Source organism: Mustela putorius, unplaced genomic scaffold (genome assembly GCF_011764305.1).
Source record: "Mustela putorius furo isolate JIRA1106 unplaced genomic scaffold, ASM1176430v1.1 tig00004041_pilon_pilon_pilon, whole genome shotgun sequence".
NCBI classification, from domain to species: Eukaryota; Metazoa; Chordata; class Mammalia; order Carnivora; family Mustelidae; genus Mustela; species Mustela putorius.
Window position 1 is genome coordinate 2,132,778 of NW_025422176.1, and position 71,910 is coordinate 2,204,687.

The 71,910-nt window shown below is 40.9% G+C and overlaps 1 protein-coding gene across 2 annotated transcripts; it reads left to right on the forward strand.

Annotated features, from left to right (window-relative positions):
• The first annotated feature begins 16,871 nt into the window (after window positions 1-16,871).
• On the forward strand, window positions 16,872-48,402 carry RBBP6 (RB binding protein 6, ubiquitin ligase). 2 transcript variants are annotated; one of them, XM_004778339.3, is made up of 19 exons: window positions 16,872-16,995; window positions 17,980-18,160; window positions 23,059-23,158; window positions 25,660-25,696; window positions 30,127-30,171; window positions 32,262-32,350; window positions 32,461-32,557; window positions 32,950-33,089; window positions 35,706-35,878; window positions 37,334-37,437; window positions 37,554-37,891; window positions 39,175-39,271; window positions 39,383-39,461; window positions 39,555-39,609; window positions 40,728-40,796; window positions 42,676-43,038; window positions 43,329-43,430; window positions 44,285-46,045; window positions 46,414-48,402. In XM_004778339.3, exons 2-19 carry the CDS (start codon window positions 17,995-17,997, stop codon window positions 47,981-47,983), a joined length of 5,385 nt encoding a protein of 1,794 aa, XP_004778396.1. In that variant the 5' UTR covers window positions 16,872-16,995; window positions 17,980-17,994; the 3' UTR covers window positions 47,984-48,402. The 2 variants fall into 2 exon arrangements, with proteins under 2 accessions (XP_004778396.1, XP_004778398.1); XM_004778341.3 differs by lacking the exons at window positions 16,872-16,995; window positions 43,329-43,430 and having other exon boundaries at window positions 17,995-18,160.
• Window positions 48,403-71,910: the final 23,508 nt, after the last annotated feature.

Here is a 71,910-nt window from a genome sequence, read left to right on the forward strand (position 1 = left end):
CCCCTCCACCGTCACTCCCAGTGACCCACTTAGGGAATCTGTGTTTCCTCTCCCTGCAACTTTAAGCTCTGCTGAACTAAAGTCCCCCCATTCCTAGGGGGAGGGCTGTTCCCACCAGGTGTCACACTAACCATTCCACTTACCTAAAGCTAAGCTGTTACTCGGTCATTTTGGGCTCCTTAAGCCAGTAGCCCAGCAGACAGAAAAAGCGGTTACTGTATTAGCTGAGCTAATTGACTTCCATTATCACCGGGACATAGGACGACTGCTACATAATGAGGACAGAGAGGAGGATTCTGAAACTCAGAGGATTTGCTGGGGTGCCCTTTGGGGTTCCCATGCCCAATTTTCACTGTGAGGAAGCAATGACAGCAACCCCAGCCTCCTCCAGGCATGGAAACTGGGGGCTAAGCCACGAGATAAGCAAAATTGGTGGCCAAAATAAAAAAAGATGCTTCGCATCTTCAGTCTTCGGGGAAATGCAAATCAAAGCCAAAATGAGATAGCACTTCCCACCCCCCACCAGGATGGCCATAATCAAAAAGGAGAACATGTGTTGGTGAGAAAAGTGAAAAAAATCGGAACCCTCAGACATCGCCGGTGGGAATGCAAAATAGTACAGCTGCCTTGGAAAGCAGTTTGGCAGGTTCTCAAAAAGTTCAACGATGAGTTACCATGTAACGAAGCAATTCCACTCCTAGGTACAGACCCGAGAGACATGACAACACCTGTCTGCATGAAAACTCATACACAAATATTCCCGGCAGCATGGGTCATCATAGCCAAAAGATGGAAACAACCCAAATGTCCATCTTAGATGGGCAAATAAAATAGTATATTCATGCAATAGAATCATCCAGCCATGAAGGAAGGAGGTACAGATCCATGGTACCCCACGGATGAACCTTGGAAATATTGTTTCAGTCGAAGGAAGCCAGACACCGAAGACCACACATCACCTGATTCTGTGGATAGGAAAATTCCAGAAAAGGCAAGGCCACAGAGACAAGAAAGTAGGTGGGTAGATGCCAGGGTTGGGTGGGGGCAACGGGGGAAGTAAGTGGGGGAGGGGCAGCTAGTGGTATCTTTTGGGGGTGATGCAAGTGTAATGGTCGCCCAACTTTGTGAGTACGCTAAAAACCATGACACTGTACACTGTGAATGAATGAATTTTGTAGTTTGTGACTTAAATCTCAATTAAAGGAAGTTTATGAGAAGAGAATTGCTGGCCAAAAGTTGAGGAGACTTGAGAATGGATCATGAAGATAAATTATGACCTCAGGACCACTGAAACAGTGGAGAGGGAGTTCATCCCACCTACACTCGTTTTGGTGTCTTTTTTTTTTTTTTTTTAAAGAAACGGTGATAATGGGCCACTACCCAGAGAGACAGGTGACAAGACAGAGCGGAGAGTGAATTAATATGAAGCATGAGAGAATCTAGGTGACCAGATGTCACATTAGTCTCCTCCAGTGCCAGCAGCTACAATTCTTTGCCTGGGACTCTGGCCACCGAGGCTGCCTGGTCCGCTGGCAGGAAAGGCTGGGCATGCCCTCCTGATAAAATTGGGTGGACTACTGATAAAATTGGGTGGACTGGGCTCCTGGGTGGCTCAGCTGGTGAAGCACTGGACTCTTGAGCTGGGCTCTGGTCCTGATCTCAGGGTTGTGGGATCGAGCCCCAAGTAGGGCTCTGTGCTCAGGCAGAAGTGTGCTTGAGAGTCTCTCTCCCTCTGTCTCTCCCTTCCCCCCAATAAATAAATAAATAAATCTGTTTTTTTTTTTTAAAGATTTTATTTATTTATTTGTCAGAGAGAGAGCAAGCGAGAGCGAGCACAGGAATACATAGTGGAAGGCAGAGTCAGAGGAAGAAGCAGGCTCCCTGCGGAGCAAGGAGCCCGATGTGGGACTCGATCCCAGGACGCTGGGATCATGACCTGAGCCAAAGGTAGCTGCTCAACCAACTGAGCCACCCAGGCGTCCCAAATCTGTTTTTTAAAATATGGATGGATCCATATTTGTGGTCAGGATGACTGTGTGATGGATGTTCTACACAATCTCCCAGCGTCCCCGGCAGGGTTCACAGCCCAGCTGCCCCCAGCAATAACCTGTTCCATAAAACACTCCTAATTGGCTGGCTTCCTTCCCTCCCTGTCTCATGACCCTAATCCCCAACTGGAGCTTCCCGGGATCAGTTGACAAATAAATTAGTTGTACTCCCAACCTTGTTGCGGGATCGGCTTCTGGAGGTATCCTGCTGGAGACAACTCCACTCCAGGTACAGTCTCCCCAGGGGCCATCAGTAAATTCAAGTTTACGACTTACCTTTTAAGCAACCTAAACTGTGGGGGAAGAGACAGCTTGTTTCTTCTGAATTACTTCAGGGTCCTGGGAAGGAGGTAAAGTAAGGATCTCTGAGGGATTTTTTCAAGCAGAAAAGGCAACTCTTGGAGATTTCCAGAATTTCCTTGGCCCCAGTACATTTCCAGCAGCTGCCAATGTTCTAGACGACTTTGCCATGTAAGAAGCCACGCAAGTCTTGAAAGAATCTTGGTGTCTTTGGAGGGGAATCGTGGCCTGTGAAAATTTCCCCCAGACTCTTCTTTTAGGGGAACATTTCAGGATGTCTCTAGCATGCTGACGAATGTTTCTAGATATAGTCAATGTACCATAACCTCATAACCAGGACAATATACGTAATATACAGCAGAGGGGCAAAGCAAGACATTGCCAGCATCCCAGAAGCCTAGATTTTCAATGACCCCCGTGAAATTCATCTGAGACATAGGGATCAGGGAGTGGGGAGTTCAAAGCAGGCTCCCCTGAGGCTGGGCAGGTCCTGGCAGACCTAGGCCTGGTTTTGTTTTGCATTGTTTCCGTGGGGGTCATCTCTGCAGGGAGGGGAAGCACTTAATACACGAACTCTAATTTGCCAGGGATGGTTTATGTAGAGAAGTAAAGTGTTGGTTAGCTTCAGGCCTAGGCTAAGGCATTCCCCCCCTGCGCCCCCACCACCCCCCCACCCCTGCCCCGAACCATGATGCCAGTGTCTGAGCTCTCCCAGCGCAGTTTCTTTGGAAAACAAAGATTTAAGATAAACAGGGAGTGCTGGGACGGTTTCTCCTGCTCTGTGGGAATGCCCCATGTGCCAGAGGCTCTCTGAGTCTGCTGGCAAGGCTTCAGCCCACAGGATAAACACGGCATCAAAGATGGGGGAGGAAATCAAGGCAGAGGCTCCTGTGTCTAAGGGTGGGTTTATGCTCGCTTTGGCGCTTGTCCCTGCAGCTGTGTGCGTGAGGGGACAAGACGAGCTACGTACACGGGTCCTGGGGCTTTCACTAGGGGAAGGATGTCTAAGGAGTAGAGGCCAACAATGCTGTTAAACATCCTACCGCGTACAGAACAGCCGCGCCACGCCCCCGCCCCCGCCCCTGCCAACACAAAAGACTCTCCAGCCCAAAATGTCAGTAGCGCTGAGGTTGAGAAACTGCACTGGGTTAAAGCCTGCCGTGCCTTTTCAATCTGATAGCCAACCCCAACGAGTAACCAAAGCTGGGATGGTACAGGCTGACCTCGATCAGTCCCCAAGAGTATACTTATGCTGTCAAGGTAGGCATGTCATTTCTTTACTCAGGATTATCCGTGTGTGTGTGTTGTCTGCGGAAAGCAGGCGCTAAGACTGAGCGGAGGCCTCGCCCTCCCGCAGGAAAGAAAAGAGCTCAGCGTGCGGAGGGGGTTTCTCACAATCCGGTAGACGCAGTCCTGCAGGAGTCCACGAGGGGGCAGCCATCAGCAGCATCCTCTCCCAAAGGGGACTGAACATTCAATCAAAAGATAAAACAAATGAAGAACGTTAGACGCTAAAAACCACATATGGTACATCTGTACGAAAGGTTCAGAATAGGCAAATCAATAGAGAAAAGTAAATTATTGGTTGGGGTGTGGCTGGGGCAGAGAGAGAAGACAGGCCCGTACGAAAAGGGAATGACAGCTAAGCGTTCAGGGTTACTTTGGAGGGCGAAAAAAATGTTCTGAAATTGATGGTGGTAATGACTGCATAACCACTGAATTGTATAAGCTTCAAAGGTAACTTTTATGGTACAGGAATTATATCTCAATAATGCTATAAAAGAAAGAAGATACATAGATGGCAGATAAACACATGAAAAGTTGCTTCACAGCACTGACTTCTAGAGAAATTTATATTAAAATCACAAGAAGGGACAGGGCACCTGGATGGCTCAGTGGGTTAAAGCCTCTGCCTCTGGCTCAGGTCATGATCCCAGAGTCCTGGGATAGAGCTCCACATCGGGCTCTCTGCTCAGTGGGAAGCCTGCTTCCCCAACCCCCCACCCCTCCCGCTTCTCTGCCTACTTGTGATCTCTGTCTATCAAATAAATAAATAAAATCTTTTTTAAAAATCACAAGAAGGAAAAAAAAATCACAAGAAGGGACGCCTGACTGGCTCAGTCGGCGAGCATGTGACTCTTGATCTCCAGGTCATGAGTTCAAGCCCCCCCCAAGGGCTAGAGTTTACTTTTAAAAAAAAATTAAATAATTTTTTTTAAAAAAACCACTGAGAGATACTTCTACATATCTGTTAGAATGGCTTTAAAAAGGGCAAAGGACTGACAATGCCGTGTGCTGACAAAGCTGTGGACTCAATGGAGTCCTCCATTGCCGGTGGGAATGCAAAATGAAGCCACTTTGGAAAACAGTTGGGCTTTTGTTGTTGTTGTTGTTGTTATTGTTGTTAAGTTAAACATACACTTACCATCTGGTCTGATAACCCATTCTTAGGTATTTACCAAAGAGAAATACCAAAAAATACCAAATACCAAAATACCAAAGAAAACTTAAGGTTCATGGAGTATGGAAGTTCATCAAAAAGTTAAAAATAGAGCTACCCTATGACCCAGAAATTGCATTTCAAGGTATTTATCCAAAGGATACAAATATGGTGATCTGAAGGGGCAATGTTTATAGCACTGATGTCAGCAATAACCGATCTATGGAAAGAGCCCAGATGTCCATTGACAGATGAATAAATAAAGAAGATGTGGTGTATACATATACAATGAATATTACTCAGCCATCAAAAATGAAATCTTGGGGCGCCTGGGTGGTTCAGTGGGTTAAAGCCTCTGCCTTCGGCTCGGGTCATGATCCCAGGGTCCTGGGATCGAGCCCCGCATTGGGCTCTCTGCTCAGCAGGGAGCCTGCTTCCTCCTCTCTCTCTGCCTGCCTCTCTGCCTACTTGTGATCTCTGTCTGTCAAATAAATAAATAAAATCTTTAAAAAAAAAAAATGAAATCTTACCATTTGCTATGACATGGATGGAACTGGAGGGTATTATGCTAAATGAAATAGATAGACGTGATCATCTGATCATATGATTTCACTCCTATGTGGAATTTAAGAAACAAAGCAGATGAACACAGGAGAAGGGAGGGGGAAATAAGACAAAATAAGAGAAGGAGACAAACCACAAGAGACTCAACTCTAGGAAACAAAGTGAGGATGGCTGGAAGGGGGTGGTGGGTAGTGGGATGATGTAACTGGGTGATGCACATTAAGGAGGGCACTTGACGTAACAAGCTCTGGGTGTTATATGCAACTGATGAATCATAAAAGTCTACCTCTGCAATTAATAATACACTCTATGTTAATTAATTGAATTTAAATTTAAAAAAGAAAACTTATGTTCGTGGAAAAACCCTACACATTAATTTCGTAGCAGTGGTATTGGTAATTGCCAGAACAAGGGATAACCCAAATACTCGAGGATGAGTCAACTTACCATGGTACATCCATACAATGGAAAATGAGTCCGCAACAGAAGGGAATGAACCGCTGGTAATACAGCAAGATGGAAGCATTTCAGATGCTATATGCTCAGTGAAAGTAGCCAGCCTCAAAGGCAACATACTATATAATTCTATTTTACACAATAAGCTGGAAAAGGCCCATTTGTAGGAACAGAAAACAGGTCAGTGAGTGTCAGGGGTTGAGGGCAGAGAGCGATGGTCTCAAAGGAGTACACAGGACTTTTGGAGGCTGATGGAAACATTCCATACCTTGACGGCGGTGCTTGCTTTGTGATAGGATATGTTTGCCAAAAATCAGACAGGTGTAAACTAAAAAGGAGTGAATTTTTCTTTTTCTGTATGTAAATTATACTTCAATGAATTTGACTTGAAAAAAAAAAAAAAGGCAGGGGGAAGTGGTGCTTTCTGTACATCACTGGGTCAACCGCTCCATTCTATTTTCCCTTCCCAGAAAACAATCATTGTTGCTACTTTGTAGATTCTTTCTGCTTCTCAGAAATATTCTAGATACATAAATATGTATGGATACATGTATATATATATACATACATTTACGTGCTTAAACATTTACCTGTATATACATTGCTGGTGTATACATCTGTGTGTATATACCTTTGCATATACAAACGTGTGTATACATATGTATACCACACATAGTTTGGAAGCATATTATACACCAGTCTTTGCTTTGCACCTAACTATGAATTTTAAATACCCTCCCACCATGTATCCACATATAACAACCTGTCTCATTCTTTTTTTTTTTTTTCTTCTTTTTTTAAAGTGGGCAGTAATGTGGCTAAACTTGAACTGCAGACTGCCTCCCTAGGGGTGAGCGGCCGCTGAGATCATCGGCTCACTTTGCCTAGCGTTAGCCCTGTATTCAAGTGCTCTGCTAGAGATGGGGGCAGAGTTCCTACATAGAATTTGGGGCTCCCCTTTCCTGGATCTTCCCTCTCCAGGATTCGCAACTCAGCGTCCAGAGGCTGTGCTTGCACGTACCCTGTCCTCCAGTTCCCCAGGCTGGTAAAACCAGGTATCCTGGAAGTTCTGGCCACCTCTTTTGGCACAGATTTGCTCTATCTTTGAAAACAGGACATTCAACCTGTACTGTCCCTGTCTTCCAAGTGACGACACCTCTCTAGCACCAGCTTATTTTTCGATCATTCCCCAGTATCTACAGGTAGTTTGACTTTGTGGAGGGTTTTTTGTGGGTTTTGTTTGTTTTGGTTTTGGTTTGGTTTTTTTTTTTTTTGGTCTTTCATCCAGAGTTTATCCTTGTTATTTGTGCAAGACCCAACTGTGAGGAGTTACCAAGCCATGACTGGGAGTGGAATTTTGCCTTGCTCTTGAATTACCACATTTCACCTTCCAGACAACCCCGCAAGGAAGGTCTTATTGTCCATCCTGCCTGCCTTGCAATGGGTGCCTACCAATGGGATCCTTTGACTCACAGATCATTTGAACATTTGGGAATGAAGTTTATTTTGGTGTTTTGTTTTAAGATTTACTTATTTGAGAGAGAGAGCCCGCAGACAGCAGGGTGCGGGCAGAGGGAGAGGAAGAGAGAGAATCTCAAGCAGGCACCACACCCAGCATGAAGCCTGGCACTGGGCTCGATCTCACGACCCTGAGATCACAATCTAAGCTGAAATCAAGAGCTAGACCCTTAACCTACTGAGCCACCCAGGCTCCCTGTTGTTGTTTTTTTTTTTTCTTTCTTTTCTCTCTCTCTTTTTTTTTTTTTTGGAAGTAAAACACTTCCGCTGTGACCTTGGAAAGGTCACTTCATTCAGTTCTCATTTGTCAATCTGAATAATCATGATACTTTCCTTACAAGGTGGTTCTGAAGGGCAATGAAGTGGCACCGCGGAAGCTGATGTTTACATGGGTCTTACTCTAAGCAGGAACTGTCCTTGGGTGTTTTATTCCTTGCAACAGCCTAGGAATGAGGTGCTCTGACCATCAGCTCCATTCGACGGTGAGCAAACCGGGGCACAGGGGGCAGACGCCGCTTGTTCCGTGCCCCTCCTGGCAGCAGCATGTGGCAGAGCCGGGCTTTGCGCAGAGGCTGTGTGGCGCCTACATCCGTGCCCTCGGCCACATGCACCCTAGAATGCGGTGGCTCTTTCATCCTGGCCGTGCCTCAGACTCACCAGCACAACCTGCGAAGACCTGTCGAGTGAGACTCTGCAGCCTCTGCACTGGGAGCAAGCTCTGTGCTCTGGCCCCGTCAGTGCCGGGATGCAGACCTTCCCTTCCCCTCCCTGTCTTCCATTTCCTGACTCACTGGCTCTCTCCCAAGTCATAGGACTAGATAATTAGGGTTACCTTTGACCCATTCCTGACAGAGCCATGCCACCAGCCTGTGTGACAGGAGGAACAGGTTCCAGGAGCTGCAGGAAGAGACGGCTGCCCCTGGGATCATCCTTCTCCTCCAGTTTGAAGCCACAACCGCAGTCATGGGACCACTGGGAAAGAGGCCTTGAGCCATGGAGGATGCGTCACCCAACCTCTGTCTTTGTAATAAACCACCTGAAAACACCATGTTATCCCGCGCCCCTTCAGGATACTAGAATACTCCTGGGCTGTGTCGGAAGGCATAGTTCAGCTGTAACCTGGGTCGTAGGAACTCATGGGAGCAACCATAGTCGCGTTGCCCTGAACGTTAAAAACAAGATGGCTCTGAGTTCTCCTACCCCTCGGGACATTCCTCTCTCAAATTAAAATTTGTTTAAATGGGTTTTACGGTCTTACAAGATCTGGCCTCTGCTAATCTCTCTGGCCTGAGCCCAGTCACTGCCGTGATCTACAGTGAGCAACACCAGCCTTTCGACTCTGGTGGCTCACGCCTGAAGACTCACACTTCCCATCCACCCCACCTAGAACATTCTTCCCCTAGAAGCTCACCCGGCTAGCTCGTTCTTATCATTCATAATACCAACTCCGATGTCACCTCCTCACAGAGGCCATCTGATTCACAGCCCCCCTCCCCCACCCTCCCCATCACTCTCCATCTTGCTAACCTTGTTTTATTTTCTTCATAATACTGGCAGGATATAAACCCAGGATGCCTGGGCGGTGCAACCAGTTAAGCATCTGCCTTGGGCTCAGGTCATGATCCCAGGGTCTTGGGGTTGAGTCCCGCATTGGGCTCCCTGTTCAGTGGGGAGTCTACTTTTCCCTCTGCCTACCACTCCCCCTGCTTATGCGCTCGCTCTCTCTCTCTCTCTCTGACAAATAAATAATAATAATAAAACAAAATAATTCCATTTGTATAAAACAATACTTATGACATTTCATAGCTATTTCCCTCTGCTTGTCTAGGTGCTTTCTGTATCCAACTCTAGAATGGAAAACTCCAGGAAAGCAAAACTTTGCCTGCCATGGTCACGGCTGTGTCCCGAGTGCAGAAGCCTATCAGGATCCATGTCTAGAAAGTGCCGAAAGTATCTAGGAGATGAATGAGAGCCTCTGCCATCAGTGCTTCCTCCCAACCCCCACACACCCTCCACCAGTGTCCTCCAGGAGCAAAGCCAGCAAACCAAAGGCAAAGGGTGCGCCTGAGATGGTCACAGGTGTCACAGAGGCCACCGGCAACACCTGGCAGGGAGAGCAAACTCACCAGCTGGGCTCAAATGCTGGCTCCCTCCATCCCTCCCCACTGTTGACCCTGACCTCACCTCTAGGCTGAGTGACCTTGGGCTCCCCGCTGTGAGCCTGTTTTTTTTTTTTTTTTTCCCTTCCTGTGTAAAATCAGGGAAGGAATCAGACCTACTTCACAGGGTCATGGTAAGGTGAAATGAGACAGTACACGTGAAGCATGTAGCCCAGTCTAACAGACCAGCGACCCTGCAGGCAGAGCAGGGGAGGGGCACCCGCGAAGCCTGAAAGGCGTCCCCATGTGCACTTCCTCGAGGGAGGTTGGAGAGGATGGGGGGACATTCAAGGCCACTGTCCTGCTTTGATCTACCAAGCTTGTTACTGCTGGAGAAGCCAAGCAGAACCACTTATCAAGAGTTGGTTTGGGGCTCCCCGAATAATTACCAAGCACCTGCCAGGTGCCTTAGGAAAGACGTAGAGGAGGAAGGCCATAAGGGCTGGGAAACTTAATCTGGAAGCAGAGACAGATAAAAACACAGGCCCAGAGACAGAGGAGGTTAAGTGGAAGATAGAGGGAGGAGGCAGTCTGTTGGCAGCAGGCCAGCTTTGCTCCCAGTAACTGAAGGGAGGGCACCCCTCCCTGGGGCCCCTCCAAAGGATGCCTTGGCAGGAAAACAGAGTCAGTGGTTAAGAGGATGCCCTTCCCATTCAGACACACCCCTTTTTAAATTGAGGCTCCTCTGTGACCTCAAGCACATGATCTCACCTCTCTGAACCTCACTGCCTCGTTTATGAAATAAAAATAATATTGGGATCTATTCACAGGTTCTTGAGGGGATTTAAAGTCTACTTTAAAAGTACTTTTTTTTTTTAAGATTTTATTTATTTATTTGACAGACAGAGATCACAAGTAGGCAGAGAGAGGAGGAAGCAGGCTCTCCACTGAGCAGAGAGCCCAATGTGGGACTCGATCCCGGGGCCCTGGGATCATGCCCTGAGCCAAAGGCAGAGGCTTTAACCCACTGAGCCATCCAGGCGCCCCTACTGTAAAAGTACTTGACAAGGGTGGTGAACAAGAAATGTGTGGCAAATGCTAGCCATAGGTTTTGTTTTGTTCTGTTTACCCAAGATGGAAGCATTTCAACTGCAAAGAAACCTCTCTAGCATTTGCCACTTAAGTTTTTTTTCTTTTTTTTTTTTTTTACTTTTTAAAAATGATTTTATTTATTTATTTGACACAGAGAGTGAGAGAGCATGAGCAAGTGAGCGTGAAAACAAGCAAAGGCAGCCACAGACAGGGAGGAAAAAGCAGACTCCCCTCTGAGCAGGGAGCCCGATGTGGGGCTTGATCCTAGGACCCTGAGATCATGACCTGAGCCAAAGGCTTAACTGACCGAGCCACCCAAGTGTTCCTTAAATTTATTTTCCAAACAACATTTACCTGGTGCTTCTGTGCCAGACTCTCTTAACAACTATATAAGGAAGATATTATATTTTAGTCCTTTTCTTTTTACACATAACAGAAAATTTACCATCTTAACCGTTTTTTAATGTACAGTTCCGTAGTGTTAAGTATAATCACACTGATAGGCAACGGATCTCGAGAACATTTTTGTTCTTTTTTTGTTTTTGCGAAAATGAAACTCTCTACCCCTTGAGCATCATCTCCTCACTTCCCCTTCCCGTAACCCTGGGTTTCTGTTTCTAGGAAGGTACTATTTTAACTCTGTTTCACAAGTCAAGAAACCAAGATCAGCTACATAGTTCATGGGACTCAGTGCAAAATGAAATGTAAGTTATGAGGAATGGTCAAGACAATCACAGCAGAGTACTAACTACATCAAGCACAATCACACAGGACCTTGGCGGAGACCAAGGGCGGGAGAAGTTAAGTTATTTTCCCAAAATCACACTGCAGCTTTAGGAGCCGCTAAAATCCTTTACTTCCCGTAAACTCCCTGCAGGCAGGGGCTTTGATTTGTTCACCACAGAGTGCCCAGAATCCAGCACCGTGCCTGGTATCCCCGGTCATTCGTCATATAATTCATATCTGGGGGAATGAATAAATTGGTCACATTCACCTGCTTTGACCAGAGATCAGTGCTTTGCCTTGGCTCTCTCACACAATTAAGGCTCCTCCTTTGTATTTACCTAGAGCCCTTGAATTTCTAGGAGAAGCAAGTGTGATGCGTGTCTTTCTATATACAATGTCCCGTGGCACTTTTATGAGGCCCTGCCCCTTCAAAACATTCCTGGTTTCAAGTCCTACCTTTCTGCAGTGCGGTGGAATTAAAAGTCACTGGATAGGGGCGCCTGGGTGGCTCAGTCTGTTAAGCATCTGCCTTACGCTCAGGTCTTGATGCTAAGATCTTGGGATCAAGCCCTGAGGGTCCTGGGATCGACCACCCCCTCCAATAATAGCATCGAGCTCCCTGTTCAGCAGGGAACCTACTTCTATTCTCTCCTCCCTTCTGGTGCTCTCTCTCTCTCTCTCTCTCAAATAAATAAATAAAGTCTTAAAAAAGAAGTCACTGGATGAAGAGAGATCACTGGTAGCATGCTATGGCCCCAGGTCCCCTGGGCCCAGGAGTCTGATGGCTAGCTTCCCCCGCTCCCGGATCTCAACACAGGAAAACTAGAACCAAACTCGAGTTTTATTTACAGTTACGGCATGCAGGGCTGCCAAAGAGTCTAGCGAGTAGCCTATGTTTTGTCGCTCTGAAAATGACTTCATTTTTCCTGTCTGACTGTGAGAGTCTTTGCTGACAGTGGGAAGAAAGGAGAGATGAAACCTCAGGAACACACCAATGGATTAATCATACTCCTAATCTCATGACTTCTTATTGTGCTGTACATGATTCCCTTTGAGTTTAAGTATTCTTTATCTGTCCATTTTCAGTACACCAGTGACTACTTGTGATCCCACACAAGAGCGAGCTCACTGCCGGTTAACTCCTAGCCCCTTGGGGTTCCTCACCTGTCTCATTCTGCCATCTCAGAGGTAACCCCTGTCTCGAATGTTGTGTGTCCCTGTCGCCAGTTTCAGATGCATTACATTTGTCTGCTTCACTAAATAATGCATTGTTTGCTTTGAGTTATTTTTGAAATTCATAGGAAGGGTGTGGTATGTCAGCTTCTGAGACTTGCTTTACTGACTCCAGAACAGCTAAAAAGATGCCATTGCCATGTTGTCACACCTACTGTTATTTTTTTTTCTTTTCACTATTGCATAATACTCCACCGTCTAATAGACCATCATTCTTCTCTCAAGGGCATTTGGGCTGTTTCAGCTTTTTGCTGAAATTCTCATGCAAGGCCGTGGGTTAAATTTTGCCTTGGGTATATATAACAAGGGGTGCGATGCCTGATTCATAGGGTACACGAATGCTCAAATTTGCAAGAGGATGCCAAGTCGTTTCCAAAATTACTGTTCCAAACCCCCCAGTGATCACAGGGGATCCCATCGGTCCCCATCTCCCACATATGGTATGGTCAACCTTCTTCATTCGTCAAGTTGAATGAGTATTGAATGAGTGGATGACTGAATAATGGGGAAACCAGGTTGCTCACAAAAAATCAGTTCATATGATCAATCTGTAACCTTTAGCTTTAAACAAATCAAATGTGCTTTCAAATGTTGTCAGTGGGATTCCTGGATGTTTCAGATGGTGAAGCCGCTGACTCTTGATTTCAGTTCAGGTTATGATCTCAAGGTCCTGGGATCAAGCCACCAGTGGGGGGCCTGCTTCAGGATTCTCTCTCTCTCTCTGCCCCTCCCCCTGCTTGTTCATGCTCGCTCTTTCAGATAAAAAAATAAATCTTTAAAAAAAATAAAAGTAGGGGCGCCTGGGTGGCTCAATGGGTTAAAGCCTCTGCCTTCTGCTCAGGTCATGATCCCAGGGTCCTGGGATCCAGCCCCACATCAGGCTCTCTGCTGGGCAGGGAGCCTGCTTCCCTTCCTCTCTCTCTGCCTGCCTCTGCCTACTTGTGATCTCTGTCTGTCAAATAAATAAAAATTTTTTAAAAAAATGTTTAAAAACATAAAATAAAGTAGAATCATGATGCCCATACATAACTGGAAGGAAACATAAGAAAATAAAAATCTAAGGTGATTGCTGAGTACCTAGGAACTACTTTTTACAACATACAAGTAAAGGTAAAAACCATGAGGAAAAAAGACTGATGGATTTTATCACATAAAAATGCGAAATTTTTTGTAGGTTTCACTCTTTTTTTTTTTTTTTTTTAAAGAGAGAGAGAGAGAAGCAGGCTCCCTGCTGAGCAGAGATCCCGATGCGGGACTCGATCCCAGGATCCTGAGATCATGACCTGAGCCGAAGGCAGTGGCTTAACCCACTGAGCCACCCAGGCGCCCTGTAGGTTTCACTCTTTTTTTTTTTTTTTTTTAAAGATTTTTATTTATTTGACAGACAGAGATCACAAGTAGGCAGAGGCAGGCAGAGAGAGGAGGAAGCAGGCTCCCTGCTGAGCAGAGATCCCGATGCGGGACTCGATCCCAGGACCCTGGGATCATGACCTGAGCCGAAAGCAGAGGCTTTAACCCACTGAGCCACCCAGGCGCCCCAGGTTTCACTCTTAAATAAAAAAAAATATATAAAGGCAATCAACCATCTGGGGAAGATACATCAGTGTTATAAAGGATCCATCTATCTTTGTTAATTTGGGCTGAGAACATGGAGGCCAGACTCACAATCTGGTGACTTGCCTGCTGTTGGGACACTTGGTGGGATTAGATTATAAGAGCATAAGACACCTGGGTTGGGTAGATCTCCTTCTAACTTCCAGAACCTGGAGACTAACACCAGGGCCTTGCAGGGGACTGGCAGGCTATCTTGGGCAAGATTTTAGGCACACTAAAATAAGGTAGGAGATCTACTATGAATGTGTTTGCTGGGGATGTGAGGATACAGTGGACTTGGGAGTGACAAAGGTTTAAAATTCTAGGAGGTGGGAGCTCAGGGGTTGCTACAAAAAGAAGTTTGGAAAAGCAGGTGCAGTACCGAAGGCTTTTCCAGGGCTTACACGAATATTGGCGTGGGAGTAAGGGGACCAGCGGCAGGCAGGGCAACTCTGTACCGCCAACAGTTTACAAAGTTTAGATTCAGTTAGGAATTTCACGAAAGGAACCAAACGTAACATTTTTCCAGGAAGCAAGCGACTGAATGAAATCCCATCACAACCTCATTTAATGCAGGTTATGGGTGAATTTTGACCTGTTGGATGTGATACAGTGTGACGGCTCCAAAAAGGACTCCGTAAAGGACTCTTGGCTGAGGAGAACCACTGGACCAAATCATAACACTGACTGTATTCTTTCCAAGGATACACACTCATAACTGGCAGGACTCTAATTCACTCGATCCTGAGGATGCGGCCTCCTTTGAGTCCCAGCAGACTGACTAAATGATCATTGAATTAAGTGTGAAGGGATTAGCCAAAGACCAATCAAAGAATAAAGATTTGCCACTTTAGAGGCGTGAATACCAATGCAATACCCCCATTTTCCTGGCCCCCTTTTATTTCGGTAGATGTGATTTCCCCACCTTGGTTCACACAGGTTTTTCAAGAAAAGCAGCCATTCTGAAGTGGACCCAAGACAGGAACGTTTGGGTTAGTTACCAAAGAGAAAGGTGGGAGAAATGTGTTTTATGTGGAAAGCACTGATGCTGATGATGTGATTGAGTTAAATTGTATTTGTGTCTCCGGGGCTGCCTTCACTGCCAAAATCTTACTGCCATGGTATTTCTATAGATCACATAAAAAATGTAGTTATTCAACACCTTTAATTGAGTGCTTACTCTATTCAGGCTGGGGTTCTAAGAGCTGGGTATATGGCATGACCAAAAGAGAAAAATCCCTGTTCTCAGCTGGGGGGGGGGGCGAAAACTAAAAAATAAATACATACCACGTCAGGTAGTAACAAATGCTTCAAAGAAAATTAGGAAGAGGGAGAGATAGAAGTAGGCCATCCTATTTGAATAAAGTCGTCTTAGGAAGACTTTCCTGACAAGGTGATGGTTGATTTAAACCACCTTCTAGAAGGATTGGGTGTATGTATTTAGGAAGTCCCAGGCAAACTTGGCCCCATCATGGCTGTGTGGTCTTGTTCTCAGTGACTAACTTCTCTGAGCCCAAGCCAGTAAAAATCGAGAGGATGAGGAAAATGCACTGTAAATTATAGTGATTATTACAGTTTATGAATGCAATTTTGTTATAGTATGAATTTTATGGATGCTATAATAACTTCTTTATGCCCCAAGGAAAAAATAATCTCCAGTCCCCTGAGGGGGGTCTTGCCATACTTCCCTTCTTTTATTTTATTTATTTTTTAAAGATTTATTTATTTATTTATTTGACAGAGAGAGAAATGACAAGCAGGCAGAGAGGCAGGCAGAGAGAGGGGAGGAAGCAGGCTCCCTGCTGAGCAGAGAGCTCAATCCCAGGACCCTGGGATCATGACCTGAGCCGAAGGCAGCGGCTTAACCCACTGAGCCACCCAGGCACCCCCTTCCCTTCTTTTACAATTAGAACTGGGATTTCGGACCCTGCTACAAAGCAGGCATTCCCCTGATTCTGAGAATTCGGAAAATTCTCCATTGCTAGCTTCCGTTCCCTCGTCCATGAATCGGAGATAATGGTAGGGCTGACCACTTTAGGGTTTTTACTGATGTTGTTAAAATGACACTGAGCTACATGTGAGACACATTGAACCATACGCCAGGCATGTTCCTAAACAATGGAAACATAGTCATTCATTTAATCCACGACACACCCGTAGACCGAGTACAATTTTAAACTGCCCTTTACAGCCAAGGAAACTGAGGCACGGAGGCGTTAAGTCTTGACCTCCAGAGCTAGGGTTGCAGCCACGACAACTGGGCTCCAGAGCCTGGCAGTGTTACACAGGGCTCAGCCCTGGGCCTAGCCCACAGTTAGAGCTCGGGAAATCTTTATAGGGGTGGTTTTGTCCGTTCCAGCGCGGGGCTGCTCCAGACTTTCCACTTAGGAAGAGCTGAAGGGGGCTGGTTTGTCGGAAGGGGAGGCTAGGGGGCGCTTGCGTAGCAACCGTAGTTCAATGCATAGCAACCATAATGTTTACTGGAACTGGGGGAGTCGGTGGGGATCGCGGGGAAGCGGAGTGAGCCGGCCACCCCTGGACACCCCATTTGCGGCGGAGACTAACAAGCCCCGGAGCAGCTCAAATCCGAGCTCCCCCCCACCACCACCCCGCCCCGGAGCCGCCCGGTGAGCCGGCCCTCCGCGCGGCGCCCCCCCCCCCTGTCTGGAGGCAGATGGTTCCTTCCGTTCTCCGGCTGGTTCAGGTTCCGCGCTCCGAGTCACAAAGCGCGGGGTCACGTGGGCGGGCCGGTGCGCTTTGTGACGCCGCGGGCCCCGCCTCCCGGCCCGCCTATCCGCGCACGCCGGCCCCGCCTCGCGCGCGCCGCCCGTGCAATCCCTGCTTAAGAGACCCCGGAGTGGGGCGCTCGCCCGGAGCCAGGCCGCGTCCGCCATAGTGCCTGGCTTGGAGGTGTCGCCGGCGCTGGGTGAGGGCCCGAGAGCGGCAGGGGGGCGAAACAAAAAGCGAGCCCCGAAGCCTTTGGCGTTGCCCGGCGGTTTCCGGGCCTCCTCTCGCGATTCGGGGCCGAGAGGCGACGGGAGCGAAAGGCGAGAGAAGCGCGGAGCACACGGCGAGAGGAAGCGTCGGGGAGCCTCGGCGGCGTCCCCAGGGTCCGCCAAAGCCACCCGGCCGCTGGCTGGGGCCCGGGGTGGTGAGGAAGTGCTTCGAGGCCTCGTTGAGGCCTAGTACCGGCTTTGTGTCCGAGGCGGCGGCGGCGGCGGGGGGGAGGCGGAGCCGGGGGCGGCCTGCGGGAAGGCCTCTCCTCCGCCGACCGCGCGTTTCTGGCCTAGGCCGCGGGCCGCTCGTGGCCTCCGGGGAGCAGGCGACAGGGGTTTGCGTGTGGGGGGGCCTGGGCCTGGGGAAGCTGACGCCGGTCGTCCGGAAGCCAGGAGGAGGCGAGAGGCCGCTCGTGGACTCCGGGCCTAGGCCCTCTTCCCCCAACCTTCTCCCGGGGCCTGGGTCACCCCAATCCACGGAAAGAGAGACCAACCGGGAGGTGCGGCCTCGCTATGGACCCCTGACCCCGCGGGGTCATTCGGACTCTAACGTGTGGACTGACCGCTACTGACTGCACCGCCTGCCCCCCCGTCTCCTGCCGGCCCCTTAGCATGAGCGAGGGGGACCCAGCCGGGTGACATTGTGCCCGTTGGCGGATTCTCGATTTCCCCTTTCCCCGTCCTCGTCCGCTTCCTCCCGTATGAAGTGCTTCTGAGTATCGGGGGGAGGGGGGCGGGGGGGGCTCTGGATTATTGTTTTTACGAACCCCTGCTTGTGGTTGGGGGGGTATTTAATCTGAGGCCTTAGGGTCCTTCGGTGTCTTTTTGAGTGTTTTGTGTGTGTACATATTTTGCTCTTAAGTTTATAAATACACATATATTGAGCGTGTCCACGTCTCCTCGCTGAACCTTAGGAATCCTTTGGCACCATGTCCTGTGTGCATTATAAATTTTCCTCTAAACTCAACTATGATACCGTCACCTTTGATGGGCTCCACATCTCCCTCTGCGATTTAAAGAAGCAGATTATGGGGAGAGAGAAGTTGAAAGCTGCCGACTGCGACCTGCAGATCACCAACGCGCAGACGAAAGAAGGTAAGAGCCACACGGGCTCCAGCTCGGCTGGCCGGAGATAGGTAGTGGTTGTGCTAAATACTGGTTGCCTGGCAGGAGGCTAACCGCCATTACGTCTCCTGGGGGCCTGTTCGTTCTAAGACTTTGGATGCACCTTTCCTGGAGACCCAGGGGTTGCAGCGGTCGGCCTGGGGGTTTAACTGGCTTGTATGGTGTCTGCGTAGGTGGGATCATCGGTAACCGGCTAATCTGAAAACGTGCAAGTCGGTTTAGTCTTCTCAAATGTTATTTAAAATGAGGATGTCCGTGGGAGAGGGTGAGGGGTGCCCTCCAGGTTCTTGGGGGTGCTTGCCCTGTGGCGTTTTCGAGCTTGTTTTTCATCAGAGGGCAGGAGAGCATATGGAGGCGTCTTACTTGTTAAAGCAGCGGTAGAGATAGTGCCCTAACTTGCTAACCTGACAGTGGTTTGGGGGTTCAGTGGCAGGTTTTATGTACTCCCTTTTTCTTCCAGTCCTTTGGTACTTAATTTATTTTTATTTTGGAGTTGCCTGTGTTGCCGCGCAGGGATCCTCACTTAAATATTTTTGAGGATTTAATCCAGCCAGTCTTTAATGTTGGAATTGCTTTTGGAACCTGATGTGTTCTGATGTCACCACTTTTGTGTGTAAATTCCAGAATTAGTAATACAGTAATTAAGTGGCTGAGCTCTGAGTTCATCACATTACTCTTAAAATTTAGTAGCAATTTAGTAAAGGGTCTTCTTTTTTTTTTTTTAAAGTAGTAATTGCTAGGCTTTATTTACGTGATTATGTTACTTGGATGTGGAGAATAGTAGGCTGCTACCAAGTGAGTTTCAAACAAGCCACTGATGGGAATATTTAAGTTCTTTCTCCTTTTTAAAAGCATTTAATAATGTTGAGAATTTAACATTAGATATGACAGTGTGAGAAGTAGTATCTGCAGATTCTGGTTCTGCATTTGTTTTGGTTTCTTTTTCTTAGTACTGTAATGCTGATGTGTAGTTTTCAGTAGATCAGTCTGGGATGGGAAGAAATAAAGTTCAAACTAGCTTAGGGTATTTTATCGATCACTAAATTTTTCTTAAGGTGTGACTTGCGTTCTTTTAGTTGAAATTGGGGGGGTGTCCCTCACTTCTAGCCTACATGGGGTTTTGGATTTTGTTTCGTTTTTTAAATATTTTAATTTTAAGTAATCTCTACACCCAGCGTGGGGCTCGAACTCACAACCTAGAGACCAAGAGTCGGACGCTCTACCAATTGAGCCAGCCAGTGCCCCTAGTTTATAGTTTTTAATAGAGTGAATCTTGTCATGTAAAAGAGTTGTTTCCCATTTATATCCAGATATAAGTTTAATTGTATTACATTAAGGACTGGCATTCCTGGCATGATTCAAAAATATTGAATACAAACTTTATTTGCTTACATGGTAACACATGATGGAATATTCTCCACTGCCCCCACCTCCTTTTAAAATGTCATACCTAAGGGATACTCCACAGGAAGCTTTTGTGATTATAATTATGTGTAGAATCCTCTACTTAAGGAGAGGAAAAATTGCTGGTCATCATGAAGAGTCAAATAGCTTTTTAAAAGTGTTCAAGAAAATACTCTTTTTTTTAAGGTCACCAAAAGTGTCCCTGAAATATTGCAGCCATAGTTACAGGATAGATGGGTTTATAAGAATTTCAGGACATACTGGTATGTTTATGACACTTATAAATGAGAGGAAGAAGATGTATATGAAAGTAAAGAATATTAAGGCAATTTTAGTCCTATACTTGGGCAGGATTTACATTTTCTGGAGTATTAAATGATTTTATCATGGACTTGGTTCATTTTCTCCACCTGATAATTGAATACAACTTTGTTAGATTGCAGTAAGTTACAGTTGATGGACATCTTGCCCAAAAATCTAAGAGTTTTGTGACATTGAGTTATTTTTTTTTTCTAAGCCAGGAAATTTATGTTATGTATTATTTTTTACAAACCCTGAAAGTTAGGGAGGTGTTTTGTCCAGCAGCATATCTTTTTTTAACATGTTTGTGTGAACCGTCTATATTGAAGAAAGCTTTGATGTTAGATTAAGAGAAGGGGTTTCTGGGGAGAGAATGTGCATTTTGTGCAATCCTCAAATTAAGAGAGGAGAAAATACTGGTAGTCTGAGGATAGTCACTTAATGAGTTTTACAGGAAATAACATCCAGTGTCACAGGCAGCTGAGTAAGAATGGGCTGGGTTTTAGCACCATCCAGTGAATTAGAGAATACAAAATATTTATAGCCTCATAGTTAGGCGATTGCCTAGAAGGATGCTGAACTGGATCACTTAATTTGTTTGAATTAATGTTTAGATTACCCAGTATATCGCATGTCTGTAAAAACATTACTTAGAGTTTTGGGAATCTATGTTTAGGACCCTTAAATCTTAATTACATCAAAATGCATGGGTCAGAATTTTATGTTTTAGATTTAAGAATCTTGCTCCTTTCAAAACAAATCCTGAATGATCTTCCTATATTTTTTAATACAGATTTCCCATATAAACTTGTTTCCCTACCTTTCACCTTCTCTCCCACCTCCAAAAAAAACAAAGCAAAACAAAATAAAACCCGCAACAACAACAAAACAAACCTTCATTCTGAACTTAAGAGTGAAAGATTTGAAAGCTGAGAATGAAGTATTTTTGAAGAGTCTTCTCTTTTTCCATCTATCAGATTCATCTTGTTTTTCATTCCGGAATCCATGGTCTTCATATTTTTTAATCGGAAATCACACTGGCGCCTGGAAAGGGTCTTTTGAAGTTAACAGCCTGCTTAGTAAAGTAGTTTAAGGGTAGGAAGTAACCAGTGTAATTCAGGTACTTAAAGGTCAGAGCATCTGGTGTGGGGGCAGGTGACTTTTAGTCTGACACAGTACTGGTCTGACCAAATTAATAAGTTGTCTTGGAAAGCTACCCTCAATGTTTTTAAGAGTTGTTACATATTCAGAAAGTCCTTGTCAAATGTTTGACGCCAAGTTTTGTTTTAGAATTTATTTTGTGAACATCTCCCATCTTTCAGTTTTTCTTACTCAGATCTTGATTGAAATTTGGAACTATCATGAACTATCAAGGTAATGATGATAGTCTCTAACAGGTCTAGGAAATTGAATTGCTCTGATTGGATACCTGTGAGATACAGTCTGCTACTTGAAATATACCGATAAGAACCCATTTTTGAACAATTTGTAACAGGAAGTAACTAATGATGTTATGATTAAAATTAATAGAGTATTAGACTTAAAATGCTCACATTGTGTGATAAATTGAAATAACTGGAAGAACAGAGGTAGTCAGCCACTTGGTGCTGAGTGACTTAAGTGAAGCAAGTAAACTCCATAATCCTAGAAGAGTGAACCCTGATAACCTGATTATGTGATTGGGAGAGATGAGTACGTTCTCCTATCTATCTCATAGATATTCTCGTATCTATCAAATCTGTAATTTTATAGATTCCTTCCTCAGGAAAGCTTTTTACCCATACTTAAAGTTAATTGGTCCAGGTTCTCTCTTAATTTCATTCTTCCAGAAGTATTGCAAGTAATAGGGAGTTTAAAAAGTAGAAAAATAGGATCCATTCATACTTCCTCTTTTGTTCTCAGTGACATCACTGTTCTTCCAGTTGGCTTAAGCCCGGAACCCAGTTTCTTATGACTGACTGCTCCTTTTCCTTCATCTCCCTACCCTCCTTTAATCCATTGGTAGCCTTACCACTTCTACCTCAAAACATTCTGATTCTCTCCCTTTCTGCATCTGTCACATACCAGCAAGGATCATCGCTTCTTACTGGGCCTTTGCAGCAGCCTCCTTATTGGTCATCCTCTTTCTACTCTTGTTCCCCTGTGGGTTCATTGTCCACGTAGATACCAGAGTTCTCTTGTTTGTTCGTTATTAATGTAAATCAAATTGTCATCATTTTTGTTGAATATCTTCAGTGACTTCTTGTATGTATAAATAAAATATAAATCCATTTGTGATCTGTACTTTTCTATCCATCATTCTTCCCTTTCATTATCTTCTAGCTGTACTGGACTTTATTTTTATTTTTATTTTTTTTTTAAGTTTTATTTATTTATTTGACAGAAATCACAAGTAGATGGAGAGGCAGGCAGAGAGAGAGGGGGAAGCAGGCTCCCTGCTGAGCAGAGAGCCCGATGCGGGACTCGATCCCAGAACCCCGAGATTATGACCTGAGCCGAAGGCAGCGGCTTAACCCACTGAGCCACCCAGGCGCCCTGGACTTTATTTTTTTCACATGCTTTTCTTTCTGTCTGAAACAGTTTTTGTCCAGCTTTTTTGCATATCTTTCTAGCTTTTCATTCTTTAAGTCTCAAATGTTCCTTAGAAAGGCCTTAAATCAATATTCTATCCACAGTTGCATCCTGCTACTAATTATTTTTATGAAACTCTTTTTCCTCTATTTAGAACATGTCTTAATTTCTTTAGTCTGTTGTTTTTAGTGATAACTCAGGTTGAGCGAGGGGCTAGGAGGGACATATTTTAAATAACAACTTAATAATTGTTAAATAATTTAAATAACACCTTTTTCTCATAGTTTAGATAATTAGCATTACTAGCTAAATAAACTAAAGAATAACTTAGTATTACTGAGATTTGGGGTTCAACAAAAGTAGGAGCGCGAGAGCCGAGAACCTGCTGACAGTCTTTGGTGTCCTTTGAAGAGAATTTCTATTTGTTCTGACAGTATCAGTAATCCAGATGCAAGGAACATGCAGTGATTAATGTTCTTTTAAATTTAAGTTCATTTCCCATAAAATTTATGTTTGGCTGAAGTTTTCTAATTCTTGAGGACTGACATCTCCAAATCGCCAAATAGAAATTCAACTCTCTATCTTTTTTACAGAATATACTGATGATAATGCTCTAATTCCTAAGAATTCATCTGTAATTGTTAGAAGAATTCCTATTGGAGGTGTTAAATCTACAAGCAAGACGTATGTTATGTAAGTATTTATCGGATCTCATGTATTTAAGTCCTCAGAATAGACTTTATCTTGTGAGAAAGAAGTATTTTAGAATAGAAGTCATTACCTTAATAAGTATATCTTCTTAATCCTCGAAACTGTGGGGATGGGTTTGTTTCTTCCTGGTTTCTTCCCCCAGATAACTTAATCTGTAGTTAATAGTACAAACTGTCAGGAAGAAGTTTTTGCTATATAAGTATATTAAAAGCCTTGTTCTAAATATTTTGACGGCATCCAGAGTGTTCAGTAATGCTAACATTTGTTTCTCAATAAGGGGCTTTTGTTGGGAAGCTATAGAGTTTATAGGATTTATGGAATCAGGCTTAGGTTTGACTCCAGTAGCTGCTTTACACCAGTTGTGACTTTGAGTAAGTTATCTAAAGCCTCAAAATAGACTTCTCGGGCGCCTGGGTGGCTCAGTGGGTTAAGCCGCTGCCTTCGGCTCAGGTCATGATCTCAGGGTCCTGGGATTGAGTCCCACATCGGGCTCTCTGCTCAGCAGGGAGCCTGCTTCCTTCTCTCACTCTCTATCTGCCTGCCTCTCTGCCTACTTGTGATCTCTGTCTGTCAAATAAATAAAATCTTTAAAAAAAAAAAAAAAAGACTTCTCAAAATAATATAGGGATATGAGTATTTAACTCAAGAAGAGAGTTGGAAGAATTAAACAGTGCCTGACCCATGGTAGACTCCATTAATGGAGTACGAACACAGCAGTATTTTAGCACCAGTCTAGAGCTTAAGGAATTCACAAAAGACACAGGATTAAAACATCTTTTAACGTTCCCTGCCTCCTTGCAATTTTAATGGTGTTAGAATTATAATAATGTGAAAAGAGTAGTGATTTCCACTTACAAGTTAGGTTGCCTTAATTGAAATTTTGGCAAATTCTGCTTTTGGCCAGTGAAAAATTCTGGAATTTGCCAGTCGTAGGAAATGGAATGTCTTCTTGGAAGTGAGGTAAAATAGTCATTTCTTGGAGCTTTACTTCATATGGGCAAGTGTTCATTCTAAACTTACTGTCATTGGTTTGCTATAAAGTTATATTCCATGTCCTAGCCCTTGGGGATCGTTTTGTGTAATATCTTCTGTATAACAATAGCTTAAAAACTTGCATACTTTCTTTTTCTTACAAAAACCAAGTGAATTATGTGCTTTTAACTTTGTGTAATTGTAAGAAATGAGGGAATAATTCCTAGTATTTCGTGTGAAATTACACTTTAAATGCTTTTTAAAAACAGTAAACATTAAGTTTTTTGGTTTTTGTTTGTTTTTTGATACTAAGAAACTTTTAGGGAGAGAATTATTCGAAGTACATGGGAAAATAAGTTGCCTCTTAAAATTGTATGTTAACTGACTATGTGTGAGATTTCCTTTGTAATCTTTTTTCCTCATAAAATGCCTCTTGAGTTTATTGAGCAAATACTAGAAAATGAATGCTTCATTTTTATCCTAGGACTTGCAAATCGCATGTAAACTTAGAAACTCCTTTCAGATGCACACTAACATTTCTCTGTAGTCAGGATAGCATAAATTTCAATTAAGCTTTTAAGTGATGTATTTAACAACTCAACTCCTGTTCCCTTTCCTGTGAGAACTTTCAAAAGAATTTCTTCTCAGACTTTATTCGTATGTACTTTAAAAAATCAACATTTTCAGTTCTTCACAACCATCAAGCTTGTTCTTTGAACTAATAAACTGTCAAGACTATATTGCGTATTTCTGGAAGTTCTTATCTAATCCTCAGTCATTGTTTTGAGACTTATAAGAAGTTAAAGTTACTATCAACCTGTCTTTCTGGATTTGAAATTTAGTTTTTGGAGCACAGCAATTTCTCAGGGGTCCCAATTATAAATGCTAACAGTGAGTGGTCTTCATTTAAGAAGATCTGATACATGAAAATTTTTATTTGTTACCTATTAAAAAACCAGGGAGGAGCTCCTGGGTGGCTTAGTCCTTAAGTGGCTGCCTTCAGCTCAGGTCATGATCCCCAGGTCCTGGGCTCCAGCCCCACATCAGGCTCCCTGCTCTGCAGGGAGCCTGCTTCTCCCTTTCCCACTCCCCCTGCTTGTGTTCCCTCTTTCTCTGTCTCTCTCTCTGTCAAATAAATAAAAATCTTAAGAAAAGGTGGGGGGGATAATGTAACTTGGTTGCTCAGTCTGTAAGAAATAGCTACAATGTTTCTTAACAAAAGACCTTCATACTACCTGTGGGAAAACACCTGTTGTAAATGGCAGGTTACACCTATTCTAGAATTTCTTAGTATAGAATTTTGTTTTATTTTATTTTATATCCCACAAATAGGTCTTAAACTATTAGTAGTGTACATACTAGGAAATTGGTTGTTTTTAAATCTTTGTACCAAAGGAAATTTGTGTTAATAAAGGTATGTGATGAGAGATATATATTAAGTTGTTTTAGCACAAAAATCCATAAATACCTCCTCATAATTAATATTATTTTCATTTTTGTTTATTTTTTAGAAGTCGAACTGAACCAGTGATGGGAACTTCAAAAGCAGTATGTAAAAACACAATCTCACACTTTTTCTACACATTGCTTTTACCTTTATAATGTAGCAGTGAAGTAAATCATTTAGAACTTAACATCCAACTGATCATAGTACATATTGTAAATAAAATGTATTTCGATGACAGCTCAGTTGAATATGGATATATGTGGCATAATTTGCACACTCTGTAGAAATGGGTAATTTGTGCCCCCCAAAACACTGTTTCATATTAAATATAGCATCCTCCCTGTATGACACCGTGTTGTACAGTTAATGTATGATTCTTTTTAGCTCTTGTAGGTTTTACACTAATGAACATGATAACATGTTCTACATCTGTCTGTCTATAGTTAGTATTTTGTATGTATGTACAGGCTGTTGTGTGCTTTTTGTTTCTTGCAATAAAAAAAAATGTTTGGAGTGTATATTTTGCCATTTTCACGTTGTATCACTTAGTTTTTGTTAGTTTTTTTCCTGCCTGACGATGGCTTTTAAAAAATGCATTAGCAATATGCAAAGCTAATGTTAAAGTTTGATGCTTTCTCCAAGTTCAGACACATATAGAAAAGAGCTTTCCAGAGTTGATGCAGCTATATTACTTAGTTTTATCTTATTTGGCAATTTCAAGCTTTTATTCTTTGTTTATATCTCCACTATAAAGTAAGACCTGAAATTGGGCCCCCATGAGTATATAAATGTCTCATTGATGATTTATATAATTGAGTACATTGTTTTAAAATTTTACTACAAGGTCTTCCACTTCCAGCCTGCTTAGTTCTCCAAATTGAAATATTTCCCTCTTTCTCATAAAAATACTAAATGCTGCATTAATTGTAAGCTGATTGAAAGCTGTAGCTCATCAGAGGTAACTCCCCTTAACCAGGATAACATCTTAATTTTTACGATCATAGCTTAAATATGACACCCTGTTGACTTGGAGGTCTTAAGTAAGAGGCAGCAGTGTTCCTAAGTTGTGGGGTGACACATTTGTTTCAGAGTATAGGGCTGTAGTAATTGGGTTCTGTAAACTTGATGGTGCTCGAAACATTTTACTGCTGAGGCTTGATCTGTACACAATACAAGATGTCTGAAATCTTGATTTAGAATTCAAGGGTATTGCTTGCTGTTTCACTTTATCCTTTTTAAATAGTACTGATCTTTGTGTATCAGGCATTTCACTAACCTTGGATCATTGCATCTTAAACATGATAATATAGAATATCTTAACTTTGGACTTGTTCTTTAAAGTATATGGCCTTTAGTTCTCATGGAACTAAATATGGTGATTCAAAGATCAAAACTTAGTGTTTTGGGGTCCCCCCCGCCCCTGGGGTATATGGGGTTTTTTGGTTTTTGTTGTTTTTTGTTTTTTGTTTTTGGGTTTTTTTGTTTTTTGTTTTTGTTTTTTTTTGTTGTTTTGGTTTGGTTTTTTGGTTTTTAAAGCATAATGCTGTAAAAAACTGTCCAAGTTTCTGTTTTGCTGGTGATTGGTTTAAAACTGATTTTATGTATCCAAATGCTAGCACAAATTAGAGTGACTATCCTGGTGACTGTAGTAGTTAATGTAACACATTTTGTATAAAGTACTTTTATATAGTATTTAAATTAATTCAGATGAAGTTTTATTTCTTGAAAACAGTTATTTCCTTTTTGTTTATTAGCATGTGTATAAACACAAATCACATGTTCATAAATAAAGTTAACATTCTTTTAGCCTTGTGTGTTTCCCTGGCATGTCTGTATTACACTTATACAAGAAGCAGTTTATTTTATGCTTATTTAGGTTTCTCTTTTCTTTTTTCTTTTCTTTTTTTTTCTTTTTTTTTTGGATACTTTAAAAGTGGCTTTAATTTTTAGGTAGAATGTCTGAAATGAAGACATTAGATGATTTAATAATTTAATATCCCCATCATTTATTTGCTTGGGGTACATTTGCTGGCATTTAGGATGAGAATATATTCATGAAGCATAATTAATGCCCATTTTACAAATCACCTGTTACTGTACACTTCACAAAAGCCAAGATAGAGCCACCAAATGAGGTTTCTAATTCTAGTTAATAGAAGTAAATGTGTGTACATTTTTGGTAACCTAAGCCAATTGCGATCAAGGATGGCTGTTTCTGTCCATATCCCTTAGCTTTGTTTTATTTAGTCATCCTTCCACGTTGGTACTGCAAAGCTGGATGTTCTTCTTGCTTATTAAATATCAGAGTTGCATTTTGTTGGATCCTTTAATTTCAAGCAAGTATGGGTGGCATAAAAAAATTTCAGATTCTTTCTCCCAGAAGCAAGACCATAAATTAGATGTGGGGAAGTGGGTTAATTTTAATAATGTCCACAGTATGCACTCATCAGTATTTTTTAAGACTAGATTTTTTTTTTAACATGGTGCAGTTTTTAAATCATTAGTTAATACATTTATTGATGCTTAGGACATGCAAATTTCTGGTCATGTTTAAACCATTTCTTGTCAGCAATTTTCACTTAATTTCTAGTACCTTACTATATCCAGGAAACAATTGGATTCCTTTCTCAATTTCTGGTAAATTTTACTTCCTTGTGGATTTTAAGGTATTTAAGGTGCTAGAGTGATTGGTGGGGGAAAAAAGTGATGTAGATGCCATTGAGTATCTGAAACCACTTTATAGGATACTAAAACAAGTTGGCAGAAAACTAACATGGCAAGAAAGCCCAGTGTAAGAACCAAAAGACTGCTATATTTTAGGAATGGAAAGAACAAAAAGTGTTAGTGTTAGTATTTTAGTTCCAGCTATAATAAAGTTAATATAGCTGCTTTTTTTTTTTTAAGAAATGATCAGTGTTCATATTCTAGATAGTAATGGATTTATTTTGAAAGGCTATTAATTTGTTTCTTTGGTTAGAAACATAGATGATGCTTGACAGTAATTTGTTCAGTTCTTGTTACTTAGATTCAAATAATTCCTAGCTGATGTAAAATGTAACCCTCTTCAAAATAGATATCAGGATTTATTCTCGATAAAAATAGGATATTTGTGTATTCTTTTTTTCTCTTTAAGTTTCCCTTTGAGATTAGTTCTGTAACGAAAGAGCACTTAAAAACTAGATGAGAATAAGAACACGTTGGTGGATTATATGGTTGTGTATTAGGAATGTGGAGTTCGTGCATTATGAACTCTGCCACCCCTCAGTGGGGAGCTAAGAACCTTTTGTTTAAATAAGCATCCCAGTAGTAATATCCATTGAACTAACTCTTAAAACTCTAAGATATTTATAAGATATATTTTAAATTTAGCCAACATTACTTTTATTTATTGAACTCCTTCTATGGTGGGCATTGTGCTAAGAACTTACTTCATTGAAACTTGTAACATTTCTATTTGGGGCTCTCAGTCATGCTGCTTTTATTTTAATACTCTTAGCTCTCTGGAATGTTTGAAAAATACTTAACAGAGACTCACTTTGTTGTTGTTTTTCTCTGATCCAGACATCCTGTTACATCCTCTCCATTTTAAACAAGAGTTCTGACCAAAATGCATGAGAAATTTATAACCTGTTGAATGAGCAACCTGATTACTACATAGGAAGCTAATAATGTTTTCATTTTGGCACACTTACAGGGGAATAGTATCTTAAGAGTCATATGCTAAACGTGTGTGTGTGTGTGTATACATGTGTACACATATACACACATAAACACTTATATAAAAAAACTGATAATAAAATCACTACAAAGATCAAATAAGTGAAAAAAAAATTTAATATCCTATTTGAAAATACATTTTTAAAATCCTTCTATCCTTCAGCATTTAATGCTTGCTCCATTTTTTTTTTTTTTTTTTGGCTTAACACCTTTCCTTGATAAAGCTATGGTTTCTTTGGCAAGAAGCCATTCTTTCTTACTCTTTGGGAGAATAACCAGATTTACTCAGAATGAGCAGTACATGCTCAAAAATAGAGAAAAAAGTAGCAATTATGTGGGAGCTGTTTTATTAAACAATTATCTGAGCCTTTAAAGAGCTGCTTGTTTTTACAGTGTTCTATAATGGCATTCCAGAAAAGTTAGATTTCTTATTCTTCTCTCATCTAATGCACATTGTCTTAGCATTTTCCGATTTAGAGACCACTGATAGACATGGGACTCTTTTTTAATATTTAGTCACTGCTCTGAACACATTTTCTGTGATACATTTTTCTTTACCCTGTTGTTCTTCTTTTATTCTTTGTAATTGAGTCTCCCTCAACTTTAGCCTTTTACTGTGTGTGAAATACATAGAGAAGGGTAAAGCGGGGGTGAGGTACAGTTTCAGCTTTAAAACTGGAAATAATAACATTCTTTAGAAAACTTCTAAGAAAATGCCCAGTATTTGAACATTAAGTGGCAGTAGGGACTAAATGATCACTTTCAGATGTTTTCAGTGTGGAACTTGAATGTGTGTTTAATTTTTTGTGAACAGATTGATGACTCTTCTGCGTCTATTTCTCTGGCCCAGCTTACAAAGGTATATATATATATATATATATTCTTGAAAATATAAATCTTTTTCTAACATCGTATTCTTTTTTAATGTGGAACAGTTGTTTGAAGAGGGGTTGGGGGAGGATGTATTTTGTGAAAACATTGTACACATTATTACTATCCTGTAAAGAGTAGTTGCCGTTTTGAGAAGATAGGGGGAGTATTTTGGCAGCCTCACCATAATGTTGGAGTGTTGTTCATCTTCAAGACCGAAGAAACACATGAAGCTACCCTTACCTTTTTTTTTTTTTCCCTCATACATTTTGTTTAATTATACATTGGAAACTAACAGAGTTCTGGAGGAATTTCCTGGTTTTGGCTGTAAATTATGTGGACTTTCTTTAAGCAGCCAAAATAGAAGCTTTCCTTTACATGGACAATTGCACAGTTATTTCTTGAATATTCGAAATGATCCCATGAAGGTCAACATTTTAAATGTGTTACAATTGTTTCTTTATGCTATAGACTTGTAGTCTGTCTGCATTAGAAAAAGTTTTAAACAACCTAATTTGTTTGAACACAGACTACATGGATTGTGTAAATGTATGAAGCTGTTTGCAGGAATATACCAATGTGTATGTTTGGCAGAGGGGCAAATTGTTACCTCCTGAAATAATTGTATATGCCGTGTTTTGCGATAAAATTGCTTGCATTTTCTGCTCAACAATGTGTACTTTTGTTTGGGAAAGCACTAGTGATGGATTACTTTTTAAAATAATAGATGTAGCTTGCAAATTATGCCTTTAAAAAAAAGAAAAAAGGGAAGAAGACATATATTACAGAATAGACAGATTTTTTAGGACCAAGAAGGAAGGAAGTCTTCCAGTTTTTCAAAAATCTTTTTTCCCTACTGTCAGAAATGTAAAACCAAACTTAAGTAACCAAGATTTATCTAATGAGTTGGCTGGATTTTCCATTAGTGCTGTCCCTATCTTATCCTTGGCTTTGTTAGAGGTTGTGTCCTTTTCCCCTAGAATGTATCCCCCCAAAATGTCCTAATAACAAATAAGCTTTTAAGCTCTTGTTCCGGGAAAACTAAACATTAAAATTGATGATTCTGAGACACAAAGTGGGCTGAAACCCATCCTCTCTCACAGTTTTCTAAAGCAAAGTGGTCTAGCATAGAGTTAACCTCTTAAGCAGTTTATAGTTCATGGTTTTAATTCTTATGTGCTGTAAGGACCATATTTGAATTTTGGTCTGTTCCTACTATTGTTTCTTTGTGGGAAGCAGTTGGGGAATTTTGGAGGTTTGGGGGATTTTTTTTTTTAACTATTTGTAAATTAATGTTTGGGTTCAAACAAATTAGTTGTTCAACATCTGTAATCCAGTTTTCTGTAAATGTTGCTGTTGTTCTAAGCTCTGTTAATGTTAAGCATTCTTTGTATATAAAATTACAATAAAATGTTAAAACTGGTTGCTTGTTTTGTGGATGAATGTAAAGATAAAACCCAATGAATGGCTGATGTGAGTGCTAGATGCTTGAAGATTAAAGTTACTAGGACTCACTCTCTTAGACCCTGCTTATATCTAGACTCTTCTGTATATAATGAAGTTCATAAAACTTTGGAGAGTTGGATTTAAAATTTCGAGTGCTCAGTTGCATGTGCCTTGCACTTAATTTGAAACTGTTGCTACTACTTAAAGAGCCTTCTGGCTTAGTAACAGCTGCATAATAGGTTCAGTAGTTCTACCCACAACCCTGTCTCCAAGTTTTAAGTATTAAGTCTTTGTATTGTGACACTTGAATTATTTTTAAGATTTAAAATATCAAGTGTTTCCGTAATCTGTTTTTAACTCTTAGAGGAGTCATATGCAAATCTTAATGTAAGGTACAAACAGGGTCTAAGGTTTGAGTGCCCCCAGAATGGCCTTCCTCAGCGCTGCAGACACCCAAACATCATGTAATGACCTAAGGAACTCCCGGTGCCTCTTCTAGGTTATACATTTAAATAGTTTTAGGTTTTATGCAAGATTAGATACTGCTCTTTACAGGATGAGTGGTGTTGTCTTTGGCTGTGTGGTCTTAAATGTGTTTCTAATGTGTGTGTCAAATAATTACCTGTTAAACAGACTGCCAATCTGGCTGAAGCCAATGCTTCTGAAGAAGATAAAATTAAAGCAATGATGTCGCAATCTGGCCATGAATACGACCCAATCAAGTAAGTCCATAAATGCTTCGTATTAATAGGTATTTTGGGGTGGGTTCTCCCCCCCAATCAAAAGCGTTTTTTCAAGTTTTTGTGTACATGTAACTTTTTTTCCCTTTCAGTTACATGAAGAAACCTCTAGGTCCACCACCTCCATCTTATACCTGTTTTCGCTGTGGTAAACCTGGCCATTATATTAAGAATTGTCCAACAAATGGGGTAAGTCCAAAGTAGAAACCCTGGTGCACCTTATTTTTCTCAGTTATTTCTTAGCCATTATAGTTTTCTTGTGAATACTGCCTTCTCTATTACAATGGCAAATGAGCACAGGCTCTGGAGCCCAACTGCCAGGCTTCAGAACCTGGCTCTGCCATTTAATAACTGCGTAAGCCTGGGCAAGCTACTTGATGCTTCAGGCCTGTGGTTTCTCCTCCGGATGACTGAGGTGCTCATAGCAGTATTTCCCTCACGTGGCTATTGTGAAGATTAAGTGAGGTCATGTGTGTAAAGCACTACAAATAATAGAAGCAATTAATGAGTACTGCATGTTAATATTAAATAAATGTTAACTGCTTGCTTTCTTCCTCCTTTCTCCTTTCTCCTCCAAATAGGATAAAAACTTTGAATCTGGTCCTAGGATTAAAAAGAGCACTGGTATTCCCAGAAGTTTTATGATGGAGGTGAAAGATCCTAACATGAAAGGTGCAATGCTTACCAACACTGGAAAATACGCAATACCAACTATAGATGCGTAAGTATGCGAGTTAGGTGCGATTGTGAGGCCGCCATCCGGCCAGGCGCCAGTCCTCTATGTAGTCTCAGGCTCGTAACGTGGCTATTTGGATTACTTGTGAGCATTATATAGCAATACTGTTAGTCTCCATGTGTTGCATTTCTGTGTGAAGAATGAAAGGCTGCAGTCTGCTCCATTAAATGCAAATTTAAAATGGATTTGGGGGTTTTTGTTATCACTGAGTGCCACTTCCCTTGTAGTCTTCTGATTTTTTTCTTTTTCTGTCATACCCTGCTTTCTTCCTCATTCACATACATACTCCCACATAATCTTATATGCTGTCTACATTTTTTAAGTGAAGAAGACAAATACCTTAATCCTTTTGAGAAGCAAAAGGCTTAAGCATAAGCGTTCTACAAGATGTCAAGGCAAATATAAGTGCCAAGAATAAATAAAAAACTGAGTCCTCTTGAACAAGTTTGGACAAACCATGGGAGTGTTAAGATTTTAAAATATGGTTTGTTTATACTCCATTAGAAGAGCTACAGCACTGTATGCTACAGCTTCCTGCTTATTTTGAATGGGTTTTCAGATTTTGCTTAATGGGTCGATTTTAATGAAATGGATAGCTGTGGAAACCTGGCGTTGTGGTTCAACCAGACAACTTCTCAGTTTACCTGCTCTTACTGATCGTTAATTTTTGGCTGCCCTGGGCAGCTGTGAAATCACATAATATAGAACACGGTATTAATTGTTCCTTTGGACTGCATTCTCTAACCACTCCTCCAGTGGGTTATGAAGTGAGCGTGTCCTCAGGACATATCTTGAGAAACATCAATTTAGAGAACAGCTGGCAATGTTCATAGGGACACAGGGAAAATGTACAGAACAGTTTGCTTCAGCTTCATGCTGTCCTGTTGAAATGCAGTGGAGTGAGCAGGTGAGGGTGATGGGAGAAAGACGGCTGTGCTGTGGGAATGGTGTGGGGCAGAGTGGTTTCGAGTATGCGCTCGAGTAATAAGTGCCTCATTTTCGTTCACGGATAGGAATGAGTGTTCTCCTCAACTCCCAACCCTGTTCACTTTCTCAGTTTCACCCCCATCTATTTTTTCTCCGTCACCATCCTGTGTTTGTGGTTCATCTTTGAGCAGTCTGTTGTTCTGTTTCTAATTCAGACATTTCATACATATTTCCAAACAACTTAGGTTGAAATGGATGATTTTTACAGACACAATTTAAGAGCAGACCGCTTCATCTTAATATAATATATACAAGTAAAAGTATTTAAATAGAAATTTGTGTTGGAATAACACCACCCTTGTGAACCCTAACTAGTAATTAACTTCATTGCTTTTTGAATGCTGAAATACAAAAGCCCATTTGTGCCAAACACACAGCAAATACTGGGGAAAATGGGAGCCCAAATATTTTAAATGAAGCTTTCACCCTCTCCACTAACACCACTGATAAGCAACTCAGACTCTTCTTCTGTTTCTTTTTCTATCCTCTGTTCTCCTCTTTTTTTTTTTTTTTCTTTCTTTTCTCTCTTTTGGGCAGTGGGAGACTCCTCTTTCACAAATTGGGAACAATGGGGCATAAGCAAATTGATACTTATTTCTGGAATCGTGGTGATGTCTATGGAGCAACTGCAACACAAATAACACACCTAAGGTACCCTACTCCGTACAGCTGAGATTCTTTCATTTCCAGCGTTGAGATTGACACACTCTGTTCCTAAATGAGGTAGAAAGAATTTATGTAGGCATTCCTGTGTTTTATAAATCTGCCTGATTACAGAGAAGATGGGGGTGTTCGGAATAGTTGTGACAAGTTAGAGAATAGTGTATTGTTTTTTTTTTTCTTTTTGATATATTAAATATACAACATTTCTGCAGAATGCACTTCTACCAAAAAATGGACCCCAAATGATGGAAGTGTTACTTTGTTTTTGTAACACATACTTTGATCACTTAAGTCATTAATATTTCTTAGTTGGCTATAAATAGTAAGTCTCTCTTTTAAAATGCCGATTATAAGTAGATCACTGGTTTTACAGTCTACTTCTAGATACTGGTGTGGTTGGTAGCATCCTGTTTTCCTAGAGGTATCCCCCTTAATTTTGTAATGTCAGCACCAATTTCTATTTCCTGTGGTATGGCATTCGCTCTAATACCGTCACATGTTCTGGGTACTGTTGGACCGAGGAGGGGGAATTTCGTTTGTTTGTTTTTCAAGTAATGTGGTAGGATAGAGAAAACTGTGGTTAGGATGTTGTCATGTCTAAGTTCAAATCCTGTCTCTGCCACTTAAACATAATTTTGTGGCACTGAATATGTCCCTTTATTTTCCAGTCCTCAGTTCTAGAGTTGTGGATTTTTAAGATTCTGTTAGCCAGTTTTACAGTGTTTGTTTCTTTTTGTTATGCTTGTTTAGGACTTCGTTTTATGTCTTATTGTTGTTTAGAGGGAGGATGTTCGTAATACTCCATTATTTTGGAAGGTATTATACTTGTGTAAACAAATGTAGCATCGAACTGAATTATAAGTTCCCATTATGGTATAGTAGAACATGTTCATCTCTTGGAAATACTTTGCCTTCTTAACAGTGTTAAAACAGAGAAACCTTCTTTTACAGAGAAGCATATGCAATTGGGAAGAAAGAAAAACCGCCTTTCTTACCGGAGGAGCCATCCTCTTCTTCAGAAGAAGATGATCCAATCCCAGATGAACTGTTGTGTCTCATCTGCAAAGATATTATGACTGACGCCGTTGTCATTCCCTGCTGCGGAAACAGTTACTGCGATGAATGTAAGAAATGTTGAACTTGGAAAGACGTAGATCTTAAAATATGTGTATTTACCTGGAGAGGCTCTAAGCAACGCTATAGGTTTTAATAATGAAGTATGAAATGTCAGTAATTGGTCAGTTCCTAAGTGAGCATTTAATAGCAAGAACTGTTTTTGTTGCTGCATTTTTTTTAAACAACAGTCTCTTTGTCCTATTAATTAATAGAGTGGACCACCTCTTGCACCTTCATCAGGTAACTCTACTGGGGTTTTATGAAATGTAGGATTTTTGTTGCCTGTACATTTTAAATGGTATGCAAAATTTTGAATGCTTTTTGGGCCTTAGATATTCTGGAAGTACTTTTAAGGTACTTAAATCCCTTCCCTGGAGGATTGTGGAAAATAGCTTATTCCTTATTCTAAAATTCCTAAGTGTGATTGAGATCTTCTTTCTCACCTGCATCTGCCATGTGGTGACTTGTGACTTTTTTTTCTTTTCCTAAAGATTTTATTTATTTATTTGTCAGAGAGAGAGAACACAAGCAGGCAGAGGCAGAGAGAGAAGCAGGCTCCCCACTGAGCAAGGAGCCTGATGCAAGACTCTATCCCAGGACCCTGGGATCCTGGGCTGAAGGCAGCGCCTTAACGGAGTGAGCCACCCAGGCATCCCTGACTTTTTTTTTTCCTGATCATTTATATTAGCATTTGTTTTTTTTTTTTCTGCCACTTACTCTAAATTTGCCCCTTCTTAACCGAGATGAAAATGGCATCCTCTGAAAATTTCACTGCTTCTCTGTGGCGTGCTCTCCTCTGGCCTTTTTCATTTCTAAACATAGCTTTGGAATATAAATCTTTATTTGGGGTCCTCTTTAGTGAAGACCAAGGTAAAGAAGAGGTCACTTACAATTTGTTTCAGGGTATGTCTTAGCTTAACAAACCACTTTTTTTTTTTACTATACTAAAGCATAATTGGTGAATCTGTAATTTAGCATTATTTCTATGTACTGTGCTGGAGGTATTGCTGACCTTGACTGTATAACACTTCTGGTTTTTATCCTCTACTTTCCTCGTGAGGCTTTTTTAAAAGGCCTCTTAGCCATGTAAACTTTTTCTCTTTCTAGGCTATACCTTATTTCTGTGATTTTCCCCTATAATATTCCAACTACTAGCTAAACAAACCGAATGGTATTAAGGAAAGAGTGCTTCTTCTCTCACTTTAAATGTTTGTTGGAATTATATTCATGGCTTCTGTTTTTAAGGTAGAAGTTAGAGCAAAGGAGTGCTATTAGGCAAGAGATTTTACTTCTAAGTTTCTTAATCTCAGAAATGATTAGTGATATGTGCCTGGAAACAGAAATGTAACCACTTAGGTATAAGTCTTTGTAATTCATTCTCTAAACCCTGAGTTTTTGTAATTCATTCTCTAAACACGGAGTTTGTACTCTGCTTTTATTAATACTTAAAATATTTGACATAGGTATAAGAACAGCACTCTTGGAATCAGATGATCATACATGTCCGACCTGCCATCAGAATGATGTCTCTCCTGATGCTTTAATTGCCAATAAATTCTTAAGACAGGTAACTATTTTCATATCCCTTTTCTGAAAATTTTTTAAGAATTTTTGATTGTTTAAACTGTACTTGAGCAAATACAGCCTTACATTTTCCTGCATTTTTCTGTTTGGTATCTGTAGGCTGTTAATAACTTCAAAAATGAAACTGGTTATACGAAAAGACTACGAAAACAGTTACCTCCACCATCGACCCCCGTACCAACGCCGAGACCACTCATCCAGCGGAACCTACAACCTCTGATGAGATCTCCAATATCAAGACAACAGGATCCTCTTATGATTCCAGTGACATCTTCATCAACTCACCCAGCTCCTTCTTTGTCTTCATTAACTTCTAACCCGTCTTCCTTGGCCCCTCCTGTGCCTGGAAATTCATCTTCTACCCCAGCTCCTGTACCTGATATAACTGCAACGGTGTCCATATCAGTCCACTCAGAAAAATCAGATGGACCTTTCCGGTAAGTCTGTGTGCAGCTCTTGTGATTTAGAAACAAGTGAGATCAGTAGTACAGTTTTTTTATTGTATGTTGCTCTAGCAGTTGTAGTGGCCTGCAGTATGTATCATCCTTGTGAATCACTGTGCTCAGTAAGGTGGGGGACTCAAAAAAGTAACCCTCTTCTAAAGGTTTCCTTGTAACAGATGACCTACTCTTATTGGAGGAACAGGCAAATGAAGGAGATTCACTCGGTAAATGATTAAGCATCCCAAGGTGAAGGGCTATACAGGTTGCCAACAACCCTTATTAAATGTCGAATCATAAAGAGATTTCACTTGTGGTCATAATGGTGGTATTAGAAAGAGTCGATTCGAGCAGAACTAAGCACAGTTTGGATCGGTAGAGGGGATAAACCACTGGTGGCGGTAGAATTGTTTTGGAGCAAAATTAGGTAGAAGACCAATGAAAACTCACTTAAATCCTACCACTTCAGACACGAAAAGGACCTTTGATCATGTAGTCTGATGGCTTTTATAAATTCTTAAAGAAGCAACCAAATTAAAAAAAAAAACAAAAAAAAGATATCAGGGGTCTGTACAGACCTACTGAAGTAAAAATCTTGAGGATTGGGTCCTTGACATGTACATGGAAGACTTCTCACTGATTCTCTGTGATTAACGGTGGGAATGAGTCTCGGGTTCATTGGCATTTCTAGACCACCCCTTTGATTCACTAGTGGAGCTGGAAGTAGAATTTACTCTTAATCCTGTCTCTTTAGGTCCCACACTTTGACTTTCTGTTTGTTTGGGGTTTTTTTTTAAGCTTTTATTATTCTTACAACCATACCGGTTTCTATCATAGCTATCATAGATGAGACTGCTTATGGAGATTTCCTTTTTTTTTTTTTTAAAGATTTTATTTATTTGACAGACAGAGATCACAATTAGGCAGAGAGGCAGGCAAAGAGAGAGGAAGGGAAGTAGGCTCCCTGCTGAGCAGAGAGCCTGATGTGGGGCTCCGTCCCAGCACCCTGGGATCCCGACCTGAGCCGAAGGCAGAGGCTTTAACCCACTGAGCCACCCAGGCGCCCCTGGAGATTTCCATTTTTTTACTTAGCACCCTGTGTTCACGGAACTCTGTAAAGGTCCAGTCCTCTCACTTTCCTCAAAAGCTTTCATCAACTTTGATTTAACTCACCTTAATGCAGGTGGTGGGCAAACAGACTTAGTAATATGTAATTTTTTGCTCTTAATCCTCCATTTCTGATGACTTCTTAATGCATTGTAAACTACATTGTTTTCTAGGGACTCTGATAGTAAAATACTGCCAGCTGCAGCCCTTGCACCCGAGCACTCAAAGGGGGCCTCTTCAATTGCAATTACTGCTCTTATGGAGGAAAAGGTAAGTTTGACTGGCTTTTAAATTTGGAGATTTGTCTTAATGTTGTTCTTCTGGGTCTGTTGTTGGGTCTTTTTTTAACTGTTTCTTTCTATTCATGTTTTTTTCATACAGGGTTACCAGGTGCCTGTACTTGGAACCCCGTCTTTGCTTGGACAGTCACTATTGCATGGACAGTTGATCCCCACAACTGGTAAGTAAAATTCTGGTTTGAATATTTTTTTCTTTCAAAACAGTTGTAACTTAACATGCGGTTTCATATTTACCTATTGTTTTTGTTTCCAAGGTCCAGTAAGAATAAATACTGCTCGTCCGGGTGGTGGTCGACCAGGTTGGGAACAGTAAGTATATGTTTAAAAATCTCCAGATGATTGCTTTTGAACTAGGTAATGGGAATTAGAGTCTAGCGTGTTGCTAATATTTTTTATTGTAAACTCCTCTTTTGTATGTCATATTAACATAGTTTTTATGTAAAGTGTCACAAATTCAAGATTAGGTAAACTATTTTCTAAAAGAGTGAGTAATTCTCCTCTTAAAATGGTAAAACATAAAATCTTATCAATTCTTGTTACTTTCATGTCTTAACAAATGGTGATCTTGACAGAATCTCAGTTAATGAATAGATAAGAAGTAATTGAAAGTATTTCTTTTGAAAGAATATTTTAAATAGTAAATCACTGTTGTGCTAATAGATTAAACTTTTTCCTAGTCTTAATATGGATTTTTGAAATTTGATTTGAGTGAACATAGTAAGGCTACCAAACACAGAATTTCTCATTTTGAATGGTCTGTGTTCGTGAAATTTTATTGCATATTAAAATCTGTAGGATTTTGATCTTTGTATTTGATGGTCTGTGGCATTAAAAATTAGTATATTTATTTATGAATGGTCTTTATATAATCATTTCTGTTTCTAAAATCTATATAAACAGACTGATATATTTATATGTAAACTGGCTTATAATCTAAAAGTTTGATCTATTTGTTTGAAAGGTAAGTTAGATTTTTCATTTTCAAAAGTCTGCTAAGTGAGAGACTTAGCAGATTGTGTCAGAAGGAATACAGAATTTGGAGACACGTAGGCTTGGGTTGGAATCCCAGCCCCTGCACTTAACAGCTACATGACCTTGGGCCATGCGGTTTCACTCCTCAGTTGTGCAGTGTGCAGCAGATAAAAGGGCTCTACTTCTCTTCTGTAACAAGTTCACAGTCACTTGTAGAATGCTAAATGGAATACCATATTGTGAAAAATACTGCACATTGACGTTTAATTATTGTCACAATAGTTAATCAAAAAAATAATTTAAATAGATGTTATACTTGCCCATATCTCCTCTATGTGGAACAAATTTCAGAATGAGGATCAGGGAGAGGAGAAAGTTTTTAAAATGTGTGTCTTAAAGTCTACACATTAAGAGATCATGTGTTATACTCAAGGCCATTTTGTCTTTCCACACAGTTCCAATAAGCTTGGATATCTGGTTTCTCCACCGCAGCAAATTAGAAGAGGGGAGAGAAGCTGCTACAGGTAGGCTTGTTAAACATCTTGAAAAACTGTAATCTGATGACCTGCTCAAAAATATAACACAAAGAAATTAAAGCCACAGCAGTGGCAGGGGAGGGAGGTCATTTGGTTTATGCTTATCTCACTTAAGTCCTCAGGAGTTGCCCTTGAGGCCTAGAGAAGAATAGATTATATTTAGTCTTATAAATGATGGTTTTAGGCTACATCTTTAATACTCCTTCCCAGTGACTATTTTCTCCCAGTACACAGCAGAGTATTAGCTTACATTTACTCTTTTGAGGGTAGAAGGGAGTCATTAAGGCCCAGACAATATTAACATGAAAGTTAACTAGTTCACCTCCCAAGCGTGAAGAAGACTTGCATTTATTTCTCTTCTAGACTCCATTGTTTGAATCTTCTCCCACCTTCTCTTTTCTAAAAGAAAGGACAAAGAGATTGTTCAGGGCTCTTTCCCGGGACAGACCAAAGCAATGTTATTCTGTGGAAGTAAGCCCTAGGTCTTAATATCTAGGTCACACCCGCCACCAGGGTAAAGGGCCTCTAAATTAACTCTATAACAAGAATATATTAAGGGTATCTTTAGTGCTCTGTTGAGAATTGCTAAGTAATAACTTTGTTACTAGATCACTTGTTAATGGAAGATAATATTTACTAATTCAGACTCTGAAAAGAGGCTTAAAATCTGAACCCCTGGGGCGCCTGGGTGGCTCAGTGGGTTAAGCCGCTGCCTTCGGCTCAGGTCATGATCCCAGAGTTCTGGGATCGAGTCCCACATCAGGCTCTCTGCTCAGCAGGGAGCCTGCTTCCTCCTCTCTCTCTCTCTGCCTGCCTCTCTGCCTAATTCTGATCTGTCTGTCAAATAAATAAATAAAATCTTTAAAAAAAAAAAAAAAAATCTGAACCCCTGCTGCTGCTGTTATTTATAATTTTAAAAAACCTTTAACTTGACAGAAGCCCACCTTTTAAAGAAGCCACTATTTCCTCAATGAGGGACAATTCAGAAACATTGGCTTGCACTGTTATTTTCACCCAACCCTTAGAAATAAAACATTGAGATTTCTAGTTGTTAATTACAAATGTCAGGAGTCATACTTATATTCTTGAGGATGAAAGGTAGAGCATAGGGAATGTAATCAATGGTATTGTGATGGTGTGTTATAGTGACAGATAGTAGGTTACACTGTTAGCCTCACATAAGGTGTAGACTTAATGAATCACTGTGTTGCACACCTGAAACTAAAGAAACCTAGGGTGTCACCTCTACTTCCAGTTTTTAAAAAACATAACCAGTTAATACAAAGTACTTTAAATCCAAAAACAAAACAAACAAACAAAAAAAATGAAACCATTTAAAACTGTGTTTCTAAAGACATTTTAATGACATCGAGAAACGTTCATGGTATATATAATGTCAGGTGAAATACAAAATTATAAATATCAAAGGTATTTTTGAAGTACTACTTAGAAGGATCCTTTTCACAGTTCCTATCTCAAAGGATTATAGGAAGTGGTTTTTCTTCATTGAAAGTTTTGGTCTGAAGGGTATTCTGGGATGGTCTAGGTCAGAGAGGCATTAACCTTGTCCGTTCCTTGAAATGACAGATTAGGAAGTCACAAAAGATCATTGTGGAGTGATAAAGAATGTGAACTTCATAAGAGAACTTCTAAATATAGTGTCTCCATAGGGAGACGGCCCTGTAAACTTGTATCATCTGGGTCCCCAAGTGGCCTTAAAAATTATGTTTTCATATAAATAAGTTCCTATGCTTATTTTGAATAGTTGTAAGTTTGAAGGTAATTATGGACAGAAAAGACAGGCTTACTTGTCCGTCTCAGGTGATTTTAGTTTGAAGGAATAATATCTTGGAATTTGTTTCTCCAGAAGTATAAACCGTGGACGACACCACAGCGAAAGATCACAGAGAACTCAAGGCCCGTCGCTACCAGCAACTCCAGTTTTTGTGCCTGTGCCACCCCCTCCTCTGTATCCGCCCCCACCCCATACACTTCCTCTCCCTCCAGGTGTGCCTCCTCCACAGTTCTCTCCTCAGTTTCCTCCCGGCCAGCCGCCACCTGCTGGCTATAGTGTCCCTCCTCCAGGCTTTCCTCCAGCTCCGGCCAATTTATCGACAACTTGGGTATCGTCAGGAGTGCAGACAGCTCACTCAAATACCATCCCAACAACACAAGCACCCCCGTTGTCCAGGGAAGAATTCTATAGAGAGCAACGGCGGCTAAAAGAAGAGTGAGTGTTTTAATTTGCAATTCTCATACACTTTCATTTTCTGATGTAACATTAAACCAGGTATCTTTGGAAACATTTTCTAGTGTTTCCAGTTAGTGTAAGAAAAATCACCTACAAATTAAACCAAAGCCATACAAGCAACTTCCTCAGGGATTCTTAGTTATTTATAGTTTTAAAATGGAAAACTAATGGCAATTTCATTCATTTCATTCATGATCTAATTACATTTGTCTTGTTAGTTTTCTTAAATGGTTTTTGTTAACTTTCACTCTTTAACTTTATTTTACTAGGGAAAAGAAAAAGTCCAAGCTAGATGAGTTTACAAATGATTTTGCTAAGGAATTGATGGAATACAAAAAGATTCAAAAGGAGCGTAGGCGCTCATTTTCCAGGTTAGTGTTTTGCAAGCCTTCACAACAGAATTACAAATGGGACTTTGAATATCCAGGGATTAGCTATGGATATAAATAGCATTGCACTTACGGAATTTTTCTGATTCGGTCTAGGTTTATAGGAATGGACATGTAGCTTATTTCCCAATATCTGTTTATTGAAATGTCTCAATGTAAATTCTATTGTGTAGAACTAGCAGTTATGGGGATTAAATTGCCCTTGTCCCTCAAAGTTATTCGTAGCATGAAATAATTGGGAAATGTTTGTGGAAGGAAAGAGAGAAATAGCCGAAGGATATTTCTGAGGACCCTTTTACCTGAGGCGACAGCTTCTTGCTGGAACATTAACCTGTGTAATTAATGAAGTAGTGGTAGAATACAAATTGATTTGCCGATAGAAAAACTGAATTATAAAAATTCCCTGGAAGTTTGTTTTTAAAAGACTTATTTTTTAAGCTTACATTTGAAATGTGGTTCCTTTCAAAGCTAGACTACTGGCCAACATAGGACAAAGAAAGTACTCCTACTTAAATAATCAGATAGGAAGTAAAATTTAAACTTAATTGGCATTTTGTTTAATGTTAAGTTAATTGGCTCATATAACTCACGGTACATTAATGCGCTTCACTCTCTAATTGTCAAGATTTCACTTTTGTTTTGTAACAAGTGATTGCTCAGATCTTCGTGTACTTTATTCCATTCCAGTAGAGGTCACTGTGCCTCTTTAATCATCTAAGATGAAATTTGATATAAAGAAAGATGGAACCGTGAGGATAGCATGCTAGAATCTGAGTCTGTATTTTATTTTGTATATATTTCTCAACTATCAACTATTGTTTTGTTTTTGTTTTTAGGTCTAAATCTCCCTATAGTGGTTCATCATACTCAAGAAGTTCATATACTTATTCTAAGTCAAGATCTGGTTCAACACGTTCACGTTCTTATTCGCGATCATTTAGCCGCTCACACTCTCGTTCCTATTCACGATCACCTCCATACCCCAGAAGAGGCAGAGGCAAGAGCCGAAATTACCGTTCACGGTCTAGATCTCATGGATATCATCGGTCTAGATCAAGGTCACCCCCATATAGACGATATCATTCACGGTCAAGATCTCCTCAAGCCTTTAGGGGACAATCTCCCAATAAACGTAATGTGCCTCAAGGGGAAACAGAACGTGAATATTTTAATAGATACAGAGAAGTTCCGCCACCTTATGACATGAAAGCTTATTATGGGAGGAGTGTTGACTTTAGAGACCCATTTGAAAAAGAGCGTTACCGAGAATGGGAGAGAAAATACAGAGAGTGGTATGAAAAGTATTATAAAATAGGTTATGCTACTGGAGCACAGCCTAGACCATCAGCAAATAGAGAGAACTTTTCTCCAGAGAGGTTTTTGCCTCTTAATATCAGGAATTCTCCCTTCACAAGAGGCCGCAGGGAAGATTATGCTGGTGGACAAAGTCATAGAAGTCGAAATTTAGGTGGCAACTATCCAGAAAAGCTTTCAACAAGAGACAGTCACAATCAGAAGGACAACACAAAGTCGAAAGAGAAAGAGAGTGAAAATGCTCCGGGAGATGGTAAAGGAAACAAACATAAGAAACATAGGAAAAGAAGAAAGGGGGAGGAAAGTGAAGGCTTTCTAAACCCCGAGTTATTAGAAACTTCTAGAAAATCGAGAGAACCCACAACTGGTGAAGAAAATAAAACAGACTCATTATTTGTTCTCCCAAGTCGGGATGATGCTACACCTGTTAGAGATGAACCAATGGATGCCGAATCTATCACTTTTAAATCGGTGTCTGAAAAAGACAAGAGGGAGAAAGACAAACCAAAAGCAAAAGGTGATAAGACCAAACGAAAAAATGATGGTTCCACTGTGTCAAAAAAGGAAAATGTTGCAAAACCTGCCAAGGGACCTCAAGAAAAACTAGACGGAGAGCGTGAAAAATCTCCTCGATCTGAACCTCCGCTTAAAAAAGCCAAAGAGGAGACTCCAAAGACTGACAATGCTAAAGCATCCTCTTCCTCCCAAAAAGACGAAAAGATCATTGGTACCCCCAGGAAAGCTCACTCTAAGTCCGCAAAAGAACACCAAGAGACAAAACCAGTCAAAGAGGAAAAAGCAAAGAAGGAGTACTCCAAAGATGTCAAATCAGAAAAGCCCACTAATAAGGAAGAAAAGGCCAAGAAGCCTAGTGAAAAAAGTAAGCCACCTGACGGCAAGGGAGACAAAAGAAAAAGAAAAACTGAAGAAAAGGGTGCGGATAAAGATTTTGAATCCTCTTCAACGAAAATCTCTAAACTAGAAGTGACCGAAATAGTGAAACCATCACCAAAGCGTAAAATGGAACCTGATATTGAAAAAATGGATAGGACCCCTGAGAAAGACAAAATTTCATCATCAACTGCCCCAGCCAAAAAAATCAAGCTCAACAGAGAAACTGGTAAGAAAATTGGAAGTACAGAAAATGTATCTAATACAAAAGAACCCTCTGAAAAATTGGAGTCAACATCTAGCAAAGTTAAACAAGAAAAAGTCAAAGGGAAGGTCAGACGAAAAGTAGCTGGAGCCGAGGGATCCAGCTCAACGCTTGTGGATTATACCAGGTAACTGATTGTGGGTGGTTGGGTGTGGATGCTTGTTTTGGGAAAGAATTTAATTTTATCAGTGCTTGTACTTCTAAAGTATAATATGTTAATTAAGAAGGGGTTAGGCTGGTTAATTTCTATCTTTAAAGAAAGGAGTTGAAGGTGGTTAAATTTTGTGGATGAGCCACTTTTTTTTTTTTTTTTTTTTAACACAGTCCTACATTTAAATCATTTAATCTTTTATCAGAATAAGGGCATTGGCTTTTGAGCATTAAAAGGACATTTATGGTTAAGGTAGCCTTTTTACACTTAGTAGTGTTCAGTAGTAGGTAAATTCTTAATTAAATTCATCACAGATTAACAGCATTTTAATTTTTTTGTTTTAGTACGAGCTCAACTGGAGGCAGTCCTGTGCGGAAATCTGAAGAGAAAACAGATACAAAACGAACTGTCATTAAAACTATGGAAGAATATAATAATGACAATACAGCTCCTGCTGAAGATGTTATTATTATGATTCAGGTTCCCCAGTCCAAATGGGATAAAGATGACTTTGAATCTGAAGAAGAAGATGTTAAGACCACCCAGCCTGTGTCAAGTGTAGGAAAACCTGCCAGTGTTATTAAAAATGTCAGCACTAAACCCTTAAATACAGTCAAGTACACTGAAAAAGAAAGTGAGTCATCAGAGAAAATTCAGAAACTCACCAAGGAAGTGAGCCATGAACTTATACAGCATGAGATCAAAAGTTCAAAAAACTCTGCATCCAGTGAAAAGGGGAAGACCAAAGATCGAGATCATTCAGTGTTGGAGAAGGAAAACCCTGAGAAGAGGAAGAACAGCGCTCAGCCAGAAAAAGATAGTAACGTGGACCGTCTGAATGAACAAGGGAATTTTAAAAGTCTGTCTCAATCTTCCAAAGAGACAAGAACTTCAGATAAGCATGATTCCGTTCGAGGTTCTTCAACTAAAGACTTTACCCCCAACAGAGACAAAAAAACCGACTATGACAACAGAGAATACTCAAGTTCCAAACGTAGAGAGGAAAGAAATGAATTAACAAGAAGGAAAGACTCTCCTTCTCGAAGTAAAGATTCTTCATCTGGACAGAAAACTAAGCCAAGGGAGGAGAGAGATTTGCCCAAAAAAGGAACAGGAGATTCCAAAAAGAGCAATTCCAGTCCTTCAAGAGAGAAAAAACCTCATGATCACAAAGCCACTTACGATACAAAACGCCCAAGTGAAGAGGCAAAACCTGTAGATAAAAATCCTTGTAAAGATCGTGAGAAGCACACATTAGAAGCAAGGAACAATAAAGAGTCAAGTGGCAATAAATTACCGTATGTGCTTAACCCACCAGACCCACAGACTGAAAAAGAGCAAGTTCCTGGGCAGACTGACAAGAATGCGGTGAAGCCGAAACCGCAGTTAAGTCACTCCTCCCGACTTTCCTCCGACTTAACTAGAGAGACTGATGAAGCTGCTTTTGAACCAGACTATAATGAAAGTGACAGTGAAAGCAATGTGTCTGTGAAAGAGGAGGAAACTTCGGGAAAAGTTTCTAAGGAAGTGAAAGAGAAAATCGTGGAGAAAGCAAAAGACAGCCTGGACCCGGCAGCAGGCGGCCAGATAGGCACAGCCAGGAGCCAGAGCCAAAGCAGCCCTAGTGTTAGTCCAAGTCGAAGTCATAGCCCTTCTGGAAGCCAGACCCGAAGCCACAGCAGTAGTGCCAGCTCTGCAGAGAGTCAGGACAGCAAGAAGAAGAAGAAGAAAAAGGAAAAGAAAAAGCACAAGAAACACAAAAAACATAAGAAGCATAAGAAGCATGCAGGCACTGAAGTAGAATTGGAAAAAAGCCAAAAACACAAACACAAGAAAAAGAAGTCCAAGAAGAGCAAAGATAAAGAAAAGGAGAAGGAGAAAGATGACCAAAAAGTGAAATCTGTCCCTGTATAAAAGGACAGATTTTAAAAATTGACTTAATTACTAAGTCATCTGTATTAAATTTTGTTATAATGTAAAGAGATTCAAGCCTTGTAAATAATGATATGGAAGACCCTGTGCTGCACTTAAAATATTGCTGCTTGATTATTTGATTTTTACATCAGAGCTTTATAACACGAACTTTTGTACAGAATTGTGAGTTGTGACCATGTAACATGAGAGGTTTTGCTAGGGCCTATTATTTTTAACCACCATTAATTAGTTGGGGTGGAGTTTACTGTACTGTGAAATTTTCACATTTGAATTTTTTTAATTGCCTGGCAAAAGCTGGTATCAGTTCTAAAATATCAGCAGAATGATTTGCTGAATTCATTACAACCCTGTTATGTCACTTTTTGATTACAATAAAAGTTTTCAGTAAACTTTTCAAATGTCGAATATTTGTGGGTTTTTTTGAAGGAAGTGTGTCATGTCTCTTCCCCCTTCCATTTCCTCATTTAAAATAGCCTTTGAGCCTATAGTATATGTTGCACCAAATAAACAAAATTGGGAAGTAAACATGGTAGATGAACTTCATCAGTGGGCTGGTGGTAGGTGGCCAGAAATAAGAAATCAGGATTAGTTGGAGAATTGGTTGGAAAAAATCAAGGGTCATAAATTTATATAGTAATTCGAAGTTTGGACTTCAATTTTAGCAATGAGGAATTGTGGTTTATGGTTCTGTCTTCTTGAAATCCTGATAAATGAGTGTTCAATTCCTTGATAAAGTGCCAGCTAAAACAAACAGCCTTGAGCATCTGGTCAGCCGCATTGACAAGAGCAAGCAGCAGCAGGTCTAGGAGCACCAGGTTCAGACTGATGGGCTCCTCCTTTGTGGCTGGGGTTCAGAAGTTATCATGGCATTGAAAAGCTATTGGAAGGGTTTGGGGAGTTAGGGTAAGAATGGTATCTCAGAAACAGCTGTATAAACAGCGATCAAGATGACAGCAGCTGGGAGGAGGAAAAGAGACCAGGTCCAGTCTGAGGGTGGTCCTAGGTACCCCTGAACTGTTGGTGGGAGAGGAAAGGTCTACATTAGCAACTTGCCTCTACGAACCTCTGTGTCCATGCCTTGTCAGGATTTCCAGACTATGCCATGTAGACAGTGTACAAAAATACTGAGTGTTTTTAATGCAACTTTTAATATTTAAAAGAAAGAAATGATTTAAAGCGATGAATGTGGGTGTCATAAATGTTGGCCTCATGAAAGCCATCCAGGACCGAGTTAAGTTTATTATATGTTTGTCAAAATAAGTGTGTTAAAGTTAAATGAAACCAACTGTCCTTTAGAGGGCTCTGTCACTGGGGATGAAGGCGTCTGTTGTTCCCCCTCGCGGCCCCACCCCACCCCACACAGGACTACTACTCCGAGGTACTCCAGCTAGGCTACCCTCTTCATTCGTACTAATCAGGACCCCAGATTTAGATTGTATCTCCCACATTCACTGAGGATTTTAGCACCCAGGACTCTGTAGCATTAATTTCATCAGTTGAAGTCAGTTTCCTTACCTAGGTAGGCTCCTGGCCTCTATAATCTTAATCTCAACGGACTTCTCTTTAACAGCAGTCCACTCCTATGACAGTTTTCCAGAGCTGCTCATCTGTGGCCATTTGGCTCTTAAGTTTAAAATCAATCTTTCATCTACAGCCTGGTCTTCCAGCCCGTCCTCTACTGGCCTGAGGTTTTAACTCCTCCCTTACTCTTCCTACTGCCTTTTCCTTTCTGTGATTGCCTGAACCCCATCATTCCCACCACACAACACCTCAGACCTGCTCCCCCTTCTCTATCTTCCTGAAGCGTAACTCCCAAACCTCAATAAGGGGGCTGAATGGGCTGCTTAGTGAAATTAAAGGCTTGAAAGAAATTTTAAGACGTAACGGCCACACACTGTGCTAGGTGCTTGTATTTATTTGATCCTCAAAAACTCTGGTTTTGATATCTGATACTACTTTGAGCAGGAAATCCCACTGCCTATAAAGGTTCAGTCCAGCCTTGGGTGTCTGTCTAGTCCACCTCACCCCTGCCACGTAGAGAGGAGTGGGACATAACACGTTAAGACTCACACACTTTTGCTGGACCCCAGAAATGCTGTTCTATCTACATGTTTTCTACACTTGGCTGTTTTTGTCTGTCTTCCTCCTCTGCCTGTCTCAGTTTCCTACCCACTGTTCAAGAATTAGCTTGCCTTTTTTTTTTTTTTTTTTTTTTTTTTAACTACTCCCTCACAGTGCCTGCCAGCCCATCCCCATCCAAACATACCCGGGATGCAAGAGCATCACTGAGTGTGCTGTGAGGACACTCCAGTTGTTTTCTGTGGGCTCTGGTTTTCTTGTTCAATGGACTGAGAGCCTCAAAACCAATGTGGGGTTTATATTCCAGAAGCCAAACCATGCCTTGCATATAATGTTTGAATTGATAAGATGAAGGAACTTCTTTTAGCCTGAAGTTAAATTTTGCAAACTTCCTGGAAACCAGCAGTATGTCAACATTTTTAAGGGAGGAAAATAATTTTTGAGCTACTATAGACTTGGAAGATAGTATCCTTCCAGTAACCAGATGCTTCAGTGTGCCAAGGATATTGCAATGCCTTACAATCAGGGACCTAAGAATAACTCCTTTGCTAGTCTCAGCATGCCAAATGAAGAGCGCTAAATCCCCTCCAAACTTTGTAAGCCTGGGATTTCAGAGTTAGAAAGCTAGTTAATGGTTTATTCATCCCGATTTGTGCAAGTGTCCCCATCTGTTTTGTCCACTTTTTCCTGTCTTTAACTCCTTTAATGAATGCTGTTCTGTTGTATAAAACTACATGGAACAAAACCTCTGGTTTGAAGCAAGCTCTTTCTTCTCTGAGCCCTTTTATACTACTGCTATTTATTATGTAAGCCAATTTCAGCTGGTCTTTTTTTTTTTTTTTAAGATTTATTTATTTATTTATTTGACAGAGAGATCACAAGTAGGCAGAGAGGCAGGCAGAGAGAGAGAGAGGAGGAAGCAGGCTCCCTGCCGAGCAGAGAGCCCGATGCGGGACTCGATCCCAGGACCCTGAGATCATGACCTGAGCCGAAGGCAGCGGCTTTACCCACTGAGCCACCCAGGCGCCCCTTCAGCTGGTCTCTTAACAAAGTCTCACTAAAATGTAGGTACGTGTATATATAGTGTGCTCTGCTTTTTCTTTATATATATCACAAACAGGTCCTTTTGGCATTAACGTTTTTCATTAGTTTTAAGAATTGCAAATGATCATGAAAAAGTTGAATAAACCACTTAAATCCTTAAAGGGTAATGTGGCTTTGCTGTGTGTGACTAATGGTTCAGCACACTAATATGAAAAATGAGGTTAACAGGAATGTTCAGAGATTTCTTGAGAATTCCTTTCAGTAATGTAGTCTAAACACTCCATCAAGGCTTCCCTTTGTTACAGGTTTCTGATATTTCTTAAGATCATGTTAAAAGGACTTTTAAAGAATAGCTATTGCTAATTTATATAGTTCAGAAACAAAACAAAACCAAAAAACTACTGGTTGCTGAACAGTGATCCCATTTGAAAATCCACACCAGAATGAATCTTGCTTTTCCACCCAGAAATGTGGCTACTTAGTAATTTGCTACAAAGCTGGCTTGGCCAGTGTGGATCTTTTATAATTTAATTCTTTATTTTTAAAGTCTAGAGTAGTAAGAGGCACTAGCAAAAGAATGGACATACCTTTAGAATTCGAAATAGTTTTTGTAGAAACACTGATACCTTAAATTTTTGGTAAATATTTATAAATCTGTTTTAACCTTGGCTTAATGACCTGTAAGTAGATCTGGTAGACTGATTCCTTTTCATGTCCTGAAACTTAAAACTAATCAAAACAAGTTAGAGGAAAAGTGAACATGGGAGGAAACTGTATCAGTGCTAGAGTCCAGGGAAAGGCTGAGAGGGGGAGACAGCCAGAAATGTGGAATTTTGCCACAATGCCACCTCTTAAAAGTTGTGTTTTTGTTTTTGTGTTTGTTTTTAAGAACTAAAGACAGATGCCCAGAATTCTCTTCCTTGAGAAAGGAACTGGCCTCTTGGGAAATGCAAGTAGAAGATCTTGGGCAATATGAACGCCTCATACTCTGGAGGGACAATGGTAGGTTATGAAGCACGCAAGGAATACTCCCTTTGTGGTCAACATGATGGATATTGCACAAAGGACACCTGAAGCATAAGCTACAAAGTTGATGGGGATAGTGGAAGCTTCCATCCAAAAATAGATTTGCTGTATGTGGTCTCATGCCAGGAAGGAGGTCAAACAACAAGAAGCCTCGTTCCCCTGGCTATTACAGTTTGGTGGGGGTAGGGGGGCGTGGGGAAGATACACAATTTTCAAATCATGATAGTGTCTCTACTAGAACAGGTAGACAAATTGTGGAATTTAAATGAAACTCCAGAAATTGGCCCAAATAGGGGCACCTGGGTGGCTCAGTGGGTTAAAGCCTCTGCCTTCGGCTTGAGTCGTGATTCTAGGGTCCTGGGATCAAGCCTCTCTGCCTGCTTGTGACCTCTCTCTTTCTCTGTCAAATAAATAACATCTTTAAAAAAAAAAAAAAGAAATTGGCCCAAATAAAAATGTTTGATGATAGTTTCAGCATAAATAAACACAAAAAAGGCCCATTTTTCAGTAAGTAGTTTTGAGAAAACTGGATTACCATTTAAAGAAAAACTTTTTCACACCTCAAAATTCTAGATGGAGTCAATCTTTTTACCCACAGTTTTATTTTACATAACCCAAGTGTTTGTTTGGTCAGTTTTCCTTTTCCTAGGATCAACTTCTCTTTAACAGATTAGGTCTTTATTTTTTTCACGCTGGCCAGTCAACTGGCAACCCAAGATCTTCCCCAATATTTCTGAGAATGCTTGTGAGATGTGGTTTATCTTGGTCTGCTCCTTTCTGATTTCCTGACATTTATTTCTGGTGCTGATTTTTCTCTTTGGATCTCACGCGAGTCTCGGTCTTCATTAGGTTTTATGACATTTCCCTCAGAATACATCACATCCTCTCACCTGTGTCCAATGTCTTTACTTCTTTTCTGTCCTATGCCATAGGCACTCCCATCTTTTACGGTACTTTTCTGAGCCAAGAAACAACCCCCCTGTGATGAATTACACCATTAGAGAGCAAAAGAAGCTGCAGGGAGTTCTTTAAAATAGCAACTCTTTTCTCCCCTCTACAATTTTTAAAAATTACAAACTCAACTATTACACAGAATACAAATGGCCAATTGACATTTGAAAAGGTTAAATGTCACTGGCAATAAAAATGCCAGTAAAACAGAGTTCCATTGCCTTCAGGCATTTAGCGTTACCGGCAAGTGTACAACCCGCCCAGTTCTCTCTCCTCCCACCACCTGGGCATTTCCGTCAGCATTGGTGGGGGTTAGCTTCTCACTCCGTCTCTCAGATCATAATATGCATCCTTAGTTTGAAGGCTTTTTAAATGGTTCTGCTTTTATTTCTAACAAAGCCCTACATCGCTTAAAAAGTCATAAAGTTCTTCTCGACATAAAATGCTTGAGCCTCCTGCCCCAACCCCACTGCACCCCGACTCCAACGACTTCCAATGCTATCAGTTCCAACTCTCCTAGTTCTTTCTTTAGAAACAAAACAAAAAACTTGTGGAATATAAAAAGTGAACTATGGTGAGTGCTGTGAAGCGTGTAAACCTGGCGATTCACAGACCTGTACCCCTGGAGATAAAAACACATTATATGTTTATTTAAAAATTTAAAAAATTGATTAAAAAAGAAAAAAATAAATAAATTTTATATTTTTTAAAAAAATTTTAAAAGACAAAAAAAAATAGTGAACTCTTACTTTTGAGTTTTCCATGTCAAGTATTAGCTTTAGGGACGCCTGGGTGGCTCAGTTGGTTAAGCAGCTGCCTTCGGCTCCTGGGATCGAGTCCCACATCGGGCTCTCTGCTCAGCAGGGAGCCTGCTTCCTTCTCTCACTCTCTATCTGCCTGCCTCTCTGCCTACTTGTGATCTCTGTCTGTCAAATAAATAAAATCTTTAAAAAAAAAAAAAAAGACTTCTCAAAATAATATAGGGATATGAGTATTTAACTCAAGAAGGTCAGGTCATGATCCCAGCGTCCTGGGATCGAGTCCCATATCGGGCTCCTTGCTCAGCAGGGAGCCTGCTTCTCCCTCTGCCTCTGCCTGCCATTCTGTCTGCCTGTGCTCGCTCTCCCCCCCACCTCTCTGATAAATAAATAAAATCTTAAAAAAAAAAAAAAGTATTAGCTTCAGCTCCTCTTCTCTCTCCCCACCCCCACCCCCACACATGTATGTTCTCCCATCCTCCAAATAGAAGTTCCCCCTCGGGCTACATTGAAATGGTGTGGGCAGTGTGTCTTGGGGCTCCTGGCTGGCTCAGTAGGTAGGGCATGTGACTCTTGATCTCAGGGTCTCAGAGTTATGAGTTCAAGTCCCATGGTGGGTGTAAAGCTTACTTTAAAAAAAAAAAAAAAGATGTTGGGAAACATTATGTCTTTACATCTGTAGTTCAAAATCAAGTCATTCGGTATAATAGGATTCTTTTTCCTGTAAAATTTTGGTTTCCCTGGAATTGATGACTGACTTATTTGTAAAAGTGTTTCAGGGACGCCTGGGTGGCTCAGTTGGTTAAGCAGCTGCCTTCGGCTCAGGTCATGATCCCAGCATCCTGGGATCGAGTCCCACATCGGGCTCCTTGCTTGGCAGGGAGCCTGCTTCTCCCTTTGCCTCTGCCTGCCATTCTGTCTGCCTGTGCTCACTCTCTCCCCCTCTCTCTCTCTGATAAAGAAATAAAATCTTTAAAAAAAAAAAAAAGTGTTTCAGGTCCTATCGAGTACCAAAAAATATAAATCTCTCCTCAGTCTATTCAAATGAATCAAGTGGTCTTTCAGTTTTGTCTTTTTTTCTTCTGATAAGTCTCCTGTAAAAATTGGTTGTCCACTAGGCCAGCCACACAGCTCTCACCCTGCAAGCTTCTTCACTGCCATCCTGGGGGTTTTCCTCACCCTCTCGCTGCAGCGGCTCGTCGTGTCTTCCATCCTGTATCTTTCTCTTTCCAGGTGGGCTGCCTCACTCGGAGTGAAGGGCTCATGCTTTAGCAGATTATTGGGAAGGGCTGCATGAAGAGGTACAATTTTTTGAGAGCCTACAATATCGAGAATGTTCTCACTCCACTCCACACTTGATTTACGTTTTGGGTACAGAATCTTGGGTTGGAAATTATTTTCACTCACACTTGGAGACATTGCTCGTCATACAGCTTCCAGCATAGCTGGTAAGGACTTCAAAGGCAATGTGACTCCTAATCCATTTTTGTGACTTTTTTTCTCCTCCAGGATACTTTTGGGAACTTCCTTTTTTTTTTTTTTTAATTTTCTTTATTTCTTTGACACAGAGAGAAAGACAGTGAGAGAGGCATTACAAGCAGGGGGAGTGGGAGTGGGAGACGCAGGTTTCCCTGCTGAGCAGGGAGCCGGATGTGGGGCTCAATCCTAGGACCCTGGGATCATGACCTGAGCTGAAGGCAGATGCTTAATGACTGAGCCACCCAGGTTCCCCTGGGAACTTCTTTGATATTGAGTACGTTAAAAATCTGACGATGTGTGTTGATGTGAGCCTTTTAAAAATTTTTTAAATTTTTATTTGACAGACAGAGATCACAAGTAGGCAGAGAGGCAGGCAGAGAGAGAGGGAGGAAGCAGGCTGCCTGCTGAGCAGAGAGCCCAATGCAGGGCTCAATCCCAGGACTCTGGGATCATGACCCGAGCCGAAAGGCAGAGGCTTTAACCCACTGAGCCTCCCAGGGACACCATGATAAGAGCCTTTTAAAATTTATCTTCCTGGGTTCCGGGGTGGCTCAGTTGGTTGAGCGACTGCCTTCGGCTCAGGTCATGATCCTGGACTTCCAGGATCGAGTCCTGCATCGGGCTCCCAGCTCCTTGGGGAGTCGGCTTCTCCCTCTGGCCTTCTTACTCATTTTCTCTCTCACTCATTCTCCCTCAAATAAATAAATAAAATCTTTTTTAAAAAAATAAAATTTATCTTCCTGAGTATTCTCTGAGCCCCTTCAATCTGGAGACTCAGGTCTTTCAGTTCTAGAAACCATCTTTTATTACTTGTGGGATAACATTCCCAATGTTTTTCTGGGACATTTCATATAAATATATATATACATACATACAGAGACAGAGAGAGAGAGAGAGAGGCTTAACTGAGCCACCCAGGCACACCTGGGACAAATTATTCAGATGTTAGTTTTCCTGAACTGATTCTCTGATTTTCTTACCTCTTTTCTCCTATTTTCCATACCTGTTTTTGTGAAGTTTCCTCAACATATTCCAGTTTGGGGCTCCTGAGGGGTTTAGTTGGTTAACTGTCTGCCTTCAGCTCAGGTCATAATCTCAGGGTCCTGGGATTGAGCCCCAAGTTGGGCCCTCTGCTCAGCAGGGAGCCTGCTTCCCCCTCCCCTTCGCCTGCCTCTCTGCCTACTTGTGATCTCTCTCTCTCAATCTCTCTGTCAAATAAATAAATAAATAATCTTTAAAAAAAAAAAAAAAGATCTTTAAAAAAAATCTTGATTCCAGTACAGTTAACATACAGCATTCTCTTAGTTTCAGGTGTACAATACAGTGGGTTCAGCAGGTCCCTACATTACTCCGTGCCCATCATGATAGGTGTACCCTCAAGCATTTTTCTCGGACTAGTTTCCCCAGGAAGGAATTCTCCACTCTTCAGAGTGGGCTAGAGGAGGAGGAGTATAATTACCAACCTGACTACCAGGAGCTTTTTTGGAGATAAGGAGGCTCTGCTAAGTATAAAGGCTTAGCATTTGATCTCCCTGATTTGATTACAGCGGCCCTGCCTAGAGCTATGCCTGATGTCCTCGAATGCAGAGGCTGTGCCGTTTAGCGGTTCTCCTAAGGGCTGCGTATTGGAATTACCTGGGGAGCTTTAGCGAATACCAAAGATTGGGTGGATGCCACCCCCGAGTTTCTGATTTAATACATCAGGTATAACCTGAACATCAGGCTGCTTAGAATCTCCCAGGTGATTCCAACACATAGCCAAAGCTGGGAACCACTGCTGGAGTTGCAACCCTCCAACTTGCTATCAGTAGTACTTGCTGTCAATGTATGCTGGTGGCGTTTCTAAGCAATCTTCGCCTAACCCCAATTCAAAAAGCTTACGCCCGTGTTCTTTCTTTCTTTCTTTCTTTTTTTTAAAAAGATTTTATTTATTTATTTGACAGAGAGAGATCATAAGTAGGCAGAGAGGCAAGCAGAGAGAGAGGGAGGAAGCAGCCTCCCTGCTGAGCAGAGAGCCGGATGCGGGGCTCGATCTCAGGACCCTGAGATCATGACCTGAGCCACCCAGGCGCCTTTCCCATGTTCTTTTTCTAAAAACTTTATATTTGTAGTTCTATGCGTAGACCGATGATCTGGTTTTAATACCAGCTTTACTAAGATCTATTTACTGAGATAAAAGTCACCCCTCTCATGTATACGATTCAGTGGTTTGGGATTTGTGTTTCTCTAATGACTGATGATGTTAAGCGTCTTTCCATGAGCTAAATGGTCATTTGCATATCTTTTTATTTTTCCAGAAATGTCGATTCAGATCCTCTGCTCGTTTTATTTTTCCCCTGCCCCAGGGCTGTTTGTCTTTTTATTGTTGAGTTGCACAAGTTCTTATATAGTCTGGATAGAAGTCCCTTATCAGATACATATTTGCGAATATCTTCTCCCATTCTGTGGATTGTCTTTTCACTTCTTCTGTGGTTGTCCTTTGAAGCACAAGTTTTTAATCTTGTCGATGTCGAGTTTACCTTATTTTTTTCTTTCGTCACTTATGCTTTGGTGTCACATCTAAGAAAACATTGCCTAGTCTAATTTCATGAAGATCTACATTTCAAGAATTTTATTATCTTATCTCTTACATTTAGGTCTTTAATATAATATGAGTACATTTTTGCGTATGGTAGGAGATAGTGGTCCACCTTTATTCTCTTACATATATGGATATTCACTTGTCCCAGCACTGTTTGTCAGAAGACTGCTATTTCCCCGCTGAATCTTAGTACATTCTCCAAAATCAGTTGACAGTGATGGTAAGGGTTTATATCTAGATTCTTAATTCTGTTCCATTGATACATATGCCTATCCTTAAGCCAGTACCACACTGCATCTAAGTTTTGAAGTTGGAAATTATGAGTCTTACAACTTCTTCTTTAAAAAAAATTTTTTTTTTTGCTCTTCTGGGTCATTTGCATTTCCATGTGAATTTTAGGGTTAGATTGTCCATTTCTAAAAATAAAAAATAAAAGCCATCTGGGATTTTGACAGGGATTACAATGATCTCTTTCGGTGGTATTGCCATGTTAATATTAAGTCTTCTAGTCCATAAACACAAGAAATATTTCCCCTTATTTACGTTTGTAGTTTTCGGTGTACAAGTTTTGTACTTTATTCTTGGTAATTTGTTCTTAGCAACGCTATTATACATTGAATTGCTTTCTTATTTGATTTCTTGTTCATTAGTAGTGTAGAGAACTACAATCGATTTTTAGGGACGCCTGGGTGGCTGTCAGCTAAGCATCTGCCTTTGTTTCAGGTCATGATCCCAGGGTCGGGGGATCAAGCCCTGCATCAGGCTCCCTGCCTGCAGGAGCCCTGCTTCTCCTTCTCCCTCTGCCTGCAGCTCCCCCTGCTTGTGCTCTCTCCCCATTTCTCTCTGTCAAATAAATAAAAAAATCTTAAAAAAAAAAAAGAACAATAGATTATTACATATAGATCTCGTATTCTGCAACCTTGCTAAACTTGTCAGTTAGCTCTAACAGCTTTTTGTGGAATTCTTTGGGATTTTCTGTATATTTTCCTCTGGAAAGAGTGGTTCTTCCTTTCCAATTTGGATAGCTTTTTCTTTTCTTTTTTTTTTTTTCTATGCCTAATTTTTCTGGGGATGTTAAATAGAAGTGGCAAAAAGAAACATTCTTGTCAAACATTCCGCTCTTAGGGGAAGAACATTCAGGTTCTCCTGATTAAGTAGCACCAAGTTTTTCATAAATAACTTTCATCAGGTCGAGGGAGCTTCCTTCTATTGCTACTTTACTGAGTGTCCCTAGTTCACTGAGTCCGAGGGTGTTAGACTTGATCGAATGCTTTATCTGTGTCTATTGAGACGATCCTATGGTTTGGTTTTGTGTTTAATACAGTGTATCATATTGATTTATTTTCATAGGTTAAACCAACTTTGCATTCTTGAGATCCAAATTAGTCATGGTGTATAATTACTCTTATATGATACTGAATTCTGTTCGCTAGTATTTTAGTTAGGAATTTTTCTTCTAAAAGGGATATTGGGTATAATTTTTTTTTTTATTCTGATATCTGTTTGGTTTTAGGATCAGGGTAATACTGGTCTCATAAAATGAATTGGGAGGTGTCCCTATGATCCATTTTGAGCTAATTTTTGTATAGTACAAGGTAGGGGTTGAAGTATTCATTGTTTGTTAGCATATATATGAACTTTGTTGATACAATTTGCTGAAAAGACTAACTTTCTTGGGACGCCTGGGTGGCTCAGTTGGTTGGACAACTGCCTTCAGCTCAGGTCATGATCCCGGAGTCCCGGGATCGAGTCCTGCATCGGGCTCCCAGCTCCATGGGGAATCTGCTTCTCCCTCTGACCTTCTCCTCGCTCATGCTCTCTCTCACTGTCTCTCTCTCTCTCAAATAAATAAATAAAATCTTAAAAAAAAAAAAGACTAACTTTCTCAACCAAGTTGCCTTTGCAAGTTTGTGAAAAATTAATTGGCCCGATTTGTGTGGGTCTACTTCTATAATTCCTGTTCTGTTCCACTGGTTTTTGCATCTGTCTTTACACCAATACCATTACTATAGCACTCTACTCCTGTTTTGGTCGGATTCAAAGTTTTCCCCCCACTGTTCTCGGAGACCTTCCATATTACCATGAATTTCGGAATCAACAACATTTTTGTTGTGGTAAAATATACATAACACGACTTAGCATTTTAGCCCTGTTTGGATGTACTGCTCAGTGGCATTAAGTACCTTCATGCTGTTGTACAGTCAACATCACCATCCATCTTTTCCATCATCCCAAGGTGAAAGTCTGCGTCCATCCATCTTTTCCATCATCCCAAGGTGAAAGTCTGCGTCCATCCATCTTTTCCATCATCCCAAGGTGAAAGTCTGCGTCCATTAAACGATAACGCCTCCTTTCCTTTTCCCCTCCCCACCCAGCCTCTGGCAACAACCATTCTATTTTCTGTCTTTATAAAATTATTTTCATTTTTTAAAGATTTTATTTACCCATTTGAGAGGGAGAGAGTGAGAGAGAGCACAAGCAGTGGGAGAGGCAGAGAGAGAGGAAGAAGCTGGCTCCCGGCTTGACCCCAGGACTCTGAGGGCTGGATCCCAGGACCCTGAGATATGACCTGAACTGAAGACAGATGCCTAACCACCTGAGCCACCCAGGTGCCCCTTGTCTTTGTGAATTTAACCTCATATAGTGGAATTATATTACATTTGTCCTTTTGTGTCTGATTTATTTCACTTAGTGTAATTCCTTCAGCTTCCATCCATGTTATAGCACATGTCAGATTTTCCTTTCTTTTTAAGGCTGAATAATTGTATGTATATGCCACATTTTTGTTCATCTATTCTTCTGTTTGGAAATTTGGAATAGTTTCACCTTTTGGCCTTTATGAATAGTGCTACTATGAACACTAATTAATGTACTCAACTTATCAGTTTTTATTTTTAAAAAGCCATCTGGCATTTTTTCTTAAGATTTTATTTTTAAGTAATCTCTACACCCAGCATGGGCCTTGAACAATGCCAAGATCAAGAGTTGCACACTCCACAAGTAGAGCTAGCCAGGAGCCCCTCCTTTTGGAATTTTGATTAAGATTGCATTGAGCCAATAGATCAATTTGGGGAGAATTGACATTTTATTTTTTTTTTAAGATTTTATTTATTTGTCAGAGAGAGGGAGAGCATACAAGCAGGCAGAGTGGCAGGCAGAGGCAGAGAGAGAGAAGCAGGCTCCTGGCTGAGCAAGGAGCCCAATGTGGGACTCGATCCCAGGACCCTAGGATCATGACCTGAGCTGAAGGCAACACCTTAACTGACTAAGCCACCCAGGCATCCTGAGGACTGACATTTTAACAATACCGAGTCTCCCAATCCATAAACCCATGTACCTTTATATTTATTTAAATATTCCTTCATTTCTCTAAGGGTTTTGTAATTTTTGATATACAGGTCCTATACATATTTGGTCAGATTTGTCCCCATGCTTTTCATATTTTCATGGTATTTCTTAAAATTCCCATTCTGATAGTTGCTAGTGTCTAGCAACAATTTCAGAACTTGGTCTTATATCCTGAACTCTCACTAAAGTTACATATTAATTCTAGGTTTTCATACCATTTTCTATTTAAATTATCCTATTGCCTTAAATAAAGACAGTTTTAATTCTTTTTCCCAATCTGGGTGACTCTGATTTATTTATGTGTTTTCTTGCCCAAGTGCCCTAGCCAAGACCTGTAATAAGGTGTTGGATCGTGATAGTGAGAACAGACCTCTTTGTTTTGTTTCTGATCGTAGGGGGTAAAGCTTTTGGTCTTTCACTACTATGTGTGATGTTAGCTGTAGATTGTTTTCATAGATGCCTTTTATCAGGTTGGGGAGTTCCCTTCTATTGCCAGTTTGTTGAGAGTTATTAGAAATGGGTGTTGTGTTTTGCCAAATATTTGGGGGGTACATATATTGAAATAATTATGTGGGTTTTCTTTTCTAGTTATTATGTGAATTACATTGATTAAATGTTAAATTAACCTCATATTGTTGGAATAAACCCCACTAGATCATGATGTAGTAGCCTTTTCATGTGATATTAAATTCAGTTTAATAGAATTTTGTTAAGAATTTTTTCTCTTTTTTTAAGATTTCATTTACTTATTTGACAGAGAGAGACACCGCGAGAGAGGGAACACAAGCAGGGGGAGGGGGAGAGGGAGAAGCAGGTTTCCCGCCGAGCAAGGACCTGATGTGAGGCTCTATCCCAGGACCCCGAGATCATGACCTGAGCTGAAGACCGATGCTTAACAAGGCACCCAGGCACCCCAAGAATTTTTTTATTTATGTTTGAGAGAGATATTAGTTTTTAGTTATGTTCCTTGTACTGTGTTTGTCTGAATTTTCTGAGTACTGCTGGCTTTGCAGAATTCATTGAGAAATACTCCTCCTCCTTCAGTTTTCTTGAAGAGCTAGTGTAGAATTGGAATGTTTCTTCCTTTTTTTTTTTTTTCCTTTTAAAGATTTCATTTATTTGACAGAGAGAGACAGTGAGAGAGGGAACACGAGCAGGGGGAGTGGGAGAGGGAAAAACAGACTTCCCACTGAGCAGGGAGCCCAACGCGGGGCTGGATCCCGGGGCCCCATGATCATGACCTGAGCCAAAGGCAGATGCTTTAATGATTGAGCCACCCAGATGACCCAGAATTTTTTCTTCCTTAGGAATTTGGTAGAATTACTCAGTGGAGTGATCTGGCTCTGGAGTTTTCCTTGTTGAAAAGATTTTAACTACAATTTCAATTTCTTTAATAGGTATAACACATATCCAAGTTATCTATCTATTCTTGAGTGAGCTTTGACAGTTTGTGTCTTTCCAGGCATTTGCCTATTTCATCAGAGTCATCAAATTCATGGACACACAGTTACTCATAGTATCTTCTTATTATCCTTTTTAATATTCATAAATCTGGAACAATGCCTTCTTTCTCATTCCTGATATTGGTAATTGTGTCTTCTCCTTTTTTCTCCTTGATCAGTGTAGTTGGAAGTTTATAATTTCACTAATATGAAAATGTCATCTTTTGGTTTCATGGATTTTTCTGTATTATCTTTGAGTTTTCTGTTTTGTTAATATTGAGTCTAATTTTTTATTTCCTTTCTTCTGCTTACTGTATGTTTTACTTGCTTCTTTGTCCCCTCCTAATTTCTTAAGGCAGTAGCTGAAGTTACTAAGTTGAGGACTTTCTTTTCTAGTATAGGCATTTTAGCGTCAGAGATTTCCATTTATATACTATGTTAGGTGCATCCAACACATTTTTGTATGTTCTATTTTTATTTTTATTCAGTTCAGAATTTTAGTTTCCTTTTTGATTTCTCCTTTCACCCGTGGGTTATGTAGAAGTATGTTAGTTTCCAAATATTTAAGAGATTTTTCAAATATATTTATGTTACTGATTTCTAATTCCATTTGGGTAGAAGATACTTTGTATGTTTTTTGTCTATTTGAGTTTATTGAAATTTGTCTTATGACTAAGGCTGTGGTTTTTTTTTTTTAAGATTTTATTTATTTATTTGAGAGAGAGAGACAGTGAGAGAGAGCATGAGCTAGGAGAAGGTCAGAGGGAGAAGCAGACTCCCCATGGAGCTGGGAGCCTGATGTGGGATTTGATCCTGCGATTCCGGGATCATGACCTGAGCCGAAGGCAGTCATCCAACCAACTGAGCCACCCAGGCATCCCTAAGGCTGTGGTTTAACCTGGTAAACATTCTATGTGTACTTGAAAGGAATGTGTATTCTGCTCTTGTTTGCTCGGAGTGTCCTATAAATGTCAGTTAGAGCGAGTTTGTCAAAATGTTCAAGTCTTCTATGCTTGTTTTTTGTCTGGTTCTATTAATTATTGAAAGACAGATGTTGAAATATCTGCCTATAATTATGGATTTGCCTGTTTTTCCTGACTGTTCTGTTGTGCTTTATTTATTATGAAGTTCTCTTACTTGGTGAACAAATGTTAAGTTTGTTATATCCTCTTGATGAATTAACCCCAATGTCATTATGAAATTACCCTCTTTATCTCTTGTAGTAGACATCCTTCTGTGTTCAACATTGGTGGAACCACTCCAACATTTTTTGGGTTAAATTTGGCACGGTATAATCTTTTCTGTCCATGTATTTTTTTTAACCTATTTGTATTTTATATTTAAAACGGGTTTCTTTTAGCCTTTAGTTGGTTCTTGCTTTTTTATTCGATCTGACAATCTCTCTGCTTTTGAGTGGGTATTTAGAGCATTTTCATTTAATGTGACTGTTGATATGATTGGGTTGAGGTCATCTGTTCTTTGTTTCCCTTTTCCTTTTTTTCTGCTTTTAGATGAAATGAATATTTTTGTTATTCCATTTCATCTCCTCTGTTGGCTTATTAGCTCTGACTTTTAATTATGTTGTTTTAGTGCTTGCTCTAGGGTTTATAGTATACTTCTTAAACTTATCACAGCCCACTTTCAAGTGATATTCTACTTCACAAGTAGCTAGTATAAGAATCTTAGAACAGGGGCACCTGGGTGGCTCAGAGGGTTAAAGCTTCTGCCTTTGGCTCAGGTCATGATCCCAGGGTCTTGACTTGCTTCCTCCTCTCTCTCTGCCTGCCTCTCTGCCTACTTGTGATCTCTCTCTCTCTGTCAAATAAATAAATAAAATATTTATTAAAAAGAATCCTAGAACATTGTACCTTTATTTCTGCCCTTGGGTTTCATGCTGTTTTTTTTTTTTTTTAAGATTTTTTATTTATTTATTTGACAGACAGAGATCACAAGTAGGCAGAGAGGCAGGCAGAGAGAAAGAGAGAGGGAAGCAGGCTCCCTGCGGAGCAGAGAGCCCGATGCAGGGCTCGATCCCAGATCCCTGAGATCATGACCCGAGCCGAAGGCAGCGGCTTAAGCCACTGAGCCACCCAGGCGCCCCTCATGCTGTTTTTGTCATATACTTTACTTCTATTTATTTTGAATATCTATAAAACATTGTTCTTATTTTTATAGGGATTTAAATAATAAGAAACAAAGTATTTCTATTTACTCACACAGTTACCTTCATTGTGCTGCTCTTTATTCCTTTATGTAGATCCAGGTTTCCATCTGACATCATTTTCTTCTCCCTGAAGAACTTCCTTGAACATTTCCTATGGTGAGGGTCTGCTGGTGATGAATTCTTTCAGCTTTTATATGATTAAAAGTATTTCTATTTTGCTTTCATTTTTGAAAGATTTATTGCTAGGTATAGAATTCTGGTTGACTCCGCCCCCTTTTAGTACTCTAAAAATGTTATACTATCTTTTCACATGCATTTTTTCCAGCAAAAATCTGCTGTCATCCTTACCTTTGTTTCTCTGTAAAATGTCTTTCCCCTCTCTGATTGTTCTTTTATTTTTTATAACCACTTTATTGAAATGTAATTCCCATGTTGTACATTTAAAGTGTACAATTCACTGGTTTTTAGTATATTCACAGAGTTGTGCAGTGATCACTACAATCAACTTGAGAGTATTTTATTACCCTGAAAGAAAACCCATATGCTTTAGCTGTTACCACATCCCCCAGATCCTTATCTCCCCAGCCCTGATCCACTTTTCTTTACAGATGTACCTATACAGGATATTCAATATGAAGGGAATCATAATATGTGCTTTTCCTGATGGCTGCCATCTTTCACTTAACGTAATGTTTTTAAGGTTCATTCATGTTGTTCCTTGTATCCGTATTTAATTTCTTTTTATGGCCAAGTAATATTACATTGTAAGTACATACCACATTTTGCTTCTCTTTCATCAGTTGACAGACATTTGGGTTTCCATGTTTTGGCAAGTGCGGTTAATGTTGCTATGAATACTCATGTATTATGTTTATGAAAACATGTTTTAATTCTTCTTGGGTATATACCTAGGATCAGAACTGTTGGATCAAATAGTAATTGAATGTTTAACTTTTTGAGGAACTGCTCAACTGTTTTCCAAAGTGGCTATACCATTTTACATTCTCACCAGCAATGCATGAGGATTCCAATTTCTCCACAACTTTGCCAACACAAAAGCAATTTTTAAAAAATTATAGCAATTCCAGAAAGTGATTCCTGACCACTTTTAATATTTTCCCTTTATAATTGGTTTTAAGCAATTTGATTATGGTGTTCTTTGGTATAGATTTCCTTATGTTTTTGTGATTGGTGTTTGTTTAGTTTTGGGAGCTGCATGTTTATAAATGTTTGGAAAATTTTCAGTCATGATTTCTTTTTTTTAAGATTTTATTTATTTATTTGAGAGAGAGAGAGAGACAGTGAGAGAGAGCATGAGCAAGGAGAAGGTCAGAGGGAGAAGCAGACTCCCCGTGGAGCTGGGAGCCTAATGTGGGACTCGAACCCAGGACTCCAGGATCATGACCTGAGCCAAAGGCAGTCGTCCAACCAACTGAGCCACCCAGGCGACCCTCAGTCATGATTTCTTAAAATATTTTTTCTATCTACCTCCTTTCAGGGTCTCTAATTCTGTGTGTATTAGGCCACTTGAAATTGTCCCTTAGCTACTAATACTCTGTTCATTTCTTTCCATCTTTTTTTTATTCTCGTTGTGTTTCACTTTGAGTTATTTCCATTGCTATATCTTCAGATTCACTAATATCTTATCTTACAAGTATAATCTGCTTTTAATTTTATGCAGTATAATTTTCTTCTCAGTCATTATAGTTTTCACATCTAGAAGATTGATTTTGTTCTATGTTATGTCATCCATGTTTCTACTTAACATATTTCATCTTTCCTCTAGCCTCTTGTATGGAATAATTATGGAACATAATAATCATAATAGCTTGAATTTCCTTATGTACTAATTCTATTTTTTGTGCCACTTCTAAGTTAGTTTTGATTGATTATTTCTCCTTTCTATGAGTTATATTTTTCTGTTTCCTTGCAAGCCTGATAATATTTGTGATTGTGACAGTGAATTTTACTTTGACATATGCTTGCTATTTCAGTGTTTCTTCAAATATTGTTGAACTTTGATATGGGTTGCATCTAAGTTACTTGTTGATCCTTTCAAGGCTTGCTTTTAAAGTCTGTCTGTCTAAACCAGAGTTGTGTTTAGTCTAGCGATAATTCAGTCCCACCACTGAGGCAAAACATTTCTGACAGTTGTACCTGATACTCGGTGAATTAGGAAGTTTGCCATCCTAGGTTAGTGAGCAGGAGTGATTCCTGGCCCTGTGTCTTCCCCAAAACTTGGTCTCTCAAATCCTTTTGGGTAGTTTTTTCCCATCGTTCTGGATAGTTTTCTCACAGGCATATCATTTCCAGTGCAGCTCTGTCCAGTACCCTGCTCTGAAAACTCCATCTGCTTGGTCTGCCTGGACTCCCAGCTCGCTCTCTCTCTCTGATTTGGGAAGACCGCCAAGCCTCAATCGGAGTTCCACCTCCACAGTGCAGCCTCTCTCTAGGCAGTGATATGGGACAATAATAGGGCTGATCTCATTTGTTTCCTTTGTCCTTCAGTTAGTTGTCCTTTGTTATTTGATGTTTGATGTCTTCAAAACTGTTGTCTTATATTTGTCTCTTTTTTCCCCAATTTTAGGCAGATAGGTACATCTAATTTCTGTTATTCCATCTTATTTGGAATCAAAAAGCACTCTCTCTTTTTTAAAAGTTAAGCATAAAGTGGCCCCTGGGTGGCTCAGTGAGTTAAAGCCTCTGCCTTCAGCTCAGGTCATGATCCCAGGGTCCTGGGATTGAGCCCTGCATCAGGCTCCCTGCTCAGCAGGACCCTGCTTCCCTTCCTCTCTCTGCCTGCCTCTCTGCCTACTTGTGATCTCTCTCTGTCAAATAAATAAATAAAATCTTTTTTAAAAAGTTAAGCATAAAGTTTTTTTTTAAAAAGACTTCATTAAACTGTTTAAGGATTTATTTAAAGAGAGAGAGAGTGTGTGTTTGAGCAAGGGGAGGGGCAAAGGGAAAGAGAGACAAGCAGACTCTCCACTGAGCAAGGAACATGAGCAGGGGTATGGGGTGCCATCTCAGGATCCTGAGATCGTGACCTGAGCTGAAATCAAGAGTTAGACATTTAACCGACTGAGCCAGTCAGGCACCCCTCAACTGTTTTATTATATGAAATTTACAGGGTCTGTCCTGCTCTTTTTTCTGTCTATTAGTGCTTTATGTGTTGAAAGAACTGGTGTTTTATAATTTTGGATTATGAACTCATATGCAATGGGAATTTAATCTGTGGGAATTCTGTGAGGCCGGGGCTTAAGAAATCTGCCTCTAGGTCAGTTTTATATTTCCCTGTCCAAAGCTCCCCTCCTTGTGTGTTGTTTTTTATTTTGATATTCTTGGGTCATAAAAGTAGTTTACAGTTGACCTTTGAACAACACAGTGAACTGTGTGGGTCCTCTTATACATGGATTTTTTTTTTAACATTCTGTGAATGTATTTTCTCTTTGTTACAATTTTCTTACTAACATTTTGATTTCTCCAGCTTACTTTATATTATAGGAATACAGTATATATTACCTTTACCAATATGTATTAATCAACTATTTATGTTATCAGTAAGACTTCTGGTCAACAGTAAGATATTAGTAGTTAAATTTTTTTAAAGATTTTATTTATTCATTTGACAGAGAGAGCGACAGCAAGAGAGGGAACACAAGCAGGGGGAGTGGGAGAGGGAGAAGCAGGCTTCCAGCCAAGCAGGAAACCCGATGCAGGGCTCGATCCCAGCACCCTGGGATCATGACCTGAATCAAAGGCAGACCCTTAATTCCTGAGCCACCCAGGCACTCCTGTAGTTAAGTTTTTGAAAAGTTGAAGGTTGTGTGTGGATTTTTGACTGCATCAGGGGTCAGTGCCACTCACTCCTGTGTTGTTCAAGAGTCAATTGTATACTCAAACATCAAAGACAAGTGAGGACAGGCCATGGTTTTTCCTTATCGGGGAAGTCGATTTTTTTTCCCCTGACCTAGAATTCAGGTCAAATCCCATAAGATTCCATGTTTAGTTCTACATAAAGGTAAACTTTGTTCTTGAGAATACAATGCTTTAAGGTCCCTACGTTGATGTGGAAATTTCAGTTCTACCTCTTAGGCACAACAATTTGTCACCAACAGCTGCTTGGAGTCACAACCTAATCTTCTATAGCTACCATGTCCTCACCAAGCTCCATTTCTTCAGGGATGGCATGGTTTCAGCTGATACGCTTCACTCTCTGGTTTTCTGTTTCCTTTTCCCATTTAGAGAGCTCAGCTCTGACTTAAAGGAATGTCTGCGGTATTTTATCCAGAACTTCTTCTATGACTATTGGGTCCTTTGTCTTGTCAGGAACAGAATGTCTCAATTTGCTTCTTAACCCACCCTCACTGAGCTCCCACCTCCACAACCTCACTGATGCTCTTCTTCAAAGGCCACTGATGACCAGGAAGCAGCTGCCAAATTCCCTGGATGCTGTTTCAGTTAGGATGTATTCCAACCACAAGTGACAAAATATCTGGCTAGAAGGAGCTTAAACCATAAAGGTTCTCAGTTTTCCTAAAACAGCTGGTCAGTTTGGCAGCTCAATTCCATTAAGGACCTATGTTTTTTCTGTCCTTCTTTGTCATCTTTAACGTGTCAGTAACATGCTTTATCTCATTTTCACATGGTGGCTGCCTCCTATGACCACATCCAGGTAGCAAAATATAGCAAGCAAGAAAAGGACTTTTTTCCTCACGAGCTTTTCTCTCTTATCAAGTAGGAAAAATCTTTCCAGAAGGTCCAAGCAGTAGACCCTTTAACCCCTCCGGCAAGAACTGTCACATACCCACCCCTGGAACAATCACTCAAGTCATTCCTGGGGTTGCCAACATTGCTGTTGGAACAATAAAGGGATTTTGTTGACAAGGAATAGGAGTTGTAGAAATGCGCAAGGCAAGATCTCTGCCCTTGAGGTCTGTGTTGTTTGGGGGAGACAACAGAAGCACCGATATAGCGAATGCAAAATTCATGGTCACACAAACTTGGGTGTACAGTAATGTAAATTCTCTATTAGTCTACCCCCAAATCTAATTTCCACCCTAAACCCCTATTCTTCCACATGCAGGAAACAAAGTATCACATACTGTCAACGCCATCAGGGGGTGGGCAGTCATCTGTGTGTGCCATAGACGCCTTCTCTGCTTTCCTGTATAGGACAGCACAGACGTTTTCTGTATTTGGAGCAGGCTCTTTCCTCTCAGAGGTATTTTACAATGCTGCCCGTCTGGCTTTAAAACATAAGCCTCCTTTCCTGGACCTTGCCCCCACATTGCAAAGTGATGTCGAAGCACTCTCTACCTCCTAAGGAAAGTGGTCCACACAGTTTACTAGTTCATTGGAGTGAGGATCAGAGCTTAGTACCAACCCCAGGGTGAAGAACAACAAGAGAAAAATCTTTAATTTCATTTGCTTTAAATGAGAAGCAGAGAGAAATGGCCCAGAGGTGTTCACTTGGAAGTGACTAGAGTCCATTTCCTCTGCTGGGCAGAATGGAGGGCAGGGAGGCTGGAGGTAGAGGTGAAGTTCAGGTGTAGACAGACTGGTGCCTGACTGTGGGGGGCTCTGAAATGTGCATCTGCTTACCTCCCTGTGTGTTTCTGCTGCCCCTCAGAGACAGCATCACCTCAAGAACAGAGATCCCTCCCTTTAGGCATCTTCTCAACCTCTATTCCCTCCCCTTCTCCTCCTCACCGCCCAGCACAAGACCTTCAACGTAGTAGGTGCTCCAAAAAAATGCTTGTTTAATAAAATGTTGATAGAATGAATGAATAAATGAGAAAAGGAGGTTACTGTAATGGGAGGAAATGAGCCCAATAGATCTTGAAGCCAAATGTGTCAACTGTATCCTGATTAAGGAGAGAAACACATGTATGCATACAGGCAGACACAGAGAGAGAGAGAGCTCCTGCAGACAGAGCTGAGCTCCGATCACCAAGTAAAGAGGAGACAGCCTAATCAGAGGGCCAGACGGGCCCCACCTGACTCTTACTGCAGCTGGGAAGAAGGGAAAAAAAAAAAAAAGCCTAGAAGGTTCAGCGGGCGCAGTCTCCCCACCTCCGCCCCACTCCCGCTGCTCAGCGAGGCGGCATGGAAGCTGCGGGGCGGGGAGGCAGCCGAGCTGGGCTTTCCAGAACGAGGCAGGATGGTGTGAGCTCAAACGCCCTGCAATTGCTGGAACAACGGTGGCGACACTTGAGTTATTCACAAAGGCTGGAATTCAAATGAGGTTGGCACGGCTCCAAGTCGCAGTAGCTTAGGAGGAGCGAGAAAGAGAAAGGCGTATTAAGTATTCATCAAGATCTTAGCGTTGCGTGGGCTCTGAGCGCGCTCCATCTGCATCCCTCCCTCCCTCAACCGCGGGTTTTTGCGTTCAGGGGGGCTCCTCCAGAAGCACTTTATCTGTCAGTCTGTAAGGTGGGGGCGGGGGCGGGGGGCTGAAGTTAGGCAGAATTGTCTTATCACATGATGGGGGACCTGTATCATGTGATGACTCCGGTGATGTTGGAGGCGGCATGTGACTCCCAGGGCTACGTGGGCTCAAAAACAATTTAAATACAAAAACACAAGCAGGTTCCCCTCCTCTCTTTTGCCTTTTGGTCCGGCTCTCCCTGTCTTTGGGTTGGTGCCCGACTGAATGGAAAATCCGTCATCTTGCAGGCACTAACCTGTGAGCACCGGATACCTGGAGACCAGGCCCCCTCTGCTGGGGGTCCCCCAGGAGCTGTGCCCCACCATTCTGCAGCCCACTGACTCCCAGCCTGGTAAGTTACTGAACACTTTGAGCAATTATTTGTGAACTGTCCTAGACTACCTCATTAGCATGCACAGGGCACCCTCATTGGGCACTGGGCACATTGGGAGGAAAGTACCTGCCGGCTCTGGAGAGCTGCAGCTCTCGGGTCTGTGGTCTGTGCGCCAGTCCTCCGCTGCCTTCTTGGGAAGCGGAGCTGTGCTGGTTCCGCAGGCGCTGGGGTGGAAGGAGCACCTCCATCCCTTTCCCCCCAACCATCCCC

Excerpts from the sequence above, each read along its gene's own strand:
- RBBP6 (XM_004778339.3), top strand. The coding sequence starts at position 17,995 with ATGTCCTGTGTGCATTATAAATTTTCCTCTAAACTCAACTATGATACC. Across the intron at positions 25,697-30,126 it reads TGATGGGAACTTCAAAAGCA|ATTGATGACTCTTCTGCGTC; the intron begins GTATGTAAAAAC and ends TTTTGTGAACAG. Across the intron at positions 35,879-37,333 it reads AAACAGTTACTGCGATGAAT|GTATAAGAACAGCACTCTTG; the intron begins GTAAGAAATGTT and ends TATTTGACATAG.